This window comes from Nothobranchius furzeri, chromosome 12 (assembly GCF_043380555.1).
Source record: "Nothobranchius furzeri strain GRZ-AD chromosome 12, NfurGRZ-RIMD1, whole genome shotgun sequence".
In the NCBI taxonomy this organism is placed as follows: domain Eukaryota; kingdom Metazoa; phylum Chordata; class Actinopteri; order Cyprinodontiformes; family Nothobranchiidae; genus Nothobranchius; species Nothobranchius furzeri.
The window spans coordinates 12,837,744-12,909,832 of NC_091752.1; the positions used below are offsets into that span (position 1 = coordinate 12,837,744).

Here is a 72,089-nt window from a genome sequence, read left to right on the forward strand (position 1 = left end):
TCGTCTCCTCTGAAGTCGACGTGTCTGAAGTCGTCTCCTCTGAAGCCGACGTGTCTGAAGTCGTCTCCTCTGAAGTGGACGTCTCCTCTGAAGTGGACGTCTCCTCTGAAGTCGTCTCCTCTGAAGTTGACGTGTCTGAGGTCATCTCATCTGAAGTCGATGTGTCTGAGGTCATCTCCTCTGAAGTCGACGTGTCTGAGGTCATCTCCTCTGAAGTCGACGTGTCTGAGGTCGTCGTCTCCTCTGAAGTCGACGTCTCGTACGATGTCGACGTCTCGTCCGAAGTCGACATCTCGTACGAAGTCGGCGTCCCCTCTGAAGTCGACGTCTTCTCTGAAGTCGACGTCTCGTCCGAAGTCGTCTCCTCTGAAGTCGACGTCTCGTCCGAGGTCGTCTCCTCTGAAGTCGACGTCTCGTCCGAAGTCGTCTCCTCTGAAGTCGATGTCTCGTCTGAGGTCGTCTCCTCTGAAGTCGACGTCTCGTCCGAAGTCGTCTCCTCTGAAGTCGATGTCTCGTCTGAGGTCGTCTCCTCTGAAGTCGACGTCTCGTCCGAAGTCGTCTCCTCTGAAGTCGATGTCTCGTCTGAGGTCGTCTCCTCTGAAGTCGACGTCTCGTCTGAAGTCGTCTCTGAAGTTGTCTCTTAAGTCGTCCCTTAAGTCGCCTCTGAAGTCGTCTTGTCTGAAGTCGCCTCTGAAATCGTCTCGTCTGAAGTCGCCACTGAAGTCATCTTGTCTGCAGTCGCCTTAACCACTCTAGAGGTCGATGCTCCCTCCACTCTAGAGGTCGATGCTCTCTCCACTCTAGAGGTCGACGCTCTCTCCACTCTAGAGGTTGACGCTCTCTCTACTCCAGAGGTCGACGCTCCCACTGATCCGACGTCTCCACCGTCTCCGGTTCCAATGGTGGTTCTGAAGGTCGCTCCGGTCCAGCCCGTCCAAGGGACTATGTCCCCGGCCCAGCCTAAAGAGACTATGTCCCCGGCCCAGCCTGCAGAGACTATGTCCCCGGCCCAGCCTGCAGAGCTCCTCTGCCGCAGACGCCGGCCTCCAAGGGCCCGTCGCCTCCTCATCTGCCGCAGGCGCCGGCCTCCAGGGGCCCGTCGCCTCTTCATCTGCCGCAGGCGCCGGCCTCCAAGGGCCCGTCGCCTCCTCATCTGCCGCAGGCGCCGGCCCCCAAGGGCCAGTCGTCTCCTCCTCTGTCCCAGGCGCAGAACCCCGGACTCTGCTGGTCCCTGCCGCCTCTCCATTGGCCCCTCGGTTCCTCTGGGCCCTCCCTCCGGGTACCCCTCCTCCCGCCCTGCTCCTTGTTCCTGTGGGTGTCCGGGATCCGCCCTTCGAAGGAGGGGTGGGGGGGTGGGGGGTACTGTCACACCCTGTCCTGTCTCCCTGTTTGGTTCAGCTTTGTGTCTCGTTAATTACTCCCACCTGCTTCTCGTTTTCCCAATCACCTTAGCTCCTGGTCCTCCTGTATTTAAACCCCTTCTGTTCTGTGTCTTGTGTCGGTTCATTGTTTCATTTTCCAGCGTGCGTCCTAATAAATCTGTGAAGTAAATCCTACCTGTCTGCCTGCTTCCTCCCCGGTCTGCATCCTCGCCTTAGCTCCGCTCCGCAGCACGTCTGACAGACTCACAAGGCTTTTATTAATTTATACTAAAGACCAGAGAGAGATAATGACACAACAAGCTCCCATCTCACAGTTTCAGGTCACTGGGCCAGCAGAGCATCTCATTAGACTGATGTAGTGGTCACCCTGAGGTCACGAGGTCACAGGTCATAGATCCGTGTGGTTCTGGGATTAGAGGGGAATGTAGCTGTTCAGATCAATCCTACCACCTCCCCATTATCTCCTCTATGCTAAACAGTGTTGGTAGTAATGCGGTACAAAAGTAATTAATTACTGTAATGCATTGCTTTTTGTTGTAATGTGGTAATGTAAGGCATTACAGGGAAAGAAAATGGTAATATTTACTCGGTACAATTGTCAGTAACGCGGTAATTACAATGCATTTTTAAACCCAGAATCAAGATGTGTTCCTTAAAAATTCAAATTGCGGGAAACCCGAAGAAAGATCCAGTATCTGCATATATTACGTCATTTATGGACTCAGCTTTGCGGGCAGAGAGGACGCCGCGTTAACGGCTCAACTACTCCAGCTGCATCCTGCACGCGGCCGCTGTAACATTCACAAAATCGCTCCACTAAAACACAATAATTCACTTGCGATCGTTCATATCAGCGCATATTCTCTGGTATTTTGTGCTTTTCTGACGTGCTTTGCCTCAGCTGAGTTCATAATCTGTACCACGGTGATTTCAACTCATTGCTGCTGGAGCGCCGCGCATGTGAAGATCCCTTTGGCTGATCGTTAGAAAGTAGGAAGTCTAGGAAACAGTTTTTCTGGAAGACGGAAAAAACATGCAGCATGCAGGAAGGTTAGAGAGAGAAAGGGCCGGAAATTATTCAATTAAAATCAAGAAAACAAATTTAATATTTATACATGTGATAGAATCAGATCACCCCAGAAGTCAGTCCCACATCCAGGGCCGTATCAAGGCATTTGGGGGCCAAGGCAAATATAGGCTTGGAGCCCCCACCACCCCACTCCCTGCTCAGTTAATATAAGATGGCAGCTTGTTGAGAGTACAGATTGTTGTTGCTTTTATTTAATAAACAATCATTTTAAAGCACTGTTATTATATCTGACTGTTTTTAACAGCAATCCTAGCTCAGATACCACATCACTTTCCACATATATGTCATGAGCTCACTGAGCGTCAGATTACCAGATTCATATTGAAGTTGTATTGGTGAAAGTAACTTAAAGTAATGCAAAAGTACTGTAATGCCTTACAATTTAAAATCAGTAATATTGTAATGTAATGAATTACTTTAAAATGAGGGTAACAAGTAATGAATAATGCATTACAGTTTTGAAGTGACTTGCCCAACACTGATGCTAAAATCAAATCCCACCTAACTCTCACTCTTTTGTAACGTGACCCTGCTTTCTCCATTTTGCCTGATTACAGGTAAAGGCTGCTGGATGAAAATAAGCTTCCTCCATTATGTTGATTCATGATAGTGAGGTTGTAATGGAAACAACTTTTGGTTTATTTATCATGAATGTAATGATGATGTGAATCATATCCAATGATGAACCCATCGCACTGGGACCCTGCGCCCTGTGGAGGGGACTCCTGCTTCTTACATTATAACTTTTCATCATTATAACACCCGTTTTCACAGAAAAATACATATGGTGTAGATTCAATTTCCTGCATTCTTGTGCATTTACACAAGTTTTTAAACACCTATTTTATCTACAGTAGTGAAACCTTAACTCAATAACTGTTCACCACAAACATCCAGCTGATTAAAATACAAAAAACCTAAGAAATAGAAACTTACAACAACATTTTGATTGCATGCTAATTTTGTTTTTGTTGATCATAGGAATACATGCAGGTGGCTATTTGAATTTAATGAACCATTTTAATATTTAACAACAACCACACCCCTTTGTTGTGTCCCTATTTTACTAATCAAACATTTATTCTAGTATTACTAGTATTATTACTAGTCAGATTGAAAATACCGATATCAACAGGTATTTTGTTAGTAGTAGAAACTACTACACACACACAACTGCACTGATTTCAGACATATCCAAATCCTTAAAGGCATTGGCCAGACTCGACATTAAAATGGTAGAAATTCAGTGTAACTAGACTTTACCATTGTAGCGTTATGGTTTATGCTCTTTTATGAAAGAGGAACCATTCTACATATTAATTTGTGATATTAATTTTATTAAATTAATAACCAAATTGTATAGTTTTAAGAAGACTCAAAGGTTGTTTTCATCGATAAACTGATGATAATATCCGTGTGTCTGTGTTTCAGTTCAATGAAGAAACAAGTTTGAAAGTTAAAAGTTTTAATTCTTCAAACTAAACTAATGATTTTTGAAATAACAAACATGGACATGACAATCAACATTGGCAACTTTGTGGGACAATCTTTAACAGTTGATATGCTTGTTCAAATAGACCTTGTGGTGAATGTGTGAAGATTGAACATGAGGTGAGCTGAGTGCGTGTGTGTGCGTTAGATTTTGCTTCAGGAAGAAACAGGTGTCTGAGTGAACGTGATGTTTTGGATAAACTTAGGTCTTGTTGGAAAAGCTGCATCAAACGTTATCTGCCGTGGACTGCCTCACCTAAAGTCGGACCCTCTTTTAGATCCGGGACGCCAGAGGATGGTGATGTTTCATCCAGGTGACACCAGCGGCTGGCAGAGGAGACGGAGATGTCCGCGACCCGGTCCAGAGATGCCCGCGGTACACGTTGATGGAAAAACGTTTGCAGATGCGTTTTCTTAAGCTTAGTTCACTCAGAAATCAAAGGACTCGAGGCGAGTCCGCGTTAGTTGTTGCAATTCAGCTATTTCTAGGAATAGCGTGGGGGGGGGGGGGGGGGGGGGGGTGAGCCGATCGGCTCTGTCCCCCCTTTTGCGTTTATTCAGGTCTTCTCTCTTTCGTTGTCAAGCACGAACTGAATCATCAGACTGAAACTTACCAAAAGCCTTTCTCTTCTCAAAGCAAAACATGTGCGTCAGCAAATGTGTTTTGGAGTTTACTGTGAGAGCAGATGTGTGTGTGTGAGTGTTTAAGTGTGTGAAGGTCACCACTAAAACATCCTCAGAACATTATTTAATTAAGCAGTGATTCATTAGTTATTATGATTACCCAAAGCATAATAATCATTCATTTGTTTAAAACACATTTATAATGAGCAAAGTGATAATACTGATCATTTAACAACTTAAAATAAAGGGAAGAAAGTTTGTTATGTTATGACTACTTTTCCATGAGAACACATCTTCTGGCGCTGCAGGTGGCAGATGTTATGGTTTCCAGCAGACTCTTGCAGACTTAATGTCTGCAAAGGTCTCAATCTGTGGGTGAAAGTTCGCAGCGACCCAGCACTTGACCCAGCCGAGTCAAATGACCTTTGGCACAGAAAACCCATATTTCCTCACGTTACACCATCTATAGAAATATGAACTGGGTTCATGTTGTTAAGGACTTTTGTCATAAATCATTACAAAAAAATCCAGATCCTCTCCTTCAGACAGTGAAGATCTGTGTTCTGCATACGTCACTCCAGCATGTAGAACAAGCTAGCTACTGTATTGTGAATAACTGTATTTTATTTAGTGTTGTTCTCTTAATTATTACAGAAAACTGTGTTTACAGCTGCAGCAAAACGTCTGAGCCTCATGTCTGTGTCCTACACGCATTTTTAATAACAGGTCTGATCTAAAATTATAACCTACATCTATAAATCCATCTGGAACCGCACCACTACTTCTGGACTCCAGAGTCCCATTAGCATGACTGCTAACCGTGTTAGTTCCGGTAAGGGAAAAACAAGTCATGTGGGAAAGCTACGACGCACACACACACACACACACACACACACACACACACACACACACACACACACACACACACACACACACACATACTGGTTTTTGTGGTATAGCCAGACATTTCTCTCAAACAGGCCCGGTGGTGGTTTACATGGACCACCCTTTCCGAAGGTCCTAGACCAATGGGATGAAGATAAAACCACTGCAAAAAATCTGAAAAAAATTTAGCTCACTTTAGGTCTTAAATATGACCTACACAACATTTTTTACAGCACCCTGACACTGTTGTGGTTAGTATGGACTTTCTGTTTTGTGGTTTTTAAGGACCAAAATAGAACATTACAAGGACTTTAAAGGGACAATTATGTCACATGTACCGCCCATCTAATTACCATAAACACACAACTGGTTTATGAGAACAAAATAAACATTAAGGGGACTTTAAAGGGACAACTGCATCTCATTTCAAGCCCTTTAAATGGGGATAATTAATCAATCTGACAAACAGAAATCACTGATGACTGTTTATTCATCAGGTAAAAATAGAACATGGTTTAAACCAAATAACAATAATTGAAACAATAATTGCCCTGCCGTATGTCTTAGAAAAAAAAGTAAAGTGCACTCTTTAGAGCATCAGTGTTTACAATCTTTGTAGTGAGCTAATGAAATCTTGTACCACTGAAGAAAGTACAAATGTTGCATTCAGTTTTAACAATCATGAACAAAAAATAAATAAAAAAAATAGGCTAAACAATCTTAGGGAAAAAAATAATGTACACTCTTTGGAGCACCAGGTTTTAGAATCTTTGCATTGAACTAATGAAATTAAATGCTAGCTTAATATTTGTGAACATAATATACCAGCAAGAACCATCTCAATGCAAAAAAAAAAAAAAAAAAAAAAAAAACTTCTGTGACTGATTTATTTTTGCTTCAGGGCTTGCCTCTTGGCAGCTATGCCACGGTTTCTCACAAAGTCCCTTATATTTTGCACAGTTCTGTTGGCTAACACAGGGCCCTCAACCAACTTACAATGGCTGCATTCAGTTTTAGAGGCCAGTTTTCCTTTACTTATGTGATTTTTGAAATGTCGCATTACAGCAACAACTTCAGCAGTAGACCAGGGTTTCTTTGGTCCTCTTCTGAGTTCTTGGTTAGAAGATTTTTCTGCAAAACAAAGGTAAAAGGCATTATTGTCATACAATAAGTAATATACTGCCATTACAAACTACCACAGATTTAGACAAAGACAAACTGATGTCTCTGGCAAAATCACTGTAAATAGAGATAAAAGATATAATATATACAAATGTGCGTTAGGGGATACTCCAAAATAAAGTTTAGGGAGGTTTTGCTCAGACTCGTGAAAAGCCAGTTGCAGTAGCCTAATAGGAGATGAAGGTGTGGATAACAATCTCAAGTTCTCCGCTCACATGATTCCAAGATGGAAGCCCCATCTGCATGACAGAAAATAAATTAAATGGACACAGAGGTGGGAAAGGAGGAAATGCTTCTACTTTTTTTGTTGATGAAGTTTCATTGCCGCTGTCATTTCAAGGTTAGGAAAATATGAGTATGGTGCCTGGAAAGAAGGGCCAGGCAAGGAGTTTATACCATTCAACTTTTAAGAGATGCGCCTTGCAATCCCAGAATGCTTCTGACAGTACCGCCGCCTGGATCCTAAATCCTTCAAGAAGGTAGTAGATATGGTGGGGCCATCAATCCAAAAGGTACCGTTTTGTTTATCTTTCTGACATACAGACAGGGAGCTGCATCTGAATACATCTTTTAATCATGTGAGCAGAGAACACGCTTTGATTGGCCACCAGAATATTTCAATTCAGGCGGCATTTCACGTTGTGTGCACAAGGTGAGTTTCTACTCCCTCTGAAGCGAAAATTATCAAACCGGTTTGATTTTCACCTCAGACAAAAAAACTCAAGAGGAAATTAGGCACACACAGCGAGGTATCTGCTAAGCAAACAGTCATTCGACGCCATTTGCTCAGCATTTTGCCCTTGTGTGCAGCAGGTTTAAGGAAAAACGCGTAATTTGGGAAAGCTATGACACACACACACACAGACATGAGCTAAAAAATGATCCCAATATTTCAACAATAAATCCTCCTGGGACTGGTAGAATTTCCATGCTATCCTGGATTGCAAAGAACGGGTCAAACTAATGAGTTACTCCAGCATCAGGAAGATTAATTCTGTTAAGCTATCGGTTAAATATTTTCCAGAGTTAAAAACATAAACATGCAGCGGTAAAACTAGCAGCAAATTAGTTTATTATCTGTCGATTATTGAATTATATTGAGACAGTATCATGGAGCCAAGACCAGCTGAGAGCTTTTCAGCTTAGAGCACCCAATGGAGCACATAAATGAAATGTTTAACAAAAATAAGCAAACTGCACCGAGTTTGGTTCTGAAGACAAACAGACTCATCCCCGGTGTCCAAACCGGGTCACTGATCTTCTGGGTCAAATGTTTCAAAACATGTCTGCACCTCCGGTAGTGATATCCAGCTAGTAGGGTTGGGAGTTCGGTTGAACTTCTCCGGTAATCTAATATCCGTTCTTTTTGCCATATCACAGAGAAATAAATCCGATTGACCAGCAGAGGCTTCTAAAGCTACATCTGACTGATGACACATTGTCCTCTGCTATAACACTAACACAGAAACACCAGACCTGGGGGTTGTTTTCAATAGCCGTTTTTGCAGACCTCCTTGAACATCACCAGTTGCCCCGGGCTTAGACGTTGCTTAGAAACTAGTTTCTGTTGTTGCCACGCTAGTCAAAAACATCAGATTTTAATTCCAGCTGTGAAAATCCAAAAACATTTTTCACCTGAGATTTTAATACTTATTTACACATGCCATTCAAAGGAATTTTGGTTCTGGCCAGTATCTTTAGCTTGGCAATCTTAGCTTGAGAATTCAAGGATGCAGTCAAAAGATGTCTTGAGAAGCTGGACCGCGGGTAAGTTTGACCTGACTTCATATTGCTTTCTCAATTAGTTCCGGGAATCAATTGTTCTATGAAAATGACACACAAACACAGCTGATACAGTCCTATAACATTATAATTGAAGACCTATTGTCCTTCAAGGCCACTACAAGACTGATTTTGTTAAACAACTTGGGATTTCCTTTGTCCTAGGACACCAGGTTGGAAAAAATAGGTAACCCTCACATCTCTGTCTGCAGAGTTCTAGGAGATCACAAGATTCTTTAGATGTAGCAGATTGTCGCTGAGACTAGTTTTCTTCCACAGGCGCAAAATGTTTCTGCATTGGCACTTCAGGCTGTTATTAAACCAGGAATTAGGGTTTACTGCAGGAACTGATCTGGTTCTGATAGGAGAGAATGTGGTCCAGAATGGAGAGGCAGTGCTTGTTGAAGTGAGTAGTTAAAGAATCTGGGTCATTATCAAATGAACAAGAAAGCGGCAGGTAATTAGCTAGCTGTGCCCTTAAAAATTGAGACAATGTCAGCATTTAGACCCAGGGTAAAAACAAATGGTAAATGGCCTGTATTTAATATAGCGTCTTCTAGTCCTGGAACCCCCCAAGGCGCTATACAACACAATCAGTCATCCCCCCATTCACACACAAATTCACACACTGGTGGGGATGAGTTACGACGTAGCCACAGCTGCCCTGGGGCGCACTAACGGAGGTGAGGCTGCCGTGCACTGGCACCATCGGTCCATCCAACCACCACCAGCAGGCAAGGGAAGGTCAAGTGTCTTGCCCAAGGACACAATGACAGCAACAAACTGAGCAAGCCTCGAACATGCAATCTTCTGATTACAGGGCAAGCACTTAACTCCTGTGCCACCGTCACCCCAAAAACCAAGGTCTGGACAGTGCCCCTTGGTGTGTGTGTGTGTGTGTGTGTGTGTGTGTGTGAAGCCAGAAACATGCTAGTGAGTCCATGATGCTGGAAAAGCTCCTGGCAAGGTTGTCTGAGGCATCATTAATGTGAATGTTATAATCACCAAGAACCACCAGTCTGGACAGCTTTACAATAGAGGATAGGAAGTCACTAAACTCCTGAAAGAACTGTTTGAACTAGATGGACCATAAACTACAGCACAGTAAAACATGTCATGCCCGATTTTAATTAGCTGCAGTTCAAAGCAAGAAAAGGGGCCTGAGGTTGTGGAGATACAAGAAGAATTATCTCTAAAAACAATAGCTAGGCCTCCACCTTGACCAGAACCACACAGCTGGCCAAGGAAGGAATAAGCACACGGGCAGGGTTCAATCAGAGCCAGAATAATCAAATGTTTGCTGCTAAACCTTAGTCTAATCAGAAAATCCAGGTTTTTAGAGAGAATCTGATCTTTAACCAGGAAGGACTTATTGTTAATGGAGCAGGTATTTAATAAAGTCATGCTGATGTGGAGAAATCAGCATCTACAGATACAGCTGATGTTGAGTGGATGCAAGTTAGAGTTAGATCTACGGTGTTTGTAATATCCACTCCTGTAGGGAACAGGAAGAGAAACCACTGAAGAATTAAGGTAAACAGCCTCTGTCAGTGCGCCCTAGGGCAGGTGTGGCTACATCGTAGCTCATCCCCACCAGTGTGTGAATGTGTGTGTGAATGGGGGATGACTGATTGTGTTGCGAAGCACCTTGGTGGGTTGCAGAACTCCAAGAGGCACTAGACAAATACAGGCCATTTACCACAGACCTTAGAAAACATGGATGGACAAACTGCCACCTTGTTGCCTGGCGGGAATGAGTAAGTGGTGCTCAGGTCAACAAACAGAGAAGAGGAAGCTAGAAGATCAGGCAATTTTTTTCTAGGCAACCCACGCTTAAAAAGTCTCATTCTCACATGGATTCCTGCTCGTTTACCCCATTTCCTCCAACATTTCCCCTGGATCAGGCAAACATCTCTGGAAACACTTGGGTTAAAATGAGTGTTTGGCTCAGGGCCAGCAGAGTGCATGTAAGCATAATGGAAGATAGATCCTCTGTGCGTCTTGGGTAATCACAGACGAACGCAAGGATAAAGAGAGTCTGGAGATGATATGACATGGTAGTCGGGACACTACTGAAGAGGATTGCACAGACAGGGTTAGTAGAGAAAAGTTTGAAAATGTGGCTGGTAACTGGCTACTCCAAGCACAGGTGCCATCTCGTTACCGGTCAGGGCACTGATCGGCTATAGCGGGATTGCAGAGTGTAGCCTGTAGGTAATGAGTGAAAAGAGAATTTTGGCAACCCACTGAATTTCACTGTGTAGACCATGGAAAGATCATTTAGTGGTAGAATCAGACATCCAATATGGTCTTCTCCTCTGCTTCTTGAAGTGTGCAGATGTTATTTCTTCTCCACCGCTACTCATCTTTTCAAGGCTCTTTGTCGTGTCTGACTGCCATAGCACTTCTTTGCATTTCTAATGAAAACTTCAGATTTTTATAAAGCTATTGATCTGGTGAGCTGGTCTATGAATGAAATTGCTTAAAAAAATTCCACGTTAAGAGCTTTCTTGTGTCTGGATGAAACGCACACGTTGTTGACACATGTTGACAGCATCCCTAATCTCTAAGCAAGTTCAGGAGTTGCTGCTAAGACAGGCAGCGGCAACCCTACTGCCACAGCCTACTCTGACTCAATATTCCTCCAGATGTTTCCAGCATATGTTCATATATCCTTTGAGGAGATTCTGGTATACCATCATTATAAGTCACTTTGGACAAAAGCATCTGCTAAATACATAAAAATAAACAATACATTTAGGCCTGCCAGGTTTGACTGGCATTCTCCCCCAACATCGAACCCAATTCACCACCAGCTATTGGTAAATTGACAGCTGTGCCCCTCTCTTCATGCGAGTGTTTAAGACATGAGACCGCAGATCAAGTGAGTCCACAAATAATTGAAAGGTACCACCGCCTGGAGGTAACTGAACTGCGACCTACTGTTTACTAGTGCCAAGAGCATATATGTAGACTTTTATGCCTGACCATGGTGTTCATCATGAAAGCCAATGATGGCACCGCTCAGATTTAGATCAGGGCGGCCATTCCTCCTAACCATACTTTACAGGTCTCACTGTTGTTGCCCACATGAGCATTGAAGTCCCCCTGGTTGAGGGAGTCACAGGAGGGAGTGCTCAAAGTCAAGGGATAGCTGAAAACAGAACTTCACTGAAAATGTACAGAGCTGTGTTGCTCACTCTGTTTATTTTTGGTTTTAGCAACTGAACAGTTGGCATGACAACAGCTTTAAAATTTGTAAGCACTTTGATTCATACAATCTCTAAACTAAAAGGTGTCTTACCATCCAAAGTTTGGTTGGCATCCTCTATTGAGGATGTTGACACAACTCCTGTCAAGAGAAGATATCAAAACATCAAAAATGCTTGTCCTATAATAGAAACACAGTTCTATTGCATAGATGTAACTTACCAATGTTATCTGTGTCAGGGGTAGTCTGTGGCATCCTCTGTGGCGTCATCTGTGGCATAGTTGGTGTAGAGTCTGCAGCTTCCACAAGTACAGTGTTCCGAAATTCGTGTGCCGATCTCTCAGACTCACTGTCGTCTGATTCACTCTCACTTTCCATCGCTTCAGTGTCACTCAATGCAAGTTCATCTGATAAGATAAAAATTTAAGTGATGAATAACCTGCACTTGTATAGCCCGTTAGAGGACTACAAAGCGTGTTAAAGTCCCATTGTCATCATCACACACTGGTGAAATTAAATCTTTGTATTTGACCTATCCCTATGGGGAGCGATGAGCTGCAGCGGTGGCTGCACTCATGAACCAATGGGTGGTTTAACCCTCGAATCCAACCCTTAAATCTGAGTGTCAAATAGGGAATAATTGGGTCCCATTTTTAAACTCTTTGGAAAAAACTGCTGAATTCTTTGCTGGGATCCGGGATCAGTCATACAAATCCTCCAAATACTTCTTTACCCACTCAACATCCTGAGCTACTTCTGCCCTAAATGTCTTGCATGAAATCAAAATGATGGTCTAAAATTTGAAGCACTACATACAAGACTTCAAAAGTCCTTAGATATCCGACTAAAGTTAAGGTATCACAAATATAGTATACACTACACGTGTGTGTGTATATATATATATATATATATATATATATATATATATATTAAAAACAAAACTTTTTTCTTTATTTACATTAAGATATGGTGATTTGGGGTAGGTTTTAATCATTGAAATAAGACACTATTTTCCATAAGATCATTTCATTACCAACCTTCAACATCAATGTCATCAAGAGACTTTCCTTGCAGAGTGGAAAGTTGTCCTTTTTCCATAGACAAAAGCAGCTTGGAAATCTTTGCCAACTGTGTAGTTGGAACTGGTAATCTGTAGAATTCCCTGTGAACACGGATGTCGTGACCCAAGAAGTCTGCAACCTGGTCAAGTTCATTATTTTTTAAGTTCAAGACTTGTGAGAGTGTGGCAACATGTTTCCGGAGGTGTGTTGACCTAAGAAACTCTGGGTGCTTTGCCCCACACTGGTTTGCATAAAAACGCAAACAATCCTGTCCTCTGTAGTGACTCTGTGAGGTAGGTCTTGCAAAAAGGAAGAGGTTTGTGGGACTAACACCACAATCGTCTCTTTTAGTGGTCAGTAGTGACAAAGCATCCACCACCTTTGGTGTGAGAAGAATTGCAACCTTCCGGCCTCTCTTTCCCATGATTTCCACTCTACTGAAATAGTTGCAGAGCTTCTGTTCAACCTTGGACAACCCCATGGCAACATCTTCATGGAGCTTTGTGTCATCTCTCTTCTGAAAACCTTGCAAGTGCATTTTTGAAACTTCTCCTGCTCGTCTACGATTGAACACAATCACCTGTGCAAGAGTAACCTTTGCAAGTTCTCCATAAGTCTTGGGAGTGGCCTTCTCAGACAAGTTGCAAAAGGCGGTTTCTCCAGCTTTTTTAAGGTACTGATGAAGACATTGAACATCTTCTGTGAATGGCAAGGTAAGTGGCTTATTGTACTTGGCCTGACTCAGAGTGTTCAAGGCAGTATGGGACACTAACTCAGACCATTTGGAGTTGTATAGTTTTTTGAAAACCTCTGTAGATCTGATCAGTTCTTCACTTTCTGCTATTAGCGCTCGACAATGGATGATGTCACAGACTTTCTGCAATGTATGTCCTAGTTTCAATGCAAGGCTTGGTATTTGGTATGAACATGTTTCTTCATTGAATCCTGCCACAGTCTTTATTGCCTGCACAACTTTCTGAAAGTTTGCAGGTTTCACAGCATCCTCTAGATTATGTATAGAGAATTCGGTGCGCAGACATAACAAGAGACGTCCAACTTCACGAAGTTTCTGTCGTATGTACTCATACTTGGTAGGGTCTTTTCCATGTTTGTTGTAGAGTGACTGGGCAAACTGAATGATAGTAAGGTCATTTCTCACAACTGATGCTACATCATCCTGGTTCATGACACTGAGGAGTTTCCAAACTCCCTCTGAAATCTGCTGACACATTGTCGATTCTTGAGCCATAGCCAAAGCCAGTACTTTGGTTCTTCCACATTTTTCATTAGGATCTTCATTTACTGGCTTACAGGGACATCTACGGACATGTCTCCACAAATCCTTTCGAATGTACATACCCTGGCAGTACATGCAATGAATAAACTTTTTAGACTCCACTTTAGCTTTTGGCATTCGCTTTACTTTCAAAGGTCCTTGTCCAGCTTGTAAAACCTTTGTGTTATGTCTAAAATTACCCTTGTTTCGCATTTTTCCTACAAGGACTTTGCGTTTTTTGGAATCATCAGGCAGCGAAAAGGCATAAGCTATTTCAGCATGATCTTTGTGGGTTCTTAAATGACGAGAGATTTTGCTTTGTGGCTTACCACAAACAAAGCAAAAGTTTTTGTTACTCATTTGTAGAGTGGATTCCTGCTTGTCTTGACCCTCCAGTTTTTTCTGTGAGACTCTGTCTTCAAGAGAAGTGGCTGGGCCTAATGTTCCAGCTGCGTTGTCACCCATTTTATCTCTGCAAATAGGAGGCCAACATTGTGATGGGCTTGGTACAGGTTCTGAAATTGTGTGACACTCCTCAATCATATTAGTATCAAGTATTGCCAGGTTTCTTTCTTTTTGTCCAACAGTAGACTGTTTAGACAAAAGTGAAACTTTTGAATCTTCATCTTCATCTTCATCTTCAGAATCTGGTATATAGTCCTCATCTGAATTACACTGATCGTCTGAGATGTCATGCGATTCTGGCAGTACTTCTGTGTCCTTGTCTGATGAGTGGCCAGCTGAATATTCAAATAGCTCATTTTCCTGGAATTATAAAACAAGAAAATTATGTACTTAGTGACACTAGGCCAGAGCGAGATTTAAAAAAATGTGATGTGGATAATAACCTGGGATGAATGCTGGAGTTGGTCTTGAATATTTTTTTTTAATCGTTTAAGGCAGTAGGCATGCCAGACTGTTGAACAAACTACATACATAAAACATAAATACATTTAGAAATAAACAAAGCATAACATCAAAATGTAACAGCAAAATGTTCTTGGGCAAGAAATGTTATGGCCTAGTACAAACAAAATAACTTACATTTGCACTGATATCCAAGCCATTTCATGGAAGAAACCGGTCCCACACATTGAGCACACTTGTCCAATGATGACAAAGTTGCACAAACTAGGTAATGTTTTTGACACTGTGGGAGGAAAACACATTCATGTAATTTAGAGTAAAACATCTGTTTGCTTAGGAAATATTTAAATTGTCAGATAATCAAAAGCCTGTTTCTACTAAATGTAGACCTATTTTAAACTCCCATTCATCTTCCAGATCTTGGAAAAGGTTGTGGCTAGAGCTCATTAGACTCGAACAGCTTTTTTAGGTTCTCTAATGACCTTCTGACCCACAGTGATGCAGAGGACAGTTCTGTTCTGGTTCTGCTGGAATTAATCTGTCTGAGCATTCTTTCTCTATAGCCATCTCCAAATTACGGTCCTCCACCTCCCTTGCCCATGGTGTCCCACAAAGGTCCTGTGCTGGGGTGTCCACTTGTCATTAAAACATAAGAAGCTGGAAGCCATCCATGCTCTAACCTCCTTGAGGCAGTCCAGGAGTAGCTTGACTGAACTTGCATAACTCTGTCTCAAGGGAAAATTGATTTGCAGGTCATTCAGGTCAGAGGATTGCCAGAGAGCTGGGACCAAAGTTTCAATGGCTACCATCAGTATTACACTACACAGCCAGGGACTCAAACATGCAGTGCCAGATGCATCCCCCTGCTTAAGCCAGTACACGTGCAGGGCCCATCTGAAGTCTGCTTGAGAGAGTTTGGATGATCCAGAAGAGGATTGTGAGAATGTTATTTGGTCAAGTGAAACCAAAATATAACTTGTTAAAAACTCTACTCGCCACATTTGGAGGAGAAAGAATGCTGGGTTGCATCAAAAGAACACAAATGCTCCTGTGAAGCATGGGTGTGAAAACATGCTTTGGGGCAGTTTTTCTGCAAAAGGGCCAGGATAACTGATCTGTATATAAAGGAAACAATGAATGGGGCCATGTAACAACTGAGTGAAAACCTCATTCCATCAGCAATGGAATGGAAAATAAAACATGGCTGGGTCTTTCAGCATGACAATGATCACAAACATACCACCCGGATAACAAAAGGAGTGGCTTTGTAAGAAGCATTTCAAGATCTTGGAGTGGCCTAGCCAGTCTCCAGATCTCAAACCCCTTGAAAAATGTTTGGAGAGAGTTGAGAGTCCCTGTTGCTCAGCGACAGCCCCAAAACACCCCATAAGAGATATGCATGGAGGAATGGTCCAAAATACTGGCAACAATGTGTGAAAACCTTGTGAACTTAAAACGTTTGACCTCTGTCATCACCAACAAAGGGTATATAGCAAAGTATTGACATGGACTTTGCTCTAGACCAAATACTTATTTTCCATAATAAACAAAACAAAAATTAAATTACAGTCATTTTCTATATTTTAGTTTCTCATTCTGTCTCATATTTGATGTATACATATGAAAATTACAGGTCTCTCATCTTTTTAAGTGGGAGAACTTGCACAATTGGGGGACGACTAAGTACTTATTTTACCCCATTGTAAAAACAGGAATAATTTTTGTCTCATTATGGGAATCCAATTTTTCTGTAAGATGTACCTGTTCCACGTTGCAAGCTGATGAAAGGAAAGTGGTTTCTTCACTCAGATCCTGCAAAAAGATGAAACAATTTTCTGTTGAGATGCTTTTAAATGACATTAATAATGCAGATATAATACGTCAAATTAAAACTAACAGACACTATTTTGTCTAGTTTACATCTAAACATTGAGATTTTCAAACAGCATCCATACTGTATTTGTAAGTTTCATTTAATTTACAAAAATACACCCTCCAATTTATTTCATGATGCCTTCTCCCAAATGTCATTTATTAAAAATTATGAGTTAAAAAAGGTATGGCATCTGACTCTGGATTGCCTCAGGTGAGACCTGCATCAGACAAGCATCAGCTAATCAATACAAGTTAGTGACGAACTGCTGTTCCTATACTGTTTTGTTTTTTATACATTTACACTATATATGAAAACGTGTAGAAAATTCTTAATGCATTGGACTGTAAACACACTGCCTTGCCTAAAAAATAAGTTGCCACCTGGATTTAACTAAACAAACAGATAGGAGCCTGGCTGGGCGATAATCTTTCAACTCGTAACAAGTTATTTAACCCCAACTGGTGCAATCAGTTGCTTCTCATTTCTTAAACAGCCATGTAGAAAAACACATCTGGTGGCCGTGTAAAAGATGTTCGTCTGTTTTGAGAAGGGTCAAATGATTAGCAGGCATCAAGCAGTGAAAACATCTAAGGAGATTGCAACGACTAAAATTGGCTTAAGAATGGTCAATGAATTATTAGAAACTGGAAGCATAGTGGGGACCAATCATCTTTGAGGAAGAAATGTGGCCGAAAATAAAATCCAGAATGATTGTGATTGGTGATCACTTAAACGTTTGGCGGAATCAAATCAAAGAAAAACAGCAGAACTCAAAGCTGTGTTTAATAGTGAAAACAAAAGCATTTCCACAGGCACAATCCAAAGGGAACTCATGGGATTTGGACCAAACACATGTGTAACCATAAGAAAACCACTGATGACTGAAGCAAACTTGGAAAAAAGGCTTCAAGTTGCTAGAGAGTATAAAGATTGGACTCTGAAGCAATGGAAGAGTGCCATGTCGTCTGATGAGTCCAGATGGACCCTGTTCCAGAATGAAGGTGCATCAGGGTAAGAAGAGAGGCAGATGAAGTGATGCACCCATCATGCCTAGTGCTGCCTACTGTTCAAACCTGTGAGGGCAGTGCTAGGATCAGAGCTGCTGCAGTTGGTCAGGTCTAGCAGGGTTCCCACTTTTTTTTTTTTTTACATGATTTTCCAGGACATTTTCAAGACTTTCAGTTGCTGCAGTATGGGTCAAGTTATTACAACTAGGGCTGGGTGATATTTTCATATCACGATGTATTTTGAAAACATATGATACTGTACTGTATCGATTTTATAGTTGTTCAAAGATTGTTGTCTTTCACTATAGGGACCGTAAGTCTCCACCCTTTCCGGTCGGCTCATGGATCCCCGGAAGAAGAAAAAAAATTATGCAAATCAACAGGGCTTAAAGAGCTATTTTCTAATTGTACCGTCCAGAAATTGTCAGTTTTTCATGTACAGTTTGACATCTTCAGTATCCGATATGGAGACAGGAGTCTATATTTGTTGCCTTTAATCTGCCGGATCCTGCCATTCCATCAGCTGGAGTCCGGGCCTCTGCAGCTCTGAACACATGATAACGTATTGTCAACAAACTGTTCCCGTTTCAAGGCCTTAAGCTTCCCCTTATCACTTCTACAGGATTCCTCCGGCCTCTGAATAAATTTTCAGCTCATATGAGTTAATTAATCATGAAATGAAATGAACAATATGGTTAATTGAAATGTTTTGATTATTCTGTGCCAAAGTTAATAAGGTTGAAATGAATATTGTCCAACAATGATCCATTTGTCTGATAACCAGCGTACGTGACTTGACAAGCTAATCAGCCATACACTTAATACACATGACGAGATGATAAAGTTAAAGTAATTTCATGCACATAGATATGTTCTTACCCACAAATCAGAGAACCTTCTATCTGAAAGAAGGTGTGATGTTCTGAGGGTTGTTAACTCTTAACATGGCATGTCCCGATTGGCCAGGTAATCATAATATGGGAATATTAAAACAGAAACTTGCTGAGTGATTCAGTTAGTTTATGAGCAGAACTCCGGACTGGCCACCGAGGGAAAACTAACCACCGCATCTCTTGACAAGCTCTCAAAACCTACACTCTACAGCTGACACAGAAAAACGGTTCCTTCAGCTATTCAGAAACAACTGTTCTAGACGCAAACGATTTCATCTATCTGTTGTAATCCGGGAGATGACTCTGGACCGACCTGGTCATACTGCAGTCTTTTCTATGAACTTCAGTACCTTGGGGTCACCCGACACCCCCGACATCTCGGATCTGAAAGAGAGTCTCCTCAGGGGTACGTAGAACACAGCAAGATTGAGTCTGATGCCGTTTGATAAGAACCAACTACATAGTTTAATTCAGACCAAATTCTTTTCACAACCAGAACATAGTTTCTTCTAGATACAAGGTGTCTGATAAACACACACACCATTCAATCATCATACATCAAATTCATCATATTTAACTCGTCTTGTTTTTAATTTGTTTAGAAAATAAATGTCTTACTTTTTATAAACCTGACTGTCTGAATTAATATGAAGTGTGTTTGATCACTGAAAAATCAAATAATCCTAGAATCTTCTGATTAAACATTCAAAGACTAATAAAATTTATATCCTATATATATAGAATATCACAGCTTATTGGTGTAGCGTTGATGAACTACATATTTAGGAACTAAGGGCTGTTACTGTCAGCTTATGTTTTAGGTCCCAAGAAAGATCAAACAAATTATATAATGGAATTTGCATGCATATATACATATACGGATAGATATATTTAATAGATATAAATTCATACACCAACTTGCTTGGTCTACGTTTAATCAAAAGAGTAATATTTAATTTTAAAGATTTAATTTAATAGCAGAGGTTATTTGTTAATTCAGAAGATCAAAAGATCTTTGCTCGTTCAGTGATCAATATACACACTCTGTTTATTTCAATGAAGAGTCAAGTTTAAAAAGTTAAGAAATGTATTACTAACAATTTAAACATGACAATTTATGAGACAATTTATAAAAGCTTTGGTATTAAATAGCAACCCTGTGTTTGGATGGATCTAAGGTGAAGTGTGTTTGTTTGCAGGTGAATGTAATGTATCAGAACGTGTATCTTGGAGAGAGGAGCGTTCTGGGTGGAAAATAATTTGGTTTGCGAATAACTAAGTTGTTATCAAAAAGCATTCAGACCCAATCTGTGTTTACCTCACCGTTCAGACGACCCTCTGGTGGATCCGGAGGTCAAGGGAGGATGTTGTTTAGCCTCAGGGTACTCGGTCCGATAGGAAGACCAGTGGTACCACCTCTCTGGTCCAAGAGATGCCACAGGCACACAGGTGGATTTGGTTGGCGTCTGAGCAGATTCTTAAGGAATCTCGTAGCGTCATCTTTGTTCTGCAGGTGTCGCTGTGTCTGAGCAATTCTGCCAGGGTGACAGAAATCGCTTGTTGGTTAAAGAGCGTGTGGGCGGCCGTCCCACTTCTCTAGAACTCACTCGCAAAATGCTGAGTGTTCTGTTTTATAAGATGGGCATTTCCTATTCTAACGAATCAGGTTTTGACATGTAGAGGAAGATTTAACATACCTCAGAGGCACGCCTTCCCCAAGATAGAAAGCTCTGGTGTCATGGGACAAGAATCGTGTGAGTGCAGTTAACCTTAACCTGATTACTGGTCCTGTATGATTGTGTATAAGTGCAGATGATCTTCTTGTCACTGTTAAACATTACTGATTATCATAAATAATAATTATTAACCAAAGAATAAATTCATTTCAGTAATTAAACTGTTATAATGAACCATGATGATTATTTATGAACATTGTAATATACAGTGAAAAGAGTTTATTAAAAATTAGTCTTTTAAAAAAAGTGTCCTTCTCTTCCTGTGAATGGAATCAGTCAGATAAGGGCTGGCAATCAGATTAAAGGGGTGGTAGACTGACTCAGTCTCCTGTGAGGAAAACACTGTAGATCGGAGTAGTAGCCAGGATCAAGGTGACCCAGGCTGTGTCTCTGACCTGAGGGTCAAGAATCAGGCCCTTCAGTGACGCTACATTGGTCATAAGTAAAGATAATATATTAAGCTTAAAAGCAACATATTCACCCCCTTCTACATAATCCACTTTCCCTTACGTGCTGAATCTCAATTCTGTACTGCAATTTAAATGAAAAGTAATGTGTGTTTCAACCACGCCAGTCACACACTTTGAGATTTATCAGCTTGTAAAAGTTCGTAATTAGCATGAGTATAACTTGGACCTTGGCACGTCGCATATATGACATCACTACAGAATATCTTCTTCTCTAGCATAGCTGCTACTCATCACATGGCCAAATGTATGGTGGTTCTTTCCTCCTGAAGGAAGGATTTGAAGTTCGCTAAACTTATAGCCCTTTTCCCTCCGTTTTTGTCCATGTCTAGTTCGATGACGTCACTTTTGTGATGCGCATTTGTAGTCCTGGACTTTTTTCCACACAAAACCTAAAATAACGTTTCCCCCAGTTGGAAAATAAGTGCTTTCTTGGTATCAAAATGAGTCTCTAAAATTCATGGACATAAACGTGAATACCATGGCACATAACAAGCGGAATAAGAAAATTGTGTTTTTAGCCCCATTGACTTGCATTCATTTTTTTTTTGTTCTTCTGGGGACACATGGTCCAGAAGCAGATGGGCGTGACTTCGGCTCCCTATGCCACATGCTTTCCTTTATTTGCAATGTAACAAAACAAAAACAGAAGTGATTCACTACTTTAGTTCATACACTGCTATTTTACATACTGATATCAGTTTAAAAGTCCAAACTCTCACATTCAAGCTGTATTTGCAATCAGTCACTAACTTTAGAAAATATGACAAAACTTTCAAATTAATTGTATTTGCTCATACCAACAGGCATGACTTACATAATGGAATAAATTGATGAATTATGTGTTTGGGACTGAAATATTTATACAAATCTTTAACTGTTTTTTGTTTGTCAATTATATTGCTGAAATGGATATACATTTCCGAACTTGCATAAAAGTCCCGCCTCCTAGTTTGATTGATGGCAATGGGCAGCTTTCTCCTCACAGTTTATTTGTCAGACTTAAACTCAAAATGGGAGACCACCAATAATGCGGAACATGAGTTTCAATTTAGAGGACATAAGAAAGTCATAAGGATGCAGGACTCTCCTGTTCTGGTCACCATAGTGACTAAACACAGACAGCGGGAGGAAAAACCTCTCACTCGATATACGGCAATACAGCAGCACTCAATCTGAGAGTCGCTAGCTTTGGCCCTTCTTCAGCTGAAAACAAAAATTCATGGGTAAAATGTATAACCATTTGTATTTATTCACAAAGAGGGAACATAATTTTCCAGGACAACTCAAACATTTCCAAGGACATTTTCCTTTTTTTAGCATTTTCCATGTGTTTTCCATGACTGGAAAATTGGTCCACCATCTTCCAGGACGGGTGGGAACCCTGTCTAGGTTCAGCAGCAGGATGTGCTCTAAAAATTAGGTCAGCTGACTACTTGAATATACTGAATCACCAGGTTCAAATAGTGAAAGAGTGGTTCAAGGAGCATGAGACATCATGTTCACACATGGTTTGGCCAGCAGAGTCCAGACCTTAACCCCTTTGAGAATCCTTGGGATGCACTGGAGAAGGCTTTGTGCAGCGGTCAGACTCAACCATCAATGCAAGATCTTGGTGAGACATTAATGCAACACTGGATAGAAATAAATCTGGTGACGTTGGAGAAGCTTATAAAAACCATGCCACAGCAAATGTGTGCTGTAATAAAACTAAAGGCAGTCCAAACAAGTATTAGATTGTGTGACTAGGCTTGGGCGGCGTTACCGCCGGTGTTAAAAAAAAAGCAATAGTGTCAGTTCCAATAGTCATAAAAACAGTGCACGTACGAGATGAGGATAAAAAAATTAAGATGAACATTTTTAATATATAAAAAACAGAAGCATGCCTGAATTTTTTGTAGTATTTAAATAATTTAAAATGTTTTGTCCAATTTTTAGAGATATTCCATGAAGTTTATGAACGCGATGTTGTCAATCGACAGCTCGGAGGACGGCTCACCGAGAGAAAAATAACAGCTCGTGCACCAGCTGATTTGGTGTCTAAAAGCTCGTGCACCAGCTGATTTGGTGTCTAAAAGCTCGCGCACCAGCTGATTTGGTGTCTAAAAGCTCGTGCACCAGCTGATTTGGTGTCTAAAAGCTCGCGCACCATCTGATTTGGTGTCTAAAAGCAACACAAGTTCTGCAGTTTGGGAGTATTTTGGGTTTGAAGCAAACTTTAAAGGAGAGCAGGTAAACACTAATGATGCAATTTGTGAAAACAAAAGATGACGGCGAAAGATGCACGCCCCGTCAGAACAGCAGAGGAGTGAACCGTAGCTGGAAGAGCAGATCTGTCTGGAGCCTGTTATTAAAAATGATGAAAACGCACTTTGCTGGTGAAAAATAAGCTGCCAGGCTTCCCTAGATGTCAAGACTAACCACGAAGTAAATGGGTGTCGGCCACAAGCTCAAAGCAAGTTTTCAGCAGTTGGAGGTTGAATTCCGGTTTTTCAGAAGAAAATATTTTATAAGCTGCATTTCCTTAAGTTGTTAATATTATGTGTGTTATGTTGTTATTGTTTTAGTAATAGTGTTTGTTATTCAGGTTCTGAACGATGAAGGTCCAAACTAACAGCTCAGTAATTCCACTTGAGGCTTACATCATCATTTTTAAATCAGTCCCGGTATTACCGTACACCAAGGTGTGGAGGAAGCTGGCCGGTGTTAAAATTTGGACACCATCCAAGCATATGTGTGACTTTTTCTTTTGGTGGTGACATTTTTTGGGCTGGACAATGTATAATGCCACTGAACCTACGAAGGTCCACATAAACACTATGGTCCTCCTAAACAACAATAGGATAGAAAGCTACTAAACACACACACACCCACACACAGATGGCTTACTAAAATGAAAACCTCTGTTTGGGACTGTCCTGACAAACCAGTGTCCATGTAAATCACATAACACTCAGATACACTTACACACTAATTACAAGAGTGGTTGACTAACATCTTACAACAAGTTACATATATCATCTAATTATTAAATAGAAATCACCTCTGCATTCCTGTTGGTAGAAATCAGGTTGGGATCAGTCTGCTTCAGGTTGTCTTCCGGCATCTGACTCTGGATTGCCTCAGGTGAGACCTGCATCAGACAAGCATCAGCTACTCAATACAAGTTAGTGACAAACTGCTGTTCCCATATTGTAGCTTTGTTTTTTATACATTTACACTATATATAAAAACGTCTAGAAAATTTTTACTGCATTAGAATGCAAACACACTGCCTTGCCTAAAAAAGAAGTTGCCACCTAGATTTATTTAAGCAAACAGAGAGGAGCCTCCTATTGGATAATTACTGCATGGGCGATAATCTTTCAACTGGCAACAAGTTATTTAACTCCAACTGCTGCAGTGAGTTGCTTCTCATTTCTTAAACAGCCATGTAGAAAAACACATCTGGTGGTCGTGTAAAAGATGTTCATCTGTTTTGAGAAGGGTCAAATGATTAGCATGAATAGGGCAGTGAAAACATCTAAGGAACTAAATATGACTTAAGAACTGTCAGTAGCCACATTTACATGGGCACAATTAAATTGAACGCCCAATCAGATAAAAAATTCTACATGTAAACATGTAAATCGAAGTGTTATGATCCAATTCGGCCCATCGGAATGAAGTTTCAATCCAATTGAGAGGTGGTTTTGTCCGATCATCATTCCAACTGACGTGCATGTACACAGCCATTTGGATTATTTGAGTAAAATATTGCCCACTGCGCATAAGTGCAACAGCTAGCTTTTTCTTTTGGTGGTGAAATTTTTAGGGCTGGACAATGTATAATTCCACTGAACCTACGAAGGTCCACATAAACCCAATGGTCCTCCTAAACAACAATAGGATAGAAAGCTACTAAACACACACACACCCCCACACACAGATGGCTTACTAAAATGAAAACCTCTGTTTGGGACTGTCCTGACAAACCAGTGTCCATGTAAATCACATAACACTCAGATACACTTACACACTAATTACAAGAGTGGTTGACTAACATCTTACAACAAGTTACATATATCATCTAATTATTAAATAGAAATCACCTCTGCATTCCTGTTGGTAGAAATCAGGTTGGGATCAGTCTGCTTCAGGTTGTCTTCCGGCATCTGACTCTGGATTGCCTCAGGTGAGACCTGCATCAGACAAGCATCAGCTACTCAATACAAGTTAGTGACAAACTGCTGTTCCCATATTGTAGCTTTGTTTTTTATACATTTACGCTATATATAAAAACGTGTAGAAAATTCTTACTGCATTAGAATGCAAACACACTGCCTTGCCTAAAAAAGAAGTTGCCACCTAGATTTATTTAAGCAAACAGAGAGGAGCCTCCTATTGGATAATTACTGCATGGGCGATAATCTTTCAACTGGCAACAAGTTATTTAACTCCAACTGCTGCAGTGAGTTGCTTCTCATTTCTTAAACAGCTATGTAGAAAAACATCTGGTGGTCGTGTAAAAGATGTTCATCTGTTTTGAGAAGGGTCAAATGATTAGCATGAATAGGGCAGTGAAAACATTTACGGAGATTGCAGAAACAACTAAAATTGGCTTAAGAACTGTCAGTAGCCACATTTACATGGGCACAACTATTCAGATTGAACGCCCAATCAGATCAAAAATTCTACATGTAAACATGTCAATCGAAATGTTCTGATCCAATTCAGCCCGATCAGAATGAAGTTTCAATCCAATTGAGAGGTGGTTTTGTCCGATCATCATCCCAACTGACGTGCATGTACACAGCCATTTGGATTATTTGAGTAAAATATTGCCCACTGCGCATAAGTGCAACAGCTAGCTTTTTCTTTTGGTGGTGACATTTTTTGGGCTAGACAATGTATAATTCCACTGAACCTACGAAGGTCCACATGAACACTACAGGCCTTCCATTTTGTAAAACACTGCTTTTATTGTGTTGGTTGGTTATGTTCTGGTGACATATAGAACTTGGGAGTGCAGGCTGCTGCCTGAGAGGTGGTAGAAGACGGAGTGTCTCCATGATGCTTTGTTTGGTCCCTTATGTGTGTGAGGCGAGTGGTGTTACGATCCTTCCTGGGGAGTTTAGCTCGTGTGCAAAAAGGAAGGGACAATAACGGGATTTAAAAGTTAAAATGATGATCAGGTTTATTTACAAAAAACCTAAATCTTTCCATCCACAGGTTGGGAATAATAAAACTAATTCTGCCTGTGGGGAATTAAAACAAAAGTACAAATAACCTGGGATGTCCCACTGGGCAAAGATTACAGGGTTCTGGACCAAAATAAGGATCTCCAAAGGTCCAAATTCTAAACTGGGAGGTTAAACCAAACTTAAGGTGATATTTTAAACTAAACCGAAAACCAACAACACTCTAAATGTAATAAAAGGGAGATCTGCACCACAAAAACGATGAACTCTAAACCAAAACATAACAGCTTATCCAAATGCAATGGTGATGGTGATGCCTCCAAGATGGCGCCGAGTATGGCTGCCTCGTCACGAGCTCCACCAAGCAACAGTTGTTTTTTGTGTTTACTACTTTTTCTTTCTTTATTTTTTCACGAGTAGCACATGTATCCTTGTGTACGACTGACAAACCTTACTGGACATAAAAGACAGAGTTTCTCATTGCTTCCCGGAGTTCAGGTCTTTCATCACGGACCCGCCGTTTGCAGATCCCCCATTCATCTCACCTGAGACGCCTTTGTTCTGGGCCCGTGGAGGCCGCAAGCGCCGACGCAGAGGGAGAAGATCTGGCGTTCTGCTTCGACTAAGACGGCGCACTAACAGACCACCATTACCCAGTTTACTACTGGCTAATGTGCAGTCCCTGGAGAACAAGCTGTGCGAGCTTCGGGCTCGGATCTCATTCCAGCGAGAGATGCGGGACTGCAGCGCGATCTGTCTCATAGAAACCTGGCTATCGGACAAAGTACCGGATCCCGCAGCACAACTACCGGGGTTCTCCGTGCACCGCGCGGACAGGTCACAGGAGCTTACTGGGAAAAGCAGAGGTGGTGGTGTGTGTTTCATGATCAACAACAGCTGGTGTGATTATGCGAACGTGCACCCGGTCAAATCCTTCTGCTCTCCGGACCTAGAGTACCTGATGATTAAGTGCCGGCCATTCTGGCTACCGAGAGAATTCACAGCGGTGGTTATGACGGCTGTTTATATTCCCCCACAAGCCGACACTGACCGAGCACTCAGAGAACTGTACAGCGCGATCAGCAATGAGGAAACCGTACACCCAGAGGCGGCGTTTATTACGATCGGGGACTTTAATAAGGGTAACCTGAAGAAAGTCTCACCAAAACTACACCAACACATCCATTTCAATAAACGTGGAGATCGGCTACTCGACCACTGCTACACCTCTTTCCGAGATGCGTACAAAGCCCTCCCCCGCGCCCCATTCGGCCAATCAGATCACCGCTCCATCCTGCTTATACCTGCCTACAGACAGAAGCTGAAACGGGAAGCTCCAACCCTGAGGGCGGTGCATTGTTGGTCGGACCAATCGGAGTCTACACTGCAGGATTGTTTTGATAACGCGGACTGGGAAATGTTTCACGCAGCTGCTAGAGACATTGATGAGTACACAGACTCAGTCTGCAGATTTATCAGGAAATGCGTGGAAGATGTTGTCCCATCCAGAACAGTTAAACCCTTCCCAAATCAAAAACCCTGGATTAATGGAGGTGTGCGAACGGCGCGGAGCACCACCTTTGCCTCCGCGAACACATCAGACTACAAACACGCACATTACCAACTCCGGAAGACGATCAAAGCAGCCAAACGTGAGTACAGAGACAGGGTGGAGCAACAGTTTGAGAACCCCCGGAGTATGTGGCAGGGACTAAACACAATCACAGACTTTAGAGGGAGAACCAGAACACCGCAGACCACGGCCTCTCTGTGTGAGGATCTAAACGCATTCTATGCCAGATTCGACACAGCGAACTCCATGAGACCGGACAGTGAGCGCACCGCGGATGACGTCAGTGCGCACACTGTGTCTGAAGAGGGTGTGCGGAGGTGGTTCAGGAGGGTGAACGCACGCAAAGCTACTGGTCCGGTCGGGATTCCCGGCCGCGTCCTAAGGTCATGCGCGGGTCAGCTGGCTGGAGTGTTTACACACATCTTCAACCTTTCCCTCTCTCTGTCTGTAGTCCCAGCCTGCTTCAAAATGGCCACCATTGTCCCTGTACCCAAATCCTCCACCATCTCCTCACTGAATGACTGGCGACCTGTAGCCCTGACCCCCATCGTGAGCAAATGCTTCGAGAAGTTGGTCAGGGACTTCATCTGCTCTGCACTGCCCGATTCACTGGGCCCTCTACAGTTTGCATATCGCCACAACAGGTCCACTGATGACGCCATAGCCCTGACACTTCATGCTGCCCTGTCACACCTGGAGAAGAGAGACACGTATGTGAGAATGCTGTTTGTAGATTACAGCTCAGCATTCAACACCATTGTTCCCTCGAAGCTGGACAGGAAACTGCAGGATCTAGGACTGAGCAGCTCCCTCTGCAGCTGGATCCTTAACTTTCTGTCTGACAGACGCCAGGTGGTCAGACTGGGCGGCACCACCTCATCCACCGTCACACTGAACACTGGTGCTCCGCAGGGGTGTGTGCTGAGCCCTCTCCTGTACTCACTCTACACCTACGACTGCACGGCCACGAGAAACTCCAACATCATTGTGAAGTATGGGACGACACCACAGTGGTAGGTCTCATCACCAACGACGATAAGACGGCCTACAGGGAGGAGATCAGCTCCCTGACCCACTGGTGTCAGGACAACAGTCTCACCCTCAACGTCACAAAGACAAAGGAGATGATAATGGACTTCCGGACGAGCAGAGGAATACACACCCCCATCACCATCAACGGCGACGCTGTGGAGAGGGTGAGCAGTTTCCGTTTCCTTGGAGTTCATCTGGCAGAGGATCTTACGTGGTCATGCACACGGAAAGTAAAGTGAAGAAGGCACAGCAGCGCCTCTTCTTTCTCAGAAGACTGAAAAGATTTGGCATGAGCTGCCGCATCCTCAGGACCTTCTATCGCTGTGCCATTGAGAGCATCCTCACTGGATGCATCTCCGCCTGGTATGGCAACAGCACCGCTTACAACCGCAAAGCTCTCCAGAGAGTAGTGCGGTGTGCAGAAAGGATTATTGGAGGTGAGCTTCCCTCCCTCCAGGACATCTATAAGAAGCGGTGCCTGAGGAAAGCGGGGAGGATCATCAAGGACTCAAGTCACCCCAGCCATAAACTGTTCAGACTACTTCCATCAGGAAGGAGGTTCTGCAGCATCCGGTCCAGAACCAGCAGAATGAGAGACAGCTTTTTCCATCAGGCCATCAGACTGCTGAACACGGCGCAGACACCTCACCCTCACTACTGAAACTCCAATATTACACACTCCATACTGTACATTAATGCCACTGTTTTGCACATACCAACCTCTGTATATTTTATATCTCTTATGTTATTGTTTACTTTATTCATTTGTATATTTAGATTAGCCATTTTTATATTTTACTTGTTTTTACATTACTGTATTTTTGCACAACTCTGTTGCTGTGAAGCTCGCACACAAGAATTTCACTCGCATGTACTGTACCAGTGTACCTGCACATGTGACGTGACAATAAAAGTGATTTGATTTGATTTGAAATGCAAGAAGCTGTTAACGAATATGCTAACAGTAGCTTTACCAACGTTAAGTTCAAGTTACCAAGTTTAAATTAACCAAAAACACCCAGCAACAAACAGACCAGCATGGAGGAGAGTGCTACCACCAAAACAGCTTTCCTAATGTCTGAATGAAGCTCCTTAATGAAGGGAGAAACGCTCCCGGTGATTTTCGACATCTGCGATAGAGATGAATTAGCGCATTTGACCCCGGAAGTTGCTGTCCGTTGCCGGGGGGCGAAGGCGGGCAAAACAGGAAAGGAATCTCGTAGCGGACGGACATTGTTCCGGGTCTTCGGTATTTGGCGGAGAAGAGGGCGAACTAGAGGAAAAACAGGCAGATTCCTCCTCTATTTACAAACTCCTGGGGATATAACAAGTGGGCGTGGTGCGTCGACTACCGGATCTGACATCGACGAATTTTTAGAATCGAGCCGTCGACGTCATTGATGCGTCGCCACAGCTCTAGTTACATATGTCATCTAATTATTAAATAGAAATCACCTCTGCATTCCTGTTGGTAGAAATCAGGTTGGGATCAGTCTGCTTCAGGTTGTCTTCCGGCATCTGACTCTGGATTGCCTCAGGTGAGACCTGCATCAGACAAGCATCAGCTACTCAATACAAGTTAGTGACAAACTGCTGTTCCCATATTGTTGCTTTGTTTTTTATACATTTACACTATATATAAAAACGTGTAGAAAATTCTTACTGCATTAGAATGCAAACACACTGCCTTGCCTAAAAAAGAAGTTGCCACCTAGATTTATTTAAGCAAACAGAGAGGAGCCTCCTATTGGATAATTACTGCATGGGCGATAATCTTTCAACTGGCAACAAGTTATTTAACTCCAACTGCTGCAGTGAGTTGCTTCTCATTTCTTAAACAGCCATGTAGAAAAACACATCTGGTGGTCGTGTAAAAGATGTTCGTCTGTTTTGAGAAGGGTCAAATGATTAGCATGAATAGGGCAGTGAAAACATCTAAGGAACTAAATATGACTTAAGAACTGTCAGTAGCCACATTTACATGGGCACAATTAAATTGAACGCCCAATCAGATAAAAAATTCTACATGTAAACATGTAAATCGAAGTGTTATGATCCAATTCGGCCCGATCGGAATGAAGTTTCAATCCAATTGAGAGGTGGTTTTGTCCGATCATCATTCCAACTGACGTGCATGTACACAGCCATTTGGATTATTTGAGTAAAATATTGCCCACTGCGCATAAGTGCAACAGCTAGCTTTTTCTTTTGGTGGTGACATTTTTTGGGCTGGACAATGTATAATGCCACTGAACCTACGAATGTCCACATAAACACTATGGTCCTCCTAAACAACAATAGGATAGAAAGCTACTAAACACACACACACCCCCACACACAGATGGCTTACTAAAATTAAAACCTCTGTTTGGGACTGTCCTGACAAACCAGTGTCCATGTAAATCACATAACACTCAGATACACTTACACACTAATTACAAGAGTGGTTGACTAACATCTTACAACAAGTTGCATATATCATCTAATTATTAAATAGAAATCACCTCTGCATTCCTGTTGGTAGAAATCAGGTTGGGATCAGTCTGCTTCAGGTTGTCTTCCGGCATCTGACTCTGGATTGCCTCAGGTGAGACCTGCATCAGACAAGCATCAGCTACTCAATACAAGTTAGTGACAAACTGCTGTTCCCATATTGTAGCTTTGTTTTTTATACATTTACACTATATATAAAAACGTGTAGAAAATTCTTACTGCATTAGAATGCAAACACACTGCCTTGCCTAAAAAAGAAGTTGCCACCTAGATTTATTTAAGCAAACAGAGAGGAGCCTCCTATTGGATAATTACTGCATGGGCGATAATCTTTCAACTGGCAACAAGTTATTTAACTCCAACTGCTGCAGTGAGTTGCTTCTCATTTCTTAAACAGCTATGTAGAAAAACATCTGGTGGTCGTGTAAAAGATGTTCATCTGTTTTGAGAAGGGTCAAATGATTAGCATGAATAGGGCAGTGAAAACATCTAAGGAACTAAATATGACTTAAGAACTGTCAGTAGCCACATTTACATGGGCACAATTAAATTAAACGCCCAATCAGATAAAAAATTCTACATGTAAACATGTAAATCGAAGTGTTATGATCCAATTCGGCCCGATCGGAATGAAGTTTCAATCCAATTGAGAGGTGGTTTTGTCCGATCATCATTCCAACTGACGTGCATGTACACAGCCATTTGGATTATTTGAGTAAAATATTGCCCACTGCGCATAAGTGCAACAGCTAGCTTTTTCTTTTGGTGGTGACATTTTTTGGGCTGGACAATGTATAATGCCACTGAACCTACGAAGGTCCACATAAACCCAATGGTCCTCCTAAACAACAATAGGATAGAAAGCTACTAAACACACACACACCCCCACAGACAGATGGCTAACTAAAATGAAAACCTCTGTTTGGGACTGTCCTGACAAACCAGTGTCCATGTAAATCACATAACACTCAGATACACTTACACACTAATTACAAGAGTGGTTGACTAACATCTTACAACAAGTTACATATATCATCTAATTATTAAATAGAAATCACCTCTGCATTCCTGTTGGTAGAAATCAGGTTGGGATCAGTCTGCTTCAGGTTGTCTTCCGGCATCTGACTCTGGATTGCCTCAGGTGAGACCTGCATCAGACAAGCATCAGCTACTCAATACAAGTTAGTGACAAACTGCTGTTCCCATATTGTTGCTTTGTTTTTTATACATTTACACTATATATAAAAACGTGTAGAAAATTCTTACTGCATTAGAATGCAAACACACTGCCTTGCCTAAAAAAGAAGTTGCCACCTAGATTTATTTAAGCAAACAGAGAGGAGCCTCCTATTGGATAATTACTGCATGGGCGATAATCTTTCAACTGGCAACAAGTTATTTAACTCCAACTGCTGCAGTGAGTTGCTTCTCATTTCTTAAACAGCCATGTAGAAAAACACATCTGGTGGTCGTGTAAAAGATGTTCGTCTGTTTTGAGAAGGGTCAAATGATTAGCATGAATAGGGCAGTGAAAACATCTAAGGAACTAAATATGACTTAAGAACTGTCAGTAGCCACATTTACATGGGCACAATTAAATTGAACGCCCAATCAGATAAAAAATTCTACATGTAAACATGTAAATCGAAGTGTTATGATCCAATTCGGCCCGATCGGAATGAAGTTTCAATCCAATTGAGAGGTGGTTTTGTCCGATCATCATTCCAACTGACGTGCATGTACACAGCCATTTGGATTATTTGAGTAAAATATTGCCCACTGCGCATAAGTGCAACAGCTAGCTTTTTCTTTTGGTGGTGACATTTTTTGGGCTGGACAATGTATAATGCCACTGAACCTACGAATGTCCACATAAACACTATGGTCCTCCTAAACAACAATAGGATAGAAAGCTACTAAACACACACACACCCCCACACACAGATGGCTTACTAAAATTAAAACCTCTGTTTGGGACTGTCCTGACAAACCAGTGTCCATGTAAATCACATAACACTCAGATACACTTACACACTAATTACAAGAGTGGTTGACTAACATCTTACAACAAGTTGCATATATCATCTAATTATTAAATAGAAATCACCTCTGCATTCCTGTTGGTAGAAATCAGGTTGGGATCAGTCTGCTTCAGGTTGTCTTCCGGCATCTGACTCTGGATTGCCTCAGGTGAGACCTGCATCAGACAAGCATCAGCTACTCAATACAAGTTAGTGACAAACTGCTGTTCCCATATTGTAGCTTTGTTTTTTATACATTTACACTATATATAAAAACGTGTAGAAAATTCTTACTGCATTAGAATGCAAACACACTGCCTTGCCTAAAAAAGAAGTTGCCACCTAGATTTATTTAAGCAAACAGAGAGGAGCCTCCTATTGGATAATTACTGCATGGGCGATAATCTCAACTGGCAACAAGTTATTTAACTCCAACTGCTGCAGTGAGTTGCTTCTCATTTCTTAAACAGCTATGTAGAAAAACATCTGGTGGTCGTGTAAAAGATGTTCATCTGTTTTGAGAAGGGTCAAATGATTAGCATGAATAGGGCAGTGAAAACATCTAAGGAACTAAATATGACTTAAGAACTGTCAGTAGCCACATTTACATGGGCACAATTAAATTGAACGCCCAATCAGATAAAAAATTCTACATGTAAACATGTAAATCGAAGTGTTATGATCCAATTCGGCCCGATCGGAATGAAGTTTCAATCCAATTGAGAGGTGGTTTTGTCCGATCATCATTCCAACTGACGTGCATGTACACAGCCATTTGGATTATTTGAGTAAAATATTGCCCACTGCGCATAAGTGCAACAGCTAGCTTTTTCTTTTGGTGGTGACATTTTTTGGGCTGGACAATGTATAATGCCACTGAACCTACGAAGGTCCACATAAACCCAATGGTCCTCCTAAACAACAATAGGATAGAAAGCTACTAAACACACACACACCCCCACAGACAGATGGCTTACTAAAATGAAAACCTCTGTTTGGGACTGTCCTGACAAACCAGTGTCCATGTAAATCACATAACACTCAGATACACTTACACACTAATTACAAGAGTGGTTGACTAACATCTTACAACAAGTTACATATATCATCTAATTATTAAATAGAAATCACCTCTGCATTCCTGTTGGTAGAAATCAGGTTGGGATCAGTCTGCTTCAGGTTGTCTTCCGGCATCTGACTCTGGATTGCCTCAGGTGAGACCTGCATCAGACAAGCATCAGCTACTCAATACAAGTTAGTGACAAACTGCTGTTCCCATATTGTAGCTTTGTTTTTTATACATTTACACTATATATAAAAACGTGTAGAAAATTCTTACTGCATTAGAATGCAAACACTGCCTTGCCTAAAAAAGAAGTTGCCACCTAGATTTATTTAAGCAAACAGAGAGGAGCCTCCTATTGGATAATTACTGCATGGGCGATAATCTTTCAACTGGCAACAAGTTATTTAACTCCAACTGCTGCAGTGAGTTGCTTCTCATTTCTTAAACAGCCATGTAGAAAAACACATCTGGTGGTCGTGTAAAAGATGTTCGTCTGTTTTGAGAAGGGTCAAATGATTAGCATGAATAGGGCAGTGAAAACATCTAAGGAACTAAATATGACTTAAGAACTGTCAGTAGCCACATTTACATGGGCACAATTAAATTGAACGCCCAATCAGATAAAAAATTCTACATGTAAACATGTAAATCGAAGTGTTATGATCCAATTCGGCCCATCGGAATGAAGTTTCAATCCAATTGAGAGGTGGTTTTGTCCGATCATCATTCCAACTGACGTGCATGTACACAGCCATTTGGATTATTTGAGTAAAATATTGCCCACTGCGCATAAGTGCAACAGCTAGCTTTTTCTTTTGGTGGTGACATTTTTTGGGCTAGACAATGTATAATTCCACTGAACCTACGAAGGTCCACATAAACCCTATGGTCCTCCTAAACAACAATAGGATAGAACGCAACTAAACACACACACACACACACACACACAGATGGCTTACTAAAATGAAAACCTCTGTTGGGACTGTCCTGACAAACCAGTGTCCATGTAAAGCACATAACACTCAGATACACTTACACACTAATTACAAGAGTGGTTGACTAACATCTTACAACAAGTTGCATATATCATCTAATTATTAAATAGAAATCACCTCTGCATTCCTGTTGGTAGAAATCAGGTTGGGATCAGTCTGCTTCAGGTTGTCTTCTGGCATCTGACTCTGGATTGCCTCAGGTGAGACCTGCATCAGACAAGCATCAGCTACTCAATACAAGTTAGTGACAAACTAAATTTAGACAATTCTTGAAGAAATTCAATATTTGTTTAGGACATAGTGTCAAAAAAATCTCCCCAAGAAAATTTAAATTGAGGACATGGATCCATGTCTTGTGCAGCTTGCCTGTCTACTTGTTTGTAAAAGGCATGTATTTGTATAGCAGTGGACTGCAAATTAACTGCCAGTCTCTGGCTTTTTGTCAAACTCTGACCCTGACTCTACTCCATCTACTCCACCTAACCTATAAACTGCTGCAGGCAGAAAGCTCTGGAACAACTAGTGACTCCACACCCTAGCCAAATCAGAGACAGTCAGTCTCTTACATAGTATTTTTAGACTTGGTCAGCATGCTAAGAACCACAACCAATCAGGTACTGAAAATTTGGGTGAAAATACTGAACCATGTCTTTGGAAAAGGCAGTAAAATTGAACCACACCCATCCAAGTCACACGGAGTAGTACTGTTGGAAAACCCATATTAGAAGTAGCATAATTTAAGTTAACAATAAAAATAGACTACCTCTGCACTTCTATGGAGCGGCTCAAGGTCTGGATCAGTTTGGTTTGCGTTGTTTGCTGCCACCTTACTATGCCTCTTTTCAGTCCTTATCTGCATCAGAAAATGAATAAAAGTTAGTGATAGTCTTAATTCATACCACTCAAGTAACATCAAAGGAAAGCTGAAAATTATTAGGATGAAAAAAAAAACATGCTTTGTCTTTCATAAAAATATTGTACACGTGTTAAAAATGATTGGATTTTATACTGTAAATAAACATTAACTTGTTTCTTCCATAGGCAAATTTCATAGGCATTCAAAATTTAATGACTCAATTGTCAGTCACCTTGCATCTCCATGGCCAGTCTGAGTCACCGTAATTATAGGTTACCTCTTCTCCCTGGCTTATTTCTCGAATAGCAAACAAGCACAAATGGGGCTTCCCTTGCACAGTCAGGTACTTCATTTTGGCATTAGGACAGACATGATCATCATTGACAAGTCTTCCAAGTGACCCATCTTCTTTTGCTGCATCAACACTAAAACATTAATGCATCAATTATTACATCATAAATTGTCTTGTGACTTCCAGTGACAGCACATTCAGCCATTTCTAATTTGATTGTATAATCATACTCACCACCACAGCTTTCCGTCAAAGTAGAATTCAAACAGAAACACTTTAAGTGTATCATGATAAACTCTTTGTCTCCTCTCACATTCCTCCTTACTGATCAGTTCTCCTCTATATTCCAACAGAAAGTCTCCTTTTTGAAAAGAGGTAGTTACAAAGACACCACGGCCTTGTTGAGGGAGGGAGGGAGGGGGGGAGGACGGGAGGGGAGAGAGAGAGAGAGAGAGAGAATTGTCAATGTAGAGTTCAGGTTATATTTTTATTAAACTACCAGAAAATAATTATACCTTTGTAGGCACTGATGGATTTTACGTCAAATCCCACTTTGTCCTTTCCATTCTCAATGTGATATTTAGCATCTCCTTTTGGGTTAATGCGTCTTTGCCTCTCCATGTTTTACTGGCATCTGTAAAGTTAAAGTCCCATAGTCATCATCACACACGTGTGAAATTACATCTCCACACTTGACCCATCCCCACAGGGAGCTGTGAGCTACAGCAGTGGCTGTGCTCGAGAACCATTTGGTGGTTTAAACCCAAATCCAACCCATTGAAGCCGAGTGTCAAGAAGGGAGGCGTGGGGTCCCGTAAGTCTGGTCGCCTTATGACCCAACTGGGAATTGACCTCCCAGTCCCAAGGCGGGCACTAAATAATAGCAAGAGTTAAATCTTAAGGAAAGCTACAGGAAGGGTAACAAAATGATAATTCCAAGTTTCAAATAATGATAATTCTGACGTTACGTTCATGCTGCAGGTCCTGATGCTCAATTCCGAAAATCCTAATATTTTTGTGTGGTTGTTTACATTTTGACTGAAATGTGACATCAAACTCTCTCCAGTGTGAACGCTTTATGGCCCCAAAGTGACCTGCATGCGCAGAGGACAAGAAGTCACACTCACCAGAGTTGTAACTAGGAGAGGCAGAGTTGTGATGTGAAAGCCTTCACTGACAGTTCATTCACAGAATCAGGATCACACCTGTCAAGTCTCCAGTTTAGGGATGTTTTAAATACTGTAAACTATTTTATTCCTTGTTCCTGCCGTCTTCCCAAATTATTATTTACCAAAAATGTTCCAGTATAGACCCTTTTACTGTTTGTAAACAATATGACTTCAGCGAGAATGCGCGCAGCTTGGCAACAGAGAATGGCGTTGTTTCAGGCTTTATCAAGCTACGCTGCTGGGTTATCACCAGCAAATCTTGAATGTTGTATTATTAAACTCACTTTAACGAATGCCGACAGACTCCCGGATCCCTGTGGCATTACGGAATGGGTGGAAGATGTAGGTGCGTGGCCAGATATCCAGTGGCCCGATATGTACACGTTTTTAGTGGAGAGGCCCAGTAAGTACACAAGTGAGAAGCTACGGGCATACAAATCGTTAGATGCATACAACTATGTTGTCTGTGGCCACGTACAGAAAGTAAAATATCACGACATAGACTCTGAGTTTTGCGTCTTGAAGGCAGAAGTCCTTCCTAGCCAAAGACAAGGACTGCTATGTATGAGGCTTGGGTCATAGTAAACAAACCAGAGAACTACGTCTTCACAGCCAACTGTGCCTGCATGGCAGGGTGAGTATAGCATAGGTTTCTTTTTTTAGCGTGCTCAGAGTACAATCGTGTAAATTTTAGAGAAATACAGTTTATACTAATATGCAGTGGGAAAATACAGATGAATTAGAATGAAATGTTAATTTGAAGCATGAAATAAAGCGTATAAATTTGTTTATTTCTGTCATTTTGATGTTCCAGACTTGGGTCATGCTGCAGCCACGCAGCAGCAATTTGATTCAAAGTTGAGTTTGTGTTAGGATGGGAAAAACAGGAAAGGCTGCAGTTACACTTTTGATGGCCTGCAGCCACAGACGCCTCCGATTTTGTTCAAATGGATGTGCTCCCTTCGGAATTCTGTAAAGTTTCAGTCCACTGCTTGAAGAGAAGCGATTCTGGCATCCATACACGCAACAACCCGACTTTTTTTAAGTGCTCAGAACTTCAAAACAAAAGGTTTCAAACGCTGTTTTAGTATCGAATGTGAATGAGGAAGCCTTCACTCTCGTTGCCAGGCTGCGCGCGCAACTTTTGATGACGTAGGTAGTAAAAGGGTCTATTATGCTCATTCACAGAGAACCATCTTTAATTATTCTACAGGTTATTGTTCACCCTTCTGACGCTCAAACACACACACACACGAGTGTTGGTGAGTGGCTGCGTCTGACTGCTGACGCTCCGTGTGCGTTTTTATTTCTGCAGTGAGACAAACTCACCTCACACCGTCCAGAGTTTGTTCTTTAAAGCTTCTATTAAATCCACCATGTTGACTTATATTAACAAGTTTCCTCTGCAGAAATTAAAAGTTTACATTACAAAGTAAAAGTTCGGCAGGCGTGTTTGTTTATATCTGTACGATTCTGGGAAAAACTAACAGTTGCTCCCGATTCTTGATGCCATGGCAGCCCTTAACACAACAGGAGTGTACCATTTTCTGCAGGTTTATAAGCTCACTACCAATCCCATGATGCAATGTGCTACAGCACCAAGCTAATGCTAAACTAGCAGCTGTAGCTTCACAAATTCAATAAATGTAACCAAAAACTGTAAGATTCACAACCTTTCATTAGTTTTCCAACTATATAAAACTAATTTGAAAACGTTGCTACAAGCCAGGGCTTTCCCTATCCCCCCCCCCCACACTCCCCACCCTCATCAGGGACAACGCACGGTACCGAATCCATCCATACACTCACCCCCACCTCCCCAGTTATCACGTTCGACGCACGGTACCGAATCTATCCATACGCTCACCCCCACCTCCCCAGTTATCACGTTCGACGCACGGTACCGAATCTATCCATACGCTCACCCCCACCTCCCCACGTTATCACGTTCGACGCACGGTACCGAATCTTTCCATGCGCTCACCCCCACCTCCCCACGTTATCACGTTCGACGCACGGTACCGAATCTATCCATACGCTCACCCCCACCTCCCCACGTTATCACGTTCGACGCACGGTACCGAATCTTTCCATGCGCTCACCCCCACCTCACCCCGCTATCACGGATGACGCACGGTACCGAATCTATCCATACGCTCACCCCCACCTCCCCACGTTATCACGTTCGACGCACGGTACCGAATCTATCCATACGCTCACCCCCACCTCCCCACGTTATCACGTTCGACGCACGGTACCGAATCTTTCCATGCGCTCACCCCCACCTCACCCCGCTATCACGGATGACGCACGGTACCGAATCTATCCATACGCTCACCCCCACCTCCCCAGTTATCACGTTCGACGCACGGTACCGAATCTATCCATACGCTCACCCCCACCTCACCCCGCTCTCACGGATGACGCACGGTACCGAATATATCCGTGCGCTCACCCCCACCTCCCCAAGTTATCACGGACGACGAACGGTAGCGATTCTATCAGTCCAGCTCCCCCCCCCCCCCCCCATCACGGATGACGCACGGTACCGAATCTACCCGTGCGCTCACCCCACCTCCCCCCCCGTTATCACGGACGACGAACGGAAGCGAATCTTATAAACGTGCTCTTCCACCAGCCTCGCTACAACGCCTGGGCTTCTCTACCGCCAGGCTTAAGTTTTCTGGAGGACACCCTGCAAGCTAATGCTAAGCTAGCTAGCAACTCACTGCTAACCAAACGAACTGCATTGCATTCTCTAAATACTTGCTACAAGTCTATTGTTACATCAAAGAAACATTAAAACTAGAAAATAACCGAAATGTATTAATACTATTGCTTACCTGTGAAGTTTAATCCACGGGGACCTCCATTTTGAGTGCTGCAGCTTTGAAGGCATTTAAAATTTAAAGGCACGTCTTCAGGAAGTAGCTTTGAGGGGTTGGGCTTTATGTCCCGCCCACAGCCAATCACAAAAGGGACACCCCAAAACCCCGCGAAGTGTATAAATGTGTATAAAAGTGCAATAAATACACAACATCCAGGGGCGCTGTGTTATACACATAAATACACAAAAATCATATTGAGTGGTATAGATGGACAAATTAATAAACTGAAAATAAAAGCTGTTTATATATTATTAAGTGTCAAAACACAATCCAAACTATAAAGCCACTTGTAAAGTATAGGTTTTGCCCAAAATCCATGAGAAAAAATTATTTTTAAGTACTTAAAAAAGCAAATACATACCATGATTTAGGCGGACCTTGGCCTAGTCCTCCTAAGACACAAAGGTCCTTGTAATGTCGGTACGTATTCAGGTCAAAAGTCCAGATATGCCACAAAAACACACGCACACACACACACACACACACACACACACACATACACACACACACACACACACACACACACACACACACACACACACGCATACACACACACACACACACACACACACACTTACACACACACACACACACACACACACACACACACACACACAGATATAATCTAAAAGATGATCCCAGGAGAGTACAGACGCTTCTCTTTTCTCTCCCTTATCTTTTTTCCCAAGGCCCTTGTCCTGTTTGCCTACAGAGTGCTTCTCTGCATTCCTCCTGAAAACTTTATTGGATTTTATTAACTGGTCATTCAAAGCAATCGACAAGATTTTTTCTTTGAATGTCAGCTCTCGTGGTCTGCCTGTATCTGTTTAGTTCTACATGTTTTGTGTGTGTAACCTTGGTCAGACTGCGCTGTGGAGACAAGTTTCTGTGCTTCAGGACACTGGAGAACTGACAATAAAGTTTAATCTGATTCTGAAAATAGATCCTCCTGGGACCGGCAGAACCTCCGTGCCATCCTGGATTAGTGCAAACAATGAGTCAAACTAACGAGTTACTCCATCATCTGGAAAATTTATTCTGCTAAATGATCAGTTAAATATTATCTAGAGTCATATCAAAATATACATGCAGCAGTAAAACTGGCAGCATGTTATTTATTTATCTGTAAACAGGTGTGTGTTGCCGTATCCCAGGGATAAAACTAACCTGACCGACTAGAAGAGGCTTCAGAAGCTACATCTGACTGATGACACGCTGTTATGCTAACGCTAAAGCCTGATTTATGCTTCTCCGTCTGCGTCAGTGCGGAGCACACGCAACACCATTATCCGTCCTTGCGTAGGGATCCGGCAGGCACGCAAGTACGTACGGAGTCGAGCCCACTTTTTTAAACATCCGTCAAATGAAACAGATTACGCAAGCTTGTGATTGGTCAGGACGCCGCTGTTGTTTACAGCGCCGCCATTGCAAAGAGAGACGAGGAAAACTAGAAAACTAGCGCCAGACACGGAGAAGCTTGACGAATACCTCACGAGAAAACTCTAAAACTATTTACGTTTAATTCTCCTGTGACTGGAGGAGTGAAAAGATGCGCAGCAAGCATTTTATTTGTGGACGAAAATGACAGGAAACGTGGGTTTAGAGGTGGGGAGCGCATGAAGAGATGGAGGAGAATGAGAGACAAATATGTCCGTGTTAAAAGTCTCTTATATTCACAAAAAACACAATATAAAAACACTATCTTGGACCGATACTTTTTTTTTCTTTTCTTTTTTGGTGCACCGTTCCTGGAGACACTGCAGCGCTACGCCCTCTGTTGTCCTGCCGAGGAATTGCTTTGCAACACTCTCCAGGAGATGGAGAAGTATGAAAGCAAAACGCTTCCGTCAATCCGTGCGTGTCTGTCCCTTGCGGAGCTGACGGAGAAGCATAAACCAGGCTTAATGCAGAAACACCGGAGTTGATGTTGTGTTCTATGGACCTGCAGAAAGAGGAAAACAATCAAAAAAGGGACACACAACAATACAACAAGAGCAAAATAACATTGTGTCAACCTCATGAGGAAATATAAAATCAATATTATTTTGCTGAACAATCGCACAATAATAAGTCTTACCTTTTATTTTGTACAAACACAGCGTTATCTCCATGTGTTCATGTTTGCCTATGTGCAGCACTTGTGCTATGTCAATAAATGTTGACTTGAGACTGTGTTGACTCCAGAGGATTTTTAGTTTTCCTATGATCAAATCTTTGTTGTTGTTTCATCTGACCTGCGGCCGCATGTCTTGGGCACTCGGGTGGAGAGGGGCGGAGCTGTCAACTAACCACTACCTGGTGGTGAGTTGGCTCCAATGGTGGAGGAGGATGACGGTCAGACCAGGCAGACCCAAACATATTGAGAGGGTCTGCTAGGAACATCTGGCAGAGTCTCCTGTCAGAAGGAGCTTCAGTTCCCACCTCCGACAGAACTTCCAAAATGTTCTGGGGGAGGCTGGGGACATTGAGTCCAAGTGGGCCCTGTTTCGTGCCTCCATTATTGAGGTGGCCGACCAGAGCTGTGACCACAGGGATGTAGGTGCCTCTCATGGCGGCAACCCTCAAACCCGCTGGTGGACACCAGTGGTTAGGGATGCTGTCAAGCTGAAGAAAGAGTCATATTAGGTCTTTTTGGCCTGTGGGACTCCAGAGGCAGCTGATAGGTACCGGCAGTCCAAGCGGAATGCGACTTTAGGTGGTCATGAAGGAAAAAAGCCAGGCATGGGATGAGTTAGGTGAGACCATGGAACAATGCTTCCATACAGCTTCGAGGAGATTCTGATCCACCATCCAGCGCCTCAGGATGGGAAAGCGGTGAGCTACCAACACTATCTATAGTGGGGACAGTGTGCTGCTGACCTCTACCTGAGATGTTGTGGATCGGTGGGCAGAATACTTCGAAGACTTCCTCAATCCCACCAGCAAGTCTTCTAGTGAGGAAGCAGAGTCTGGGGACTTTGGGTTGGACTCTCCAATCTCTGGTGCTGAGGTCACTGAGGTGGTCAAAAAGCTGCTCTGTGGCAAGGCTCCAGGGGTGGATGAGATCCGCCCGCAGTTCCTTAAGGCTTTGAATGTTGTAGAGCTGTGTTGGCTGACAAGGCTCTGCAATATTGCATGGACATTGGGGTGGTTCCACTGGACTGGCAGATCGGGGTGGTGGTCCCCCAATTTAAAAAAGGGGACCACAGGATGTGTTCCAACTACAGGGGGATCACACTCCTGAGCCTCCCTGGTAAGGTCTATTCAGTGGTTCTGGAGAGGAGGGTCTGTTGGATTGTTGAACCTCAGATTCAGGAGGAGCAATGTGGTTTTTGTCCCGGTCATGGAACACTGGACCAGCTCTATACCCTTAGGGGGTCCTGGAGGGTGCGTGGGACTTAGCCCAACCAATCTACATGTGTTTTTTGGATTTGGACAAGGCCTTTGACTGCGTCCCTCGAGGGGCCCTGTGGGGGGTGCTCCGGGAGTATGGGGTATCAGGCCCTCTGATACGGGCTGTTAGGTCCCTGTAGGACCGGTGTCAGAGCTTGGTCCATGTTGCCGGCAGTAAGTCGAGCTCGTTCCCAGTGAGAGTTGGCTTCTCCAAGGCTGCCCTTTGTCACCGATTCTGTTCGTAACTTTTATGGACAGGATTTCTAGGAGCAGCCAAGGTGTGGAGGGCATCCATTTTGGTGGCCTGAGGATTGAGTCTCTGCTTTTTGCAGACGACGTGGTCCTGTTGTGTGCAAATGTGATGATCTTGAGTCGAAAAAGGGTAGAATGCCTTCTCCAGGTCAGGGATAAAGTCCTGCCCAAAGTGGAGGAGTTTACGTATCTCAAGGTCTTGTTCATGAGTGAGGGAAAGATGGATTTTTGTGATATTGTTAAAACGTTATCATTGCAGCTGTTTTTTAGCTCCATAATTGCCTCATAAACATGAAACATCAGGATTTGTATTGATGAAGAACTTTGTTCTGTGGTTCTGTGAGTGATAAGCAGAGCCCTACTGGATGTGACAGACGTTTGCTGTTTCTCTGCAGTTGTTGAAGCAGCACCTTCTTCAGACACAGATATGGAGGTTGTGTTTTGATGTTTTGTGGCTGCAGACACCGTTCTGGTTCATGTTTAACCAGAAGCACTGTGACTGCTGTGTTTTTAGCGTGGCACGTTCCAGGACAGGTACAGAAAAAGCTTCATTAACAGGAATAATATAGTAGTGAGAGCGCCTTCGCTGCCGTGGGACTGAGTCACTTTTCCTCCTGAGCTTCATCAGCGTGTGAGATGAAGATGACCACTAAAGCATTAGAGTTTGATTCAGTGCTGCTGTACGATTAGTGGGTAGGGATTAATACGGAGCCGAGGACAGAAACACACAGCACCTTCCTCCCAGACCTGCTAGAGTTGGTTCCCCCCCCCCCCCCCCCCCCCATGCTTCACCTGGAGAACAGGAGAATATTCCATCAAAGACAATCCTAGTCCCAGTTTAGACACATTTAATGTGTGTGTGTGCGTCTGTGTGTGTGTGTGTGTGTGTGTGCGTGTGTGCGTGTGTGCGTGTGTGCGTGTGTGTGTGTCTGTGTGTCTGTGTGTGTGTGTGTGTGCGTGTGTGCGTGTGTGCGTGTGTGCGTGTGCGTGTGTGCGTGTGTGCGTGTGCGCGTGTGCGCGTGTGCGCGTGTGCGTGTGCGCGTGTGCGCGTGTGCGTGTGTGCGTGTGTGTGTGTGTGTGCGTGTGTGCGTGTGTGCGTGTGTGCGTGTGTGTGTGTGTGTGTCTGTGTGTGTGCGTGTGTGCGTGTGTGTGTGTGTGTGTGTGTGTGTGTGTGTGTGTGTGTCTGTGTGTGTGTGTGCGTGTGTGCGTGTGTGCGTGTGTGTGTGTGTGTGTGTGTGTGTGTGTGTGTGTGTGTGTGTGTGTGTGTGTGTGTGTGTGTGTGTGTGTGTGTGTGTGATAGAGTATGAGCCAACCATTCAATAACATTTCTATTACTATTTCATTTTCCAAGGACGAGGTGTTTCAGAGTCTCCTGTTTTTTTCTGGCCAAGTATTGATCTTGTGTGTGTCATTAGTCACTGTGCATCTCCATGGCGACCGTGGACTTTAATTATTGTGACTAACCCTAATTCTACTTTTACAAGTAGGGTATTAATTCTATCCTTACAAGTGTATGTTCATCCAGTTCTGATCGGAGTCGTTGGCCCTAAGCCCCCTCCCCTTTAACAAGCCAGGTTACTCATCTCCATGGAAACCTACCTAAAAATGAGTGTGACTTGACAATTCCCTTCAGAGTTTAGGGATAGCCAGTGCTTCACTAGTGGTCTTAAATTCAACACAGAAACCGGATGAATTTGCATGAAGGAAGGGAACAGCAGAGCACAACATTCTGTAGTAATTCTGCAAAAAACGAAGCTGAGCTTGGAAAAATGATCAACAACCAGGTTTCACTTGTGTTTTCTCATAGTCACATGATTGAATCAGCTCAACAGTTTCTGGTATGTAAAGCATTTTATGTTTTTTTAAAGAAAAAACAGGAAACAGCTGGATCCAAGGCCCAAAGTCACAATTTAGGCTTGCATCCACCTTTAAAGGGATGTTCTGAGCTCCGTCCTCTACGTTTATGTCAGATACTACCAGGGCTGATTCTCACAAACACACTGGGTGAAAAATTCACCCTCTCCTGAGACAGAGTTGGTTTTGTGTCTCAAGAAGAGAAAATAAGGGAAATAAGTCATCAGCTGCACCAGTGGTTTAAAAATATGGCAGCAATGTCAGGAACGGTGTAAATCATCCTCTCGGGGATCAGGATTTGTTGCATCTGTTAATAAATAGTCAGAACTCATTGCTAAGAATGAAGTTAGAGCTTCAGAGAGAAGTCATTCATTCATCAGATGAATAATCTGTCCAGATACCTAACCCTAACCCAATCACCTCCAGACCCTAACCCTCTGAAACAGAATCTCACTTTCAGCTCTAGAAACAACATCCTGAACATGAGTTATGTTGATGTTTAACCCATAAAAGGCTGTGTGTAGAAGACATCTGTGGGCTTACAGACTAATATCATTCAGCAAAGGCAGCACACCCCTCCAACAAGTGGCTCAGCAGCCAGACACTTTCCCTTTGGGCCCTAGGCCTTTTGCTGCTAACACTCGTTTGTCCCCAAATTAGGAGACGCTCGTTACACGTGGCTCACCTCATCTTTTTACTCAAGATGACCTTCAGAGGAAGTTGTTCGGAGAGGATTTCAGATCTCACCAAAAATGCATGAATGTTTCTGTTACTTCATACCAAGAGAACAAGTTTTTCTACCTTGAAGCTGTCAGCATGTTCAAAGAGCCCCGAGTTTGGCTTTAAGATGTTCCTCCTTGGCAAGAGCAGAGACCCAATGACAAGTCTAGAGTTAATTGAGCAGGTTGACATCAGACTTACTCTGTTCTGTTTGCCGAGTAGCAGCAGGTTGTAGGGATCTATAAAAATCATGTGGAGCAGACTCTTAGTAACGTTGTGCTGTGACCCTGCTGCTGTCTCGGTTTGATTTGCAGGTTTAACTGAATCTTGTATCACACCAGAACACCTGTGGATCTGAGGAGTCAGTGGCAGGAGGTCGGATGAGAAGAACAGAGGAGAAGATCAATCACAAGTTAGGAAGCAGCCCCATGAAGCTGAACCCTGCAGCACACACACACACCCACACACACACACATGCACGCACACACACATGCACGCACACACACTCATGCATGCACACACTCACACACATATGCATGCACGCACACGTGCGCACACACACACACACATACATACGTACATGCACATGCATGCACACATACGTACATGCACACACACACACACACATACGTACATGCACACACACACACACACACATACGTACATGCACACACACGCACACACACACACACACACACACACACACACACACACACACACACACACACACACACACACACACACATTTTGAATCTTAAGGGGATCCTAAACGACCCTGGAGGCCACGGTGGTTCTGAGACTCGTCTCTACTCAAACGGAGACTGACTTTAATGAGACTGTTATCAGAACCCAAAGCTCATAGCTGGATCTGCGTTAGAAGAGCAGTCACAGGAGATGCAACAGCTGGATTTAAACACTACATGTTTGAAAAAATCACACGAGGCAGGTGGAACCGAAGTGAGAAATCTGTTAATGAATCATTGACCTTAATTGTGCTGCTGTCTCATCTTCTTTCCCACTTTCAATTCAGTTCAATTCAAAAATACTTTATTAATCCCAGAGGGAAATTGATTGCTGTAGTAGCTCAGAATAATAATAATAATCATCAAGTCATCAAAGAGTTATTGTATATTACAATGACTGTTGGCAAGAAGGATCTCCAGTAGCGGTCAGTGTTGCAGCGAAACTGAAGAAGCCTCTGACTGAAGACACTCTTCTGTTGTCGGACAGTCTTGTGAAGAGAATACTCAGGGTTGTCCATAATTTTCTTTATTCTCTGGAGAATCCTTCTTTGCACTATCTCCTCTAGCGGTTCCGAAACTGCCGAAACTCTGGCTGAGTCCTTGAAAGGGCTTGGAGTTGGCCAGTGATCTCACATTGCCCATTATGATCGATGGAAGAGATGGTTTGAATTTCCTCTTTCTCTGTCTCCGTTTTGCTCCCGCTCTGCATCCACGCTTCTTGCGTTTTAGCTCATTTGGGATTTGTGACTTCAGTTGAGGTATTATTTCAGCCTTTCCAATGTTAATCAGCTGCTCCCGATTGTATACCAGCTTGTTGCCATGGTTACGCATCATCACAAATGCTCAAAAAGTGAAAAAGGCTAAAAAAAAGTAGTAAAAATCCCCCAAGCTTCACAGCACCAGAAACAGAAAAGTTAAGTGTCTAAAAAATACTGTTTTTCTTGAGAAACTAGAAGAAAAAATGCCCAAGAAAAGGCAAAACTTACATATAGTCAACAGAGCTACTCCAACATGCAGCCGCCCAGAGCAGTGCAGTTTACTGGTTTCTGAGCCCACTGGTTTACTAGTATCCACAGGTGGGAGCTGTCAATCAATGAGAATGCACAACAGAAGAAGAAGAAGAAGAAGAAGAAGAAGAAGAAGAAGAAGAAGAAGAAGAAGAAGAAGAAGAAGAAGAAGAAGAAGAAGAAGAAGAAGAAGAAGAAGGCCTGAGACAGGTCTGGTAGCCGTTGCTGAGGTCCGAGCTCATACTCTACATGTAGTGATTTAGGTAGAAGTCATACAGTTACCCAGTGGGACAGTCCAAACACAGAGGTCATGACTCTGGGGCAGTCTAAAGTTAGCACCCCCTTTCATCCCAGATGTACTTTCGCTGTGATAGCCGACTGACAATGACCCTGTTTTACTTCATCACCACTAAATCAGACCTGGATATCAAATCAAATCAAAACAACTTTATTTATAAGCACTTTTCATACAAAAAAATGCTACTCAAAGTGCTTCACAGATTAAAATGGCCCCATAGATCCCATATTCCCATCTCAGCCCCCCTCCCCAAGTATAAAACAATTGAAAATTACGGTTCCCCTCCAGCACCCAACTTCCAAAGTGGACATACAATCACCCGCACACTCGTCCATGCACACACACACACACACACACACACACACACACACACACACACACACACACACACACACACACACACACACACACACACACACACACACACACACACACACACACACACACACACACACGTGAACAACAGAGGAAACAATAGGCTGAGTTCAGATGGGTCAGGTAATGAACGACACATCATCAGCGGAGCCATCTGCCTTGAAAGCAACAGATCCACGGCAGCAGCCAAGACACCAGCCCATGACGCCCAGTGGGGGAGGGCAGAAACCTCCACCACTGCCCGGGCACTACCCGAGGAGCGCCCCGGCCGCCGCCGCCGCCTACCGCCGACACCAAGGCAGAGGGCTCCGCAGAGGAAACACTGGAGGATTTAAATATATAACTGTAAAATAACAAAAGCTAATATATATATATATATATATATATATATATATATATATATATATATAAACATATATAAATAAACAAATATGACAGACGATTCAGTTAAACAGACTAGATAAATAGTAATCAGTTAGAAGCTAAGCTAAAAAGGTGGGTCTTGAGCCTATTCTTAAAAGCCTGGACGTTCCCTTTGGCCCTGAGGTCCTCCAGCAGCCCGTTCCAAAGGCGAGGGCCGTAGTACTTGAAGGACGCCTCGCCGTGGGTGTGAGTCTTAACTTTAGGGATAACTAGGAGACGGCTGCCAGAGGAGCACAGAGACCGCGAGGGTTTATATACTTAAAGCATTTCTGAAAGATAAGAAGGCCCAAGACCATTAAGACACTTAAAAACCATTAAAAGAACCTTAAAATCGATCCTGAAACATACGGGGAGCCAATGCAGTGATTTTAAAACTGGAGTGATGTGCTCACGCTTCCTGGTCTTCATCAGGACACGTGCTGCTGAGTTTTGTAAAAGTTGTAAACCTGAGATGCTCTTTTTGGGAAGACCAGAAAGCAGGACATTGCAGTAATCAATTCTACTGGTTATAAAAGCATGCATCAGCATATCCGTATTGGCCCGAGAGAGAATGGGGCGGACTCTGGCGATATTCTTAAGATGGTGAAAACCTATTTTTGTGATGTTTTTAATGTGGGGAATAAAAGTCAGCTCAGAGTCAAAAATAACACCCAGATTCTTGACTTGTAGTGATGGATAAAAAGACACTGATTGTAGTTTAGGTAAAAGTTTCTCTCTCTGGGCCTCAGAACCGATGACTAAAACTTCCGTTTTGCCTTGGTTGAGCTGGAGAAAGTTTTCAGTCATCCATGATTTAATATCTAAAATGCAGTTAAAAAGTGTTTCCATTGGCTTGCGTCATCAGGAGACACGGAGATTTACAACTGTGTATCGTCAGCATAACTGTGGAGATTCACCCCATGTCTCCTGATGACGCTGCCCAGAGGGAGCATATAGAGGTTAAAAAGCACTGGGCCTAGAATTGAACCCTGAGGCACACCGCATGTGATGCTGTGGACCCCAGAGGAACAGGTATCCAAACTCACCATAAAAGTCCTGTCTGTGAGGTAGGAAGTGAACCAACTGTGAACAGCACCAGAGAGGCAGATCTGTTTTAAACGGGTTAAAACAATAGTGTGGTCTACTGTATCAAAGGCAGCGCTTAGATCCAGCAGAACCAACACTGTTGCCCTCCGAGCATCATAATTTGTTCTAAAATCATTTAAAATCTTCAGAAGGGCTGTCTCAGTGCTGTGGTTCACCCTAAAACCAGACTGAAATTTCTCTAGGACATGTTGGTGGTTGATAAAATCATTAAGTTTTATTAAAACAAGCTTCTCTAAAATTTTGCTTAGAAATGGTAAGTTGGATACCGGTCGAAAATTGTTAAAGTCATTAAAATCTAAATTGCTCTTCTTCAACAGGGGTCTGACCACCGCCCGTTTAAAAGCAGCAGGAAAGACCCCCGTCTGAAGGGAACAGTTCATCAAAGTTAAAATCTCATCTCTAAAAGAGTCATAAAATTGTTTAAAAAACCTTGTGGGAATAGGGTCCAGAACACATGTGGTGGGCCTCACTGAAGAGAAAACTTTATCAATAATCTCAGATTCAACCAAGACAAAACTGTCCAGTGTTTCCTCAGGTAGACACACACTCTCAGATTGATCGGGAGCAGCATGACATTGGGAGGAAAAAATGTTACGTCTGATGGTGTCTACCTTCCCTCTGAAGTGGGCTGCAAACTCCTCACAGAGAGCATCCGAGGGGGTTTTCTGGAGAGAACTAAATTCACGACCGAAAATATTTGTAATTGTAGAAAACAGAATTTTGGGATTATTTTTGTGTTCAGAGATGATTTTAGAAAAGTAATTATTTCTGGAATTTCTAACTGCTTTGTTGTATGATTTAATAATTCAGTGTATATTTGTTTATTAATTGTGTTCTTATATTTCCTCCATTTTGTCTCCGCCGCCCAGCAAGATCTTTTCAACATTTTTAAGTTTTCATTGCTCCAAGGGGAAGCCTGTTTTGGCTGTAGTTTTTTTAATTTTAGGTGGAGCAAGCAGATCCAGAGTAGATTTAAGTCTACTGTTAAAATCATTGAAGATAAAATCACAAGGGGCATTTAAATTAATAGGAGGGATCTTTTTAAAAGTTTCCACAAAACCAGCAGCCACTTCAGGGGTTAGATAGCGTTTCATTGCAGTTCTCACAGAGGTCTCCTGCTGAATTATGCTGGTAATGCTAAAAAACACACAGAAATGATCTGAGATCGCTAAATCCATGACAGAGGACACACCGGTGGACAGACCATACGAGATGACCAAGTCCAGGGTGTGTCCTCTGTCGTGGGTTGGTTGTGCAACATGTTGTGCAAAATCCATATAACTCAAAATGTTTAAAAAAATCAGTGGTAAAAGGGTCTGTGGGGTCATCCATGTGTAAATTAAAATCACCAGCTAAAATAATACTATCAAAAGAGTTGTGCAGAATTGATAAAAACTCTGAAAATTCCTGTATAAAAAGTGCTCTGTGCCTCGGAGACCTATAAACAGTAACACAAAATCTGAAGATCGCTAAAAATTGGCTGCACTATATTCAAAAGTGGTGAAGTTGTTAAAAAAAGCAGGTTTTGCGGAAAGTGTAGAAGAACTTATAAAAGCAGTTCCGCCTCCTTTTTTTCCATTTCTTATTGAATAAGTAAAATTAAAGTTTGGTGGGGAGGCCTCTGTGAGAACAGCAGGAGCATCCGGACTCAGCCATGTTTCTGTCAAAAATACACATTTAGGGTGATTATCTAAAATGAGGTCATTTATAATGAAAGTTTTGTTCAGCAGAGAGCGAACATTTAAAAGAGCCATATTGATAGTAACTAAAGATGGAGTGACTGTGTGATTTACTGGGGGTGAGATTCTTGACAACTGTTTAAGATTATTAAGATTAGCCCGGTTAGTTTTATGTTTATGTGATCGCTCTCTGCTGATGACAGGTATGTGAGAGGTGTACAAGGGTCCAAGTCCAATATGTGGGTTACTGTTAAAATCATAACTGGGTTCATAGGATCCTGGACCAGTGGGACATCATGATGTGGGGGGAGGAGGTTGGGGCGTGGGGGTAGCTGGGGGTGGTGTGGGTAAAGGTGGTCGTGGGCAGGCTAGGCTCATTTTAAGTGTGTGGGTACCCTGTCTATTTAGATGGAGTCCGTTAGACCCAAACAGATGCTTCCTGCCCCAAAAAAATGTTAAAATTGTCAATAAAAACAATGTTGTGCTGCACAGTGACAGAAGAAAGCCAGGTGTTCAAAGATAAAATTTGGCTAAAATGTCCAATTCCTCTATCAACAGTGGGGATGGGGCCAGAGATAAAAACACACAGATGGGTGGTTTTTAAAAAGGCTAAAAAGATGGGTAAAATCACGCTTGAGGAGTTCAGACTGCTGCATGCGGGTGTCGTTGGTGCCGGCGTGGATTATAATTTTACTCACTGTTGGGTGATTGTGGATGAGGTCTGGGATCCGTTTGGCAATGTCCATGACTTTCGCTCCGGGAAAACTGTGAGTGACGTCTCCACTCATCCTGACGTGTTTGATGATTGAGTCTCCAATGATGAGGGTCCTTGGTGGCGGGTTGGCTGGAGCAGAGGATTCATCCGGGACCTGCTGGATGTTGTTCAGCAGTTCCCCGGGACTGCAGCGGTTCCCCTGGGCCGAGGGCTCCCTCCGTGGGTTTGGGGTGAAGGTGGCAACTCCTCGTCGTGCTCGGGCTGCAGCCCAGGGCTGGGCGGGGCGTGGATGGCCGTCGGCGTCCGACAACTGCTCCCACGGCGGCTCGATGGAATCTGAGGATGGTACCGTGGAGCTACGGGGCCCAGAGGCCATCACCGGAGGCAAGTCCTTCTCCAGTAGCGCAAAACGGTTGTTGAGTGGGGCAGATCGATGGCTGGAGCTTCGAACCCCCCCCCCCCCCCCCCCCCCCCCCCCCCCCCCACCGCGGCCAACCGTCAACCAGGCACCCTGGAGCGTTGGAGTGGAGCAAAGGGGGAATTTCGGCTTGGCTCCCTGCTGGAGCCAGCGCGCCCCTTCTGCCTCCTCCGCAGTTGTTATTTTGCGGGCCTCCGGTGCCCCGAGGCCGCTTGGACAACCAGCGGTAGGTCCACCCTCCACAGCCCAGCCGGGCTGGTACGGGATGGTATCCGCCAATTGAGCACTTTCGGCGGCGGCGAGTTTATGGCCAAAGATGATATCCACATCTCGCTCGTGGTCCTGGATCTGATGTAGCGTGGAGATCCTCTGCTCAAGCTCCAAAACCTTCTGAGAAAGTTTGTGGCATCCGTCACACCCAGGACTGCAGGTGAGTGGAGCCATTGTGAGGTAAAAAGCAGTCCGAACTCCAGTTAAAATGTGCCAGATAAAAGAAGGTCCTTAAAAGCTTTCTTGGGCTAAAATCGGTTAAAACCAGTCTTCTTTAAAAAAGAGATTAAAAGGAAAATAAAAATAAAAAGGCGTAGAAAACAATTAAACCCGTGTTTAGGCGAGAAAATCGAGACACCCTACATACTCGCATCCCTGGCCGGAAACGTGCAATCATCTGCTAGAAGTTCTACACCAGGAGTTTCAGAGCCTCCGAACATCTTTGGAGTTCAGCCAAGAGCAGGTTGAGCGGCTCGCGGCTGAGAACTAGTCTCTGTGGGAGTCCGTTTCGTCCCTGGAAGAGGGAATGACGCGGATCACCCAGGACAACAAGAGTCTGAAGGAGACGGTTTTGGACCTTCAGGCCCGTAGCATGAGAGAGATAGTACTGAGACCAGAGCTCCTTTCTAACAAAGCGACCTGCATGCACAGAAGACAAGAAGTCACGCCCGTGGAGAGGCAGAGTTGTGATGTGAAAGCCTTCAATCACAGTTCATCCACAGAATCAGGATCACATCTGTCGAGTCTGTTTCTGGCTGGAAACTGTTTGAAAAACTGTACACAACTCCTTATTCCCGCCATCTTCCCGAATTATTATTCACCCAAAATGTTCTGGTATTAAGTTCATTCATGGAGAGACCCCCGCTCTCACGGACATGGTGGGGGAAGGACTTCAAAGACCTCCGCAATACCAAAAGCATGTCTTCAAGTGGTCAAGCACAGTCTAGGGTCAGCCTCCTATTTCCAGAGCTGAGGTCACAGAGGTGGTTGAAAGACTGGTGGGGCCCCAGGGGTGGATGAGTTTGCCCAAAGTTCCTGAAGCTAGGATGTTTTGGGCTGTGGGCTCACCCATGGTCATGCTTTGGGTAGTGCCCAAAAGAGCAAGATCACGGATACAAGCGGTCAAAAGAATTTTTCTCCAAAGGGTGGCTGGGCTCTCCCTCAGAGATGGGGTGAGAAGTTTTTGGGGATCTGTCCGGTCATCCTTGTGGCTGCCTGGTGGGGTTTGGATCTCTGGGCTCTGTCGGGTCCCTGACGTGGTTGGTCACCCTTTGGTCCTGAGCCGCTGCGTTCCGAGCTTGGCCAGCTCGGGGGTGGGCGGCGGCTGGTTGCGACCCCGGTGTAATCCTCTGCTCCTGTAGGGAGGGGGCTAGGGACATCTGCAGCGGCAGTCTCTCTGGGGTTCCTGCCCTTTGGGGAGTCCCATGGATCTCTGAGACTTGGGGCTCCTTCCATCTCCTACACATCTTTGGGGGCAGATCTGTGGCCCCTCACACTATTGGACGCTCCTATAGAGAAACCTTACATATACAAGCGCGTGTACACACACAGGTGCTTACATGGTGCTATCTTAAGGACTTGGACATTTCAAACACATGACCTGTGTGGTGGCTGTGGTTGGCACTAAATGCACTGTGAATTGTTACCGTGTGTTTCTCAGTAAAATAGTTATTTTACAAATCCTTGTGTTGCTGGTGCAGTGGTATTTGGTCTTGTTGTGTTTTTGTGTGTCCTCTTTCTCTCTCTCTGCAGGTCTATAAGCAGGTTCTTGTTCATCGTCTATTGTAGGGATGGTCAATATATCGGCATCAATATCGGTATCAGCCGATGTTAGACAGTTTTTAGCATATCATATCGGTCCGATAAATAAAACCGGGCCGATATTAACACCTGATATTTTTTCTGTCTTGTCCTGTTTCAGAGGGTGAGGGGGGTGATGTGTATTTGTGACAGTGCTGTAATCATCTCAGAAGCATAAATGTGTGTGTTGTGTGTACATAATAACATAAATTCAGCTTTAATGATTTTCATTCTATTCAAAATCTGATGATTTTAGAAGCATTAATGTCAGGATACTGTAATATTGGTTATCGGCCATAACAATGATATTAATATTGGATATCAGCCCAAAAACGTCATATTGGTGCATCACTAATTTATTGTTTATTTTTGTGACCCCCACCCCCACCACCACCACCACTACCACCACCACCACCACCACCACTACCACCACCACCACTTCTTTCTCTCTCCCCTTTTCTCTTACACCTCTGTCTCCGTGTCCGTCGGGACTTTAAACAACCAATATATCTAATAAAGTTTTGGTATCAGGAGTGGCGCTATAGCAGAAGCTCCACATGTGAGAATAAAACTGCAAGGCTTGTCTTCAACATTCAGACATCAATTCTGATTGATTCGCTGCTGGACTGGACACGGTACAAAAAAAAAAGGTGAGAAGTTTGGTCATCCGGGAGGGGCTCGGAGTAGACCTGCTGCTCCTCCACATCGAGAGGAGCCAGTTAAGGTGGCTCGGGCATCTGGTCAGGTTGCTTCCTGGATAACACCCTAGTGAAGTTTTCCAGGCACATCCAACTGGGAGGAGACCTAAAGGGAGACCCAGGACACGCTGGAGGGACTATGTATCACAGCTGGTCAAAGAACACCTTGGAATTCCCCTGGAGGAGCTGGCCCAAGTGGCTGGGGAGAGGGAAGTCTGGGTCTCCCTGCTTAGGCTGTGACCTAAAGCTTGGTGGGTGACCATCAGGGATGCACTTGGACATTAATTCTTCCCAGATGCCTTTTCTCCATCCAAATAGTGTGTGTGTGTGTGTGTGTGTGTGTGTGTGTGTGTGTGTGTGTGTGTGTGTGTGTGTGTGTGTGTGTGTGTGTGTGTGTGTGTGTGTGTGTGTGTGTGTGTGTGTGTGTGTGTGTGTGTGCGTGTGTGTGCGTGTGACCACTGGAAAATGTCCCGATGTTTCCCAGTTCACCTCGGCTAGCGTGTTATGAAATGGGTGGAATTCCCACGGGGGAGGCGGGGTGTCGTGTTTCCTACTTGAAGGACGGGCTCATGAAGGTAACATCTCAATAGTGCCAACAGTGATATTTAGCATATATTGTGTAAAACAACACGATACAGGGGTAAAAATGTAATATCCCCCTACATTTTACAAAAGTTAGCTTTTTGCGTATGGCCCCGGCAAAATGGACCAAGCTCTGACACCGGTCCTACAGGGACCTAACAGCCCGTATCAGAGGGCCTGGTTCCCCAGGGGGTACTCCCGGAGTACCCCCCACAGGGCCCCTAAAGGGACGCAGTCAAAGGCCTTCTCCAAATCCACAAAACACATGTAGACTGGTTGGGCTAAGCAGGAGCTGCTTTTGTTCTTGCCCTTCCTCCTTTAGTCCAGCTGGTATCAGGTTGGGATTTAAAAGCCACTGGTGTGCTGGGATCTATGGAACACACAGACATGAGAATGTCAGGATACAAGCAGCACATTTCTGTCTACCAAACACCTATGCAGCCGTGGGTGTCAGCTTAGCTGCTGTTGTGGCCTTCACTCTACAACAGCAAACGCATCTGATAGAAAAATCACAGACAACCATTAATTAGCATTCATCACAACAAAGCTAGTGAGAGCCTTGTGCATGCAGTTTGACTTTTCAAAGCTCTCAGTGCTGGTTTATAGGCAGAGGTGGAAAGTAACGAATTACATTTACTCACGTTACTGTAATTGAGTAGCTTTTTTGTATATTTATACTTTTTAAGTTGTTTTTAAAAGCTATACTTTTACTTTTACTTGAGTACGTTTTTAAAAAAGAATTATAATTTGCTACATTTTAAATGATATCCATTACTGAGTAAAAATAAATTATAGGCTTAATAAATTAAAAAATTTACGTGTAGCAGCGTCGGAACGGAAAGAGACACCTGCATGAGCGCAGCGTCTAAACCGTGGGGGTCTTTTGCTCAAAGACATCAGTTCAGTCGATCAACTCGCTGTTTACCTCCTCTCTCCTCCCTCTCCTGTGGATTGGAACCCGCACCTTCGCGCACCGGTGTGACGTCATCAGAATTCTGCTCGGTTCGGTAGCCAGACTCGGTTCCGTGCTTGAAATGTGTTTCTCTACCGCTCCGCACGGCAGCGGCAAAATAACGTTTAGTGATCATAACAAGCGGATTCTCAGCGCTTTGCTCATAAAACAGAAGACCTGCAGGCCTCTGTGAGTTAAAACATCCTGATACTGTTCAGGTGTAAACATTGTGCTCCATCCCTGTGTTTGAACTCAGAAGATGCTCCTTGATGCCACAGATATGTGATGATTTAGCTTGTTTCTTTATTTTACTCCAGAATTAGAGATTAAATTATTACAAAAGCAGTTCAATGTAGTTAAATTAGTCATGGTGTGTGTGTGTGTGTGTGTGTGTGTGTGTGTGTGTGTGTGTTACACATATAGGACTGCATGAGAAAGTGTGGTTTAATCAAATCCATGCATCTTATATCTTGGCTGCAGTAATGGCTCAGGAAAATAACATATATTTCATACATAATGACGTCATAATAGTGTCTACGATAATGTTTTATCTTATCTTTGGTCTGGGAGGTGTAACTTATCATGATACAAGCCTTTTAAAACATGTTAAAGTGTTACAAGAGGAGATAAATGCATAAATTTAAAGTTCATGTTTGGAGACCAACCTTCACAGTTTGGAGGCTCACGCTGGTGAGGAGATACCGTTAGTTCTAGTAACACCTGGGCTCCCAAGGCCTGTTCTGACAGGATGGACGTTACGGGACCCTTAAGGATTCCAGTTGGATGATTGGAGGATTATTTAGGAGGATTGGGATGAACAAACTGATTTCAGTGGTGAAGGGTTAAATGAGTGAGTGAACCCACTACCAAGGATGAACTATGCTAACTTTAAAAATCAGCTGCTCTAAATAAGCATGAAGGTCAGAGAGGAGCTCTAGGATGGACATGGATAAAGGAACTGTAATGTAGAGGTAAAGCAGGGCAGGGCCAACGTTAGCAGCTGTCATACGGTCCATCTGAAATGTTTGACTTTCATTTAGCTTGTTATGTGACAGGTTAGAGCACAGTCTCATGTTAGAGTTTTGCCATGAAAACATTGAGATACCCCACACACTGATGGCATCTAAAAAAATTATTTTTTTCTCAAAATAAAGAATAATTTTAATCACAATTGAAACTTTCCATCCTAGAAAAACCTCGTCCAATCAATGTGCACGTCCTGTTCTCACTGATTGGATAGAAATCCCTCCTTCAAGCTGTGCGTGTTTGAGTGTGTGTGTGTGTGTGTGTGTGTGTGTGTGTGTGTGTGTGTGTGTGTGTGTGTGTGTGTGTGTGTGCACACACACACGAGTGAATTGTGAACTGGCGTTGTGATTTAGCACTACTTAGATGTAGCCATCCTTACGCTGACAAAAATGTAACTAAGTAACTTGTACTTTGAGTACATTTTGTTTACGATACTTTTTACTTTTACTTGAGTAAAAATTTAGGCAAGTACTTTTACTTGTAATTGAGTAAAAAATTATCAAAGTATTGGTACTCATACTTAAGTAGGAAATTTTAGTACTCTTTCCACCTCTGTTTATAGGGTTCCAGTTCTGATGTGAATCAGGGTTAGTTTCAAGGCTGCTTACAACTGGATTACATGAAACATACTTCACAAGCAGAGGGCAAAACAAAAAGGTTTTCAGAAATCCCCTCATGAAAATTTCCTACGAGTGAATCTGGTGTTTTCCTGCTGCAGACCTGGCTTCAGAGGTTGGGTTCTGAATAACTGGTGTGGCTTTAAAAGTTCATTGTAACCAGAACCTTTGGAAGGTTAGGGCTGGACGGAAAAGTACTTTCTGTTCCCGAGTAGTAAGAGTCCATTGTACTGTACTGTAAATGGTAAATGGTCTGTTTGTGATTATAGTTCCTTCTAGAGTCCTAGAACCCCCCAAGGCACTTTACAACACAATCAGTCATTCACACGCTGGTGGTGATGAGCTACATCATAGCCACAGCTGCCCTGGGGCTCACAGACAGAAGTGAGGCCTGCTGAGCACAGGTGCCACCAGACCCGCCAACCTCCAGCAGGCTAGGTGGGTCAAGTGCCTTGCCCAAGGACACAATGGCAGCAACAGACTGAGCTAGGCTCGAACCAGCAAACCTTCTGATTACGGGGCAGGCAGATAATTCCTGTGCCACCGTCGCCCTGTAAATGCTGCCAGCGCCAGCCTGCTGTGTTGGGCATCATTTCCCGTTTGCTGTGAAAGATGTTGAAAGAGAAGCGGTCTATATTTGTGCAGATACCACATCTGTTACCTATTTCCTTTTCCGATCATTCCAGGACACAACGCTCATAATGGTTGGTTTTCCAGAGATCCAAAGGCTGGTAGCATTGGAGGTTAGGTTGGTGTTTGTGCCTGGCTTCATACCCACAGAGATTTGCTGACATGCAGGTTTGGCTCTGGTGGCGGACCGGCCGCTTTGAGAGCGACGGGAAATGACTTAATGGAAGAGACTTTTAAAAAGTAATTAGCACACACACACACACACACACACACACACACACACACACACACACACACACACACACACACACACACACGTACACACACACACGCACACACACACACACACACACACACACACACACACACACACACACACACACACACATACGTATACACACACATGCACACACACACACACACACACACACGTACGTACACACACACACACACACACACACACACACACATACGTATACCCACACACACACACATACACACACACGCACATACGTACACACACGCACGCACGTGCATGCACACACGCACCCCCACGCACACACAAACACGCACACGCAATCACACACACACAAACACACACACACACACACGTGGGCACGCACACATACACACACCAATCGGACCTCAATAATAATAATAATAATAATAATGTAACTGAGTACTAATTGTATTCTGATTGGTCAAAAATGCAAATGAAGACTTCAACAGTTATGCTGTTACTATAGAAATGGTAATTCGGGATATCCATAGCAACAATGGCACTGGTAGGAATTAAGTTTGGTTTCATTCTCGATAGAATCAGAACGTAACAATAATGCCAGTTACTTTGCCAAGTAACTAATTACTTTTACAATGTGCTAACTGAGTTACTAACTCAGTTACTTTTTGGAAAAAGTAATTGTAACTATAACTAATTACTTTTTAATGTAAGATGACCAATAACAGGCATGTGGACCTACAGCAAATGAGAACATGTGACGTGAGATAAAACACATTTATATATTTATAGCTGATTATCGACGGGACGCTTCTATCTGATGAATGTCTTCCTACAGCTGCAGCTCCTAGGATGTGCCATCTTGACTCAGAGCTGACGTCTGGCACAGAGCTCAAACTCTCCTTTCCTGCATGCAATTCCCTCCTCCCCTCCCCTAGAGAAAACAGAATCCTGTTGGCATGGCAACCATGGAGAGATGTGCTTAATTTCTCTTTCTAAGTGTTGACAACAAGGATAAAACCATAGAAATCCCCAACAGGAGTACACCCCTTAAGATGCAACCATGGCTATCACTTCTGTAGACTCACTCCTCTCTTGTTTATGTTTTTATTTTTATGCTACAGGAAAATGGGTTTTAACCCAGGCAGAAGCTTGCTAAGTGGAGTTAGCAACATTCTGCCCGTGAACAAACAGAATGTGAAACATCAAGGGTAAAACACGCCCCTGAAGCCTCCGATGTCTTTCTGTCATTGTGTCTTTGACCACGTCTGCACTGACAGAAGAGCCAGAGATTACAAAAGAAATTATGCAAATCTCCCAATGTGCTTGTCAGCAGTTCCTCTTGGCTCGAAGACAACAGAGCGAGCCGTCCTTTGAGTTAAATTCACTTTATTCCTATAGCCATGGACCAAAAGAACATCCTGTTGCAGAGGTTAGAGTCCTACTAACCAGCTGACCAGATTTTTAAATTAGGAAATGTGTCTCCAGAAGAAAGACTGCATGACCTTGGACCACGTGTCAATATGCATTTATCATAAACTGAAGCAGTGTGGAGAAATAGACACACCATTAATGCTTCCATCAGAATTAAGAGAGTGAGAAGATGCAGAGTGCTGCTAATAGAGCTGCCATGTGGAGAAGCTCCTTAAGAAGCTCTGTGGAGCATACGGGTGTGTGTTAACACAACGCCAAAGAGGAGTGTGTTTCAGTAACAACGCAGCTCTTTGGGCTGAGTCTATTCCCGCTTTACTTTCAAGAGAAGGATTGGGATTCTGTTAGTTGATATCAGCAGGCAGAATCTTTCCTTCTGCAGCTGGAAGTCTGACTGATCTGAGCCAGGAGAGATGGGCGCTCACGCTAAGCTAGGAGCTCACCGGGCTGCCACAAGGCAGGTTCCAAAATAAAGTCGAAGTCCCTTTCGTCCTCACACACAGGTGAGACTCATCTCTGCATCCGACCCATCCACGTGGGGAGCGTTGAGCTGCAGCTGCGGCTGCGCTCAGGAACCATTTGGTGGTTCAACCCTTCAATCCAAAGTTGAGTGTCAGCATGGAGGCATCGGGTACCGTTTTCACAGTCTGTGCTATGACCCCACTGGGATTTGAGCCCCATCCCAGAGCAGAAAGGTGCTTGAAGCCTTGGTGCAACACAATTCCTCTGAGCCATCCGTGTCAGGTACTGGGTTTCTGGGTTCATATTTCTTCTTCACAGGTTGTTGGAGGGCTAGGGAGACTCTTAAGGAGACTCCATCCAGCTAATTACCTCGGCTGCAGAGTCACTCTGCTCACCTGCAGCCCATCATGTAATTAGACGGGAGGAATAAAGGAGCCAGTGAACCAGCCACTCAGCGCCAGATTGTTTGCCTTAGTGGATTCCTAGAACCCGTTCTGGATTACACCTTTATGTGGAAGTCTCATACCAGCCTCTGCAGCTCCCGGATCTCCTGAACCACGGCTGAATCCTCCCTGGCTCTGTTCTCCTCCCGTGCGTCTCCTGTTCACCCTCCAACAACCCACCTCACTGCTCCGAACCTCCACATCTACCCTCAGCCCCGGTACCTTCTCACCTCTCCCACGCTCCGCTACAACCAAATCTCAGTAAGAACTCTCCCCACTATCTATATAAATATCTCCCCGTCCCGATCATCATTTCATGTGTTATTTCTTCCAGTGATCCAATCTCTAGCTCCGGAACCAGCCCATCCCCGCCAGCCTCCGCTCTCCTCTAATAAACTATTTTTTACTACATCTCCTGGTCTCTTGAGAGTCATCTTGTATGTGGGTCAAATATCTAAATAGAGAAAAAACCATGACAATCCAGTTTCGTCTCACTTATTTTTGTTTAGTCTTTTGTGCAACAAGTTTGGAACTGAACCAGGACTAAGTTGGAAAAAAAATAGGAAAAAATCAACATTGAGATAAAATTCAGACAACTTTCAATTTGATTCCTACAAGGTAAACTCAGACTGAGAGACCATCTAAAGGCACAGGAATACTCTGCAGGTGTTCTGGATTCATCAGCTGATCCACGAGTGTCTGTGATTCTGAATGTGGGGTTTTCATCAGCTGTACGCCTACATGAGTCTGTCTCATTGGTTAGTTTCACCTTTTAGGTTGTATTGCAGACACAAATGAACCTTTGCACCGTTGCTCCAGTTTCACCTGTACCTCCCATGTGACCAACAGTGATGATGCAACAGTCCATTGTCTGCTCCTAAGACCACGAAACAAGCTGCAGTACACCAAATGTTTCAGGAGTAGCTAAGGAGACTCTACTGGGGTGTGTGAAAGGCCCACCTGCTGAAGAGAGCATTCTTACTATGACTGAGTTTCTATCAGGCAGCCGTGCTTCAGAATGGTAAACATCAGAGGGCATGACTCAACATACTGTTCAGATCTGATGAGCAGCAGTTGGAACTTCTTCCCCAATCGCTTTGTGGACAAAGCTCTTTTTGGAGGTTAGTTTTTAGGATCTTGTCCTTTGAGTCACCATCCAGACTCCATGACCGTACAGGAGAAGACCGGACTGTAGGAAGACCAGTGCATGAGAGCCTTGATGAGGAGTTCTAGCTCCTTGTTCAGCACAGCAGACCAGAACAACACTCCTCCTGTCATGAACATGAGCCGTTTCTAGTGAGCTGGTGGCTGCAGCAGGTCGGATTCCTGCTGTGTTACCAGCTCTGTGGAGTACGGAGAGGCAGGTGGACACGCGGGACCATCCTGACACCGAACGTTCCTGCTGACATCACCCTGATGCCCTCTGTGAGGTAGGAAAAGCTAGGGAGAGGAAGTAGAGTGAGGTGAGGGTGGCAGGCCAAGCTGAGTTTGTGATTGTGGTTACTGTGGCAACGGCATGTAGTTCAGCAAAAAGGGAGGGGCCTGGAGAAAGGTCACATGGTTTAGGCACAAGCGGCTAACTGAAGTGTGATGTGAGCGGTCCTAGGTGATGTTGGGTTTGATCAGGAGGAACCTCGGCCCTCTGGGTGTAGATCCCTCTACGCGGGGCGGGGGGAGGGGGACCGTCCATGTTTGCAGAAGAGACCTGCTGAAGCACAAGTCTCTCTAGTTGTTGACTGACCTCAAATTTGTAGTTCATGTTTTCATCTCGTCACCTTCAGACAAAACACAGACAAGGTAGACGAGATGATGCAATAAAATCGTAGAGTGAGGATGCCTTCACAGTCACACACACACACACACACACACACACACACACACACACACACACACACACACACACAATGGACTGACTGCTAGTTTTAAAAAGGAGTTTTGATTCACTGAGTCCAGATATTTGTCCAACCTGCTGAACATCCGATGTGCTGGTTTCTCATTAACCGTGAGGACATTTAACAGGCATCGATTTCCGTCACAGGGAAATGATTTCTCTGGCTCTCTGAGGTGTGTTTTTTTGTAAATGTCATAAATAATAGAGTTTGTACAGTCCTACAGGGCTGAGGAGATAATGGCTGCTCAGCCCAGCCAGGATGTAACTGATTTCAGCAGTTTGAAACTAAACTTTCACTCCTTTCTTTGCATCCAGAACCCAGTCTGACAGAACTTCAAACTGTATTGCAGAAATAGCCTTGCAATATAAAACTGCACTGTGAGAGATTGGATCAGTTTTAAACTGCCAGCAAGATGCGTTGGACTCAGATCTGTTCAAACAAGCCAGAGTTTAGCTCAGATGAACCCGACTCCACAGCAGGTCTCTGAAGGTCCAGATGGCTCAAATCTGCTGAGTTACTGTCAGGCAGCCAACAAAGCTTAAACACGTTGTACGGGTGTTATCCTCACATGTCATCAAAGACACTTAACCCACCTAGCCTGCTGGTGCTGGTTTGAGGGACCGGTGGTGCCTGAGCTCGGCAACCTCACCTCTGTCAGGGCGCCCCAGGGCAGCTGTGGCTACACCGTACCTCATCACCATCAGTGTGTGAATGGATGAATGATTGCTGTAGTGTAAAGTGCTTTGGAGTCCTCTGAGTCTGAAAGGTGCTATGTAAGTGCGGGTCATTTAACATTTATCATGTGGAAAGACACATCTGGTGGTGGAAAAGATGTTAGTGTGTATGAGAAGGGTCAGACATTTGGCATCAAGCAGAGAAAACATCTAAGGAGGTGCAGAAACTGGGTTCAGAACTGTCCAACGCATCATTAAAACTGGTCTGATGAGTCCAGATGGACCCTGGTCCAGAGTGATGGTGCATCAGGGTAAGAAGAGAGGCAGATGAAGTGATGCACCCATCATGCCTAGTGCCTACTGTACAAGCCTGTGAGGACAGTGCTATGATCTGGGCTTGCTGCAGGTAGTCAGGTCTAGGTTCAGCAAAAGGATGTGCTCCAAGAATGAAGTCAGCTGACTGCCTGAATATCCTGAATGACCAAGTTACTCCATCTTCCCTGATGGCACAGCCATATTCCAAGATGACAATGTCTGGATTCATCAGGCTCAGATAGTGAAAGAGTGGTTCAGGGAGCATGAGACATTATTCACACATGGGTTGGCCACCACAGAGTCCAGACCTTAAGCCCGTCTCTGGGATGTCCCGGAGAAGGCTTTGTGCAACAGTCAGACTACCATCATCAATGCAAGATCTTGGTGAGACATTAATGCAACACTGGATGGAGATAAATCTGGTGAAGCTTAGTCAAAGTTCAACGAGGTCCAATCAGATATGAGAGAGTGACCTTTTTATTGGCTGGGCAGTGTGTGTGTGTGTGTGTGTGTGTGGGGGGGGGTCCTCCATGGGGGAGGTATTTATTTATTTGCTTGTTTGTTTACTTGTGTATTTGTTGCAGCTACAACAATAAAGTTTGCCCAGAATGATGGTGGGTGTGCTGAAAGCCTCTTAAACCATCTTCACATCATGGCTGTTTCCGGTGGCTCGTGGCGGTGGTTAGTGCTGACGGGAGGCTAAAGTCGGACTGGTTGTCTCTTTAAATCAAACTGCAGTGTTGAGGTGCCCTGGAGCTGAAATGGTAAGAACCATTCCACCTCTGCGGCAGGGACCCGACCTGAAAGGCGCACTGACGCGCTTCCAACTAGACTCATTCCGTTTACTTGTGAAATTTGGTCGACTCCACTTCAGTCACAACAAGCAATTAGTGCTTTGATGAGTTTTTAGCAGAACCCTCGTTTTCACATCTGATTCATTTATAGAAATTATTGACTTTTTAATTTATTTATTTGTTTGATCCGCAGAACTCCGTGGCCGTCGCCTCCATCCGCTTCCCGCTGGCTGAACCGCCTATCTCCACGTCTGCGTTGCCATCTGTTGATAACTCCACTTGCAGGCTGCAGCTCGTCGCCTTCCGCGATGGGAAACTCTTCCCATGCACCGGGAATTCGTCAAAGCTCGCGGATGATGGGAAGCGCAGGAGCGTTTCAACACCAGTTGCTTTCGCCAAATTAGGTAAGAGGAAATCCATTGTATCATCATCCTCGTCCTTATCCTCATCATCATCAAGGCTGCTCTGAAATGCGGAACCAGAGTCCAGCTGTTGGTTCTACGCAACACGTTGACATGTGACACCAGATCCGATCGGAGCTGCTTTTATTCTGAAAGTTGCAAACAGCTGCAGCACCGCTTGTCTTTTGCGTGAATGCAGTTTGTGCGCTCATGCTTTTTGCGCCTGTCAGAATTTCCCATGCTGAATGTGTTGCTGTTCTTGCAGATGGCTGCAGCCGCAGGAGCAGCATTTCTGTTGCTCTGAGGCACTTCGCGCTGGGTGTAGACCCCACCGCAGCCTTCTGGGATTTTGACCTGCTGGATGGACACGGTGGCTGGAGGGCAGAGGGTTGCCACATAACCAGCTCCGGGGGCAACGCCACCTCCATTCTTTGCACCCATCTCAGTAACTTTGCCGTGCTGATGGTGAGTAGTCTGCGTGGTATTTAATTTCTTCATGACCCCTACAGAAACCCTACCGCTTAAGGCCTGTTGTGGATCAAATGCAGCCTTTTTTCCAACCGTGGAACTGACCGTGTCACGTGTTTTAGGAGGCACATCATGCAGGGACCTTTAAAGGCTTTGCTTTATTGTTGCTCTTCAGCAGAGGGAAGGATTCTCCGTGCACTGTGAAGATTTCTATTAGAGCTCTGGAATATTCTCCGCGCTAGGCTCTGGGAAGGAGAAGTTGCTTGCGTGTAACAGTCTGCAGCCCTTTTTCCAAACGCAACGGATGCTCAAGAGAAGGAGCGCCCTGTCAGGAGCTGTTCGCCTCTGAGCTCAAGTGCTGCTAATTGGTTGCAACCATCGCTGAGCAGAAACAAGACAGAGAAAAGAAAAATGCTGGACTGGAAGCTAAGCGTCGCCCATTCTGTGTCAGTCAAGTTGGTTTCTGCAGAGATGCTTTTCCTCCGACGAGGCGCCTGCGTTCGAACCGATTTGATGAGGATAAAAAGCACCAAAAGCGCAATGGCACCACACCGCCTGCTCGCACCTTAGAGCCGCTGCGCCTGCTCCGCGTTCTGTGGATGAAGAGAAATCCTCCGGATGTTTACCGAGGAGTGGGATTCGTTAGACTGGGAGGTCAGTTCTGGTGGAGCATGAGCTGTTGTGGTTGTCGGTGTGCGTCTTTCATCAAGCCGCTGTTTGGTTCCGACTGTGGCTCAGAGAAAAGCCGCATAGGAGCGGGAAGAGTGGAGGCACAGCAGCACGATAAATGTGGGGTGGGGTGGGGGGGGGGGGGCGGTTGTCATTGTTCATGTGTTTTTCAGTCATGGGGGAGGGGGTCAGGACGCTGCCTCAACCCGAATCAGACAGGAAAGCAAATCTGATACAGGATGAAAAATGATTTAAAGTTCCAGACACGTCCGACAAGTGGAGGTTGTCATAGCGATGGTGGACAGCGTGACGAGAATGTCCACATGACGGTGCGCGCTGGCGCGTCTGCTGATGCAGTCACCACACCCGCCTGGTCTCTGCAGTGCCTGAGAAAAGGCCTTTATTTACACACTCGTGACATCATCATTCTCCTCCGGGTCCCACCTTCTCATCTGAAACATCTCTGCAGCTGCAGGCGGCTTCTGCAAGTGCCGAACCTGTTGCATAATCTGTCCGTGTCACACCGAGCTGCCAGTGCTGTCTGCGTTCAGGTTGAGCATTTACCAAACTGACTCCTGCAGCAAAGCTCCAGAAGAACTCCTCATCTGCAACTTTAAGGAAACTCTAGTTGGAAAGTAGATTTGAGCAAAGTCAGACCTCCTGCCTTTCGTCCAAATGTTTAATGTCTTTCCACCCAGCAGCGTCCGGGCTTCCTCCAGTGCAGGTCAGGAGTTAAATGGATGCATATTGTGGCTGACAGAAGATGGAATTAGTTTTATGATGTTCCCCTTTATCCAGATTGTTTTTCTTTTGGGACTAATGTTTGTGCAGATGTGGGTTTGTGAATGAGAGAAGACTTAGAGATTATTTTAATTCCACCCAAAAGGCTCTGACTTTGTGAATAAATGATTAACTTGGGACAGAATCAGTGTAAAAAGCTGAGCTGTGGCTAAATCAGCTGATCTAGAGGTGGGTCAGGCTCGGAGTGTTGAACTCGTTGGAAAGCAATCGGTCCAGAGTTCAGCACCAAGGACAGTTCCCAGCCATCCTCCTCCTGTCCCGCCAGCTCCTCCCCCATCTGCCTCCCTCCGGCTCGCCTGTGGAAAACGAGGCTGACTCACTCATTTACAGCAATGCAGCCTCATCATCTGTCTTCATCCCCCCCCCCCCCCCCCCCATGCTGTCAGCTGCATGTTGGTATTTTTTGTACTGATGCAAAGCTCCAGCATGGATCTGCTGCAGACCTCCACATTGGTTCATGCACCAGCAGACTTTGAGACACATGAGGTGCGTTTGGATTTTAGAGCCACAAGGGCCCAGGGCGGTTCCCCCATAGGAGGAAATTGGTTTATGTGAGTTGTTGTTTCTGCCAAACGGGTCACCTGTGGAAACTTAGGCAGTGATGATTTGTTTGGGCCAATCACTTGACTCTGAGGGCAGTAAACAGCAAATGCTTCATCTGATGTTATCTTCTGATTATTTGAGTTGAGTGAGACAGTTTAGCCTCTGGTCCCCACACATCCACCTCCTGTTGCTTCCTTCACTCATAAACTTGATCCTGAGATATTTAAACTTCAAGTAGAACATAAACGCAGAAAAGGAAATCCACTCTTCTTAAGTGGAGAACAAACAAACATGAAGATGCAAGAGAAGTAAAATGAGTGATTTGTGTTAAATCAGGACAAGAACATCATCTTTACAGGATACTGCATCAGATCACATGATTCACGCATCTGCTGTGAATGGCTAAAGAATTATAAAATTAGGAGGAATCAGCCCTTAAAGCTGTGGTTTTCCAGCCTGTAGGGCTTTCAGCTCCTTTGAATGTTCAGTTTAATCTAAAATACACAAATCAAGATTTGCTGCAATTTTGGGCCGAATTTGTTCGGGATCTTTACAATAATTTAGGCTTTGTGCCATCATTCCAACATCCCATAATGTTAATGTTAGCTTGTGTGGCTCCAGCTGGAGCTGGGAGGTGTGGTATATCAGCCCAGCCAGAGTCACTAAGTATCCAGATAACTTGTTCTGGTTTGGACATCATCTTTACATCTTCAGGTAAAGGTGAGGTGTTTATTTGAGTGTTCTGTCTCCGTGACTTCTGTAGCTCTGAGCTTGCTTGATCAGTGGTCCTGAATCATCTTCTAGAAAAGAAGGTGTGGAAGGTTCCAGCTAAGGTGAGAAAGCAACTGTCCTGTACTTCTACAGCATTCTGGGAGAAACGACAGAAAACCACACAGCTGCAGAATAAAAGTCATTCATTTCTTTTACTTCCTCGTGAAATGTTGGGGTAAAGGTCCTAGAGAGGTTGAAACGTGTCACTGTGGCTCGTCACTAATAAGACAACCTTCCTCAGCTTTGAGCTTTAATATGGTTAGAAAACCAACATGAAAAGACAGAAAACACAGTAATTAACTCTTTATCTTCCAATAGCATATTCAGGTTTCCACGGCAACTGCAATGTTATCAGCTACGCACACCCAGAAAATGTCATGGAAACAAGGTTTTGGGTTCAGACCCACTGGGAGAATCAGCTGCTTAAACATGTTTTCATAAGTTTTATTTCATTTTTTTGTAAATCTGTAGACAAACAAGGTTTTACTATAAATCCTGTAATTACAGGATTACAAACCCTTACCTGTTTTCACACCTGTAGTTTTGCCCCTACCATCCCAACCAGAGAAGACTACAAACCGGGTGATGAATCAGCTGATTGGTCCGACTGCCAGGGGGCGGGGCTACCAGAAGGTTGTGTTCTGACTCTGAGGTAGCTGCTGTTTGAGGCCTATAGGTGTAATACCTCTGATTCCTTGTTGTTGGGACCTTTAATTTAGGCCTGCCTCCCAGGACTCACCTGTCTCTGCAGCTGCACCTTCACCTGACTTCAGGCCCTTCAGAAGGCCAATACCTGTGAGACATTTTGGACACCTGTTATAATGAGCTACAAGATTAAAACATCAGGAAAGCAAAATCAAACATGAGAGGGAAAGAAACTTGACTTGATTTCTGTCGTTATAAAACAAAGATACACCTTTGTCTAAACCCCGGCTCCACGCTGCAGCGCTGACATGTTTAGATGTTTGTTTTTATGTCTCAGCGTGGGGCAGCTTCACAGCTGCCTGTCCTCATTAGTCCTTCCACATCTGAGCTGGCGGTGGACATATGAGAAAGCAAACATCTCAGCTTCAGGAGGTTTTCTTCACCTGTAGCCGTTTCTGTCTCTGGGACATTTTCATGCTGAACAAGTTGTGCTCTGTGTTTCAGAAGACAAAGAGATTCCCAGGCGATAAGAACGATGAGCGGTTTAGATACGAGGCGAGTCTCGCGGCCCTCTGTTGGAATTTTCACATGGTTTCCAGCATGGAGGGAGGAGAAGAAAGAAGTGATGACAGAAAAAGATATGAAGAAGGCAGGGTGATGCCTTGTGTTTGTGTTAGATGGCAGCGGATTAGAAGGTTTCTGATAGAGGACGCAGGCGATGTGTAGCCCTCCGGAGGCTCATTTCTACACAAACAGCAGATATTTAAACACACCAGACATGTAACGAGGCCTAGAGAGAAACATCTGGGATGTGTGAAACCTGCAGAGGTTAAGATTGTTTTCTAGTTATGGATTTTGCAGCAGCCTGTAGCAGAATTAGCTAATAATAGCATCTATGTGTCTTCATTCTACAAATAATAATAGCAAGCCATGTGGTACTGCAACCCTAGTACTCTAGTACTACTGTAAATACTTTTAACTCTAAGGTTTGGCAGAGAAGAAAGTAAAACTTGTCTTGCATCAGGTCTGATTTTATCATTTAGAGAATAGATTTTTAATTCTGTCATCAAAAATAAATGAGAAAAATCTGGTGTGTGTGTGTGTGTGTGTGTGTGTGTGTGTGTGTGTGTGTGTGTGTGTCTGTGTGTGTGTGTGTGTGTGTGTGTGTGTGTGTGTGTGTGTGTGTGTGTGTGTGTGTGTGTGTGTCTTTTACCTCAGTCCTTGCTCATGTTTAGAGGAATCTCTCTCCTTTGATCTGTTCCATCACATAGCGATGATGGTGGACCATTGATATTGTCCTGCGGGATGATGTGGGTGGGGGGTGGAGGGTCTGAGTTTGGAGTATCCGGATGTTCCCTGGAGGAGGGTTCACTGGGGGGTGTCTGGGACTGGGGGGCCGTTGCCCCCCTCTGGAGGTGCTTGGGTTGCCTCGGGGGGTGGACTACTGGTGGGTGTGAGTGGGGCCCCTTGGGGGTCTAGGCCAGGGGTGGGCAATTATTTTTTCCATGGGGCCACATGAGAAATAGAAAATATTGTGGAGGGCCAGGCCAAAAGGCTGAAGTCAATTATGCATAATATTAATGGTATTTCTTTATAAAAAGCAGTAAATACCATTGTTTTTTCAAGCTGG

At 43.8% G+C, this 72,089-nt stretch overlaps 3 protein-coding genes across 5 annotated transcripts in view; 1 reads left to right on the top strand and 2 right to left on the bottom strand.

Moving 5' to 3' along the window:
- Nucleotides 1–5,944: 5,944 nt before the first annotated feature.
- Nucleotides 5,945–14,744, bottom strand: LOC129153017 (uncharacterized). Its single transcript, XM_054731685.2, has 4 exons — nt 12,685–14,744; nt 11,869–12,054; nt 11,741–11,788; nt 5,945–6,603 (listed from the first exon to the last, which is right to left on the bottom strand). Exons 1-4 carry the CDS (start codon nt 14,525–14,527, stop codon nt 6,359–6,361), a joined length of 2,322 nt encoding a protein of 773 aa, XP_054587660.2. The 5' UTR covers nt 14,528–14,744; the 3' UTR covers nt 5,945–6,358.
- LOC129160620 (histone-lysine N-methyltransferase SETD5-like) lies at nt 14,736–40,448 on the bottom strand. Its single transcript, XM_070542272.1, has 16 exons — nt 40,351–40,448; nt 36,854–36,972; nt 36,573–36,735; nt 36,279–36,471; nt 35,954–36,043; nt 35,308–35,397; nt 34,261–34,350; nt 33,216–33,305; nt 32,167–32,256; nt 31,120–31,209; nt 30,071–30,160; nt 24,922–25,011; nt 23,874–23,963; nt 16,613–16,663; nt 15,029–15,134; nt 14,736–14,912 (listed from the first exon to the last, which is right to left on the bottom strand). Exons 2-16 carry the CDS (start codon nt 36,957–36,959, stop codon nt 14,806–14,808), a joined length of 1,536 nt encoding a protein of 511 aa, XP_070398373.1. The 5' UTR covers nt 36,960–36,972; nt 40,351–40,448; the 3' UTR covers nt 14,736–14,805.
- Nucleotides 40,449–65,947: 25,499 nt separating this feature from the next.
- LOC107372556 (adhesion G protein-coupled receptor A1) overlaps nt 65,948–72,089 on the top strand; it is a 115,852-nt gene continuing 109,710 nt past the window's right edge. The window contains exons 1-2 of one of the 3 annotated variants that reach the window (XM_054732682.2): nt 65,948–66,565; nt 66,828–67,027. In XM_054732682.2, the coding sequence (XP_054588657.2) occupies nt 67,025–67,027 (3 nt within the window). In that variant the 5' untranslated portion in view covers nt 65,948–66,565; nt 66,828–67,024. Of the gene's footprint in view, nt 66,566–66,586; nt 67,028–67,064; nt 67,685–72,089 lie in introns of those variants that run through there. The other 2 variants (XM_054732680.2, XM_054732681.2) reach the window with 2 other exon arrangements.

Coding starts and splice junctions, on each gene's coding strand:
- LOC129153017 (XM_054731685.2), bottom strand. CDS start 14,527: ATGATTGAGGAGTGTCACACAATTTCAGAACCTGTACCAAGCCCATCA. Junction 12,055..12,684: donor TGATGACATTGATGTTGAAG/GTTGGTAATGAA, acceptor TTATCTTATCAG/ATGAACTTGCATTGAGTGAC. Junction 6,604..11,740: donor TGCCAACCAAACTTTGGATG/GTAAGACACCTT, acceptor TTTGTTTTGCAG/AAAAATCTTCTAACCAAGAA.
- LOC129160620 (XM_070542272.1), bottom strand. CDS start 36,959: ATGGAGAGGCAAAGACGCATTAACCCAAAAGGAGATGCTAAATATCAC. Junction 36,472..36,572: donor TTTGACGGAAAGCTGTGGTG/GTGAGTATGATT, acceptor TTAATGTTTTAG/TGTTGATGCAGCAAAAGAAG. Junction 35,398..35,953: donor CGCTCCATAGAAGTGCAGAG/GTAGTCTATTTT, acceptor TGTCTGATGCAG/GTCTCACCTGAGGCAATCCA.